General features: G+C 39.7%; 1 protein-coding gene across 1 annotated transcript; it reads left to right on the top strand.

Moving 5' to 3' along the window:
• Positions 1-17,509: 17,509 nt before the first annotated feature.
• Positions 17,510-55,892, top strand: gnrhr4 (gonadotropin releasing hormone receptor 4). Its single transcript, XM_039773320.1, has 4 exons — positions 17,510-18,235; positions 30,700-31,321; positions 53,496-53,700; positions 55,152-55,892. Exons 2-4 carry the CDS (start codon positions 30,776-30,778, stop codon positions 55,631-55,633), a joined length of 1,233 nt encoding a protein of 410 aa, XP_039629254.1. The 5' UTR covers positions 17,510-18,235; positions 30,700-30,775; the 3' UTR covers positions 55,634-55,892.
• The last annotated feature ends 16,197 nt before the right edge of the window (positions 55,893-72,089 follow it).

The raw sequence follows: 72,089 nt of genomic DNA, 5'->3' as shown, positions 1-72,089 counted from the left end.
AATCAAAACATAATCCAAATCCAAGATAAAAAAGGACTAAACTGTAGTAATGAGTAAACAATAAAACAAACAACTATAAAAAAGTAAGAAAAAGGTACAAAAAGTTAAAATATGCAGAGGGAAACAGAGGAAAGCATGTTCTAGAGTACCCTCCCTATGACATTGGGGTCCTCAAGCGTAATAATGTATTAGTACTTTCCCTCTGAACTCTACTTTTTGTGGTTGATGGAGGCACTTTAGCACTTAAGAGCAGAATAAGTAGCCATTCAGTCTATCAAGTTCCGTTTGTTAGCTATCAGCTAAGTAACTCTAATATTTCTTCCACATTTTTAAAAATGTGTCAGATTCACTGATTCAGCTACATAACTTAGAAGTTTGTTCCAGAGTCCCATGACCCTTTGTGTGAAGAGGTTGGGATTGATGCTTGGCCTACTTTTTGTTCTTGGGGAGTTTACTTATCCTGCCCCTGGCAGTGTGAGATTTGGTCTCAGTTCTCTGTTTATTTCCCATATCCCACAGGTGAGTATTCTCATTTATTTAACTTTCCTACTGTCTGTCCTTATCTTCAAGTCAGGGTTGTGGTGGTTGTCAGGCCGTACTTTCCAGCATAAATGCCCAGATGTTCATAAGTAAATTACCAGGCCAGTTGCAGAGAAATATGAGAGCATTATGACATTGAGTGATGTCATCCAGGGTCTCTCCCCCAGTAGGAAATGCCCTTTACATCTCATGTAGGAGAAGCTCAAGGGGTGTCCTCACTAGATTTCCAGGCCATCATAACTGGTTCTTCTGGATCAGGAGCTCTGACATCTACTCTGTAAAGCTCCTTACCCCATGATGAGCTGCTGACATCTGGGTGGGTTCAGAAAATGAATAACTGAATGACATTTGAAAGTGTGAAACAGATAAACTTGACAACATATATGAATATTCCCATAAAGCAACTTAGGCATCCTTGTTTCTGTCTTGTGCCTATACTACCAGGGTGTGGTCAATTGCTTTTTTGCAGTCTACAGTATGTAACTTACTGACACTTTAACTACTCCTGGTTTACAAAATCAAAAGAGTGATTTATAATCATGTACAGTTTTGTGTAAAAGGCTTAGACACTTGCAAAAAAATTGTATTCATGTTATAAATAGTTTTTATTAATCAGTTAATTTCCTAGAAAGTACAGCAAACAAATAGAAAAAATAATCAATATTTGGATTGGCTATTTCTGCCTTCTCTTAGGTCTACTATCATATAGTTTGTGAAAGTCCTGATGTGGTTTGTTGTTCCAAGAGTCTTGATGACTTGCCACAGTTCCACTACAGACTTTGGTTGCCTCACTTGCTTCTGTCTCCACAAGTAATCCCAGACTGGCTTTGTTTTTTGGTCACAGCTGTTCCATGAACACCACTTCCAATGAGGCATCTCTAGACAGACTTTGGATGTTCCAGACGTCCAGTGATTCCTGCCCGTTTTGAGCTGTGAATCTTCTGATTTCAAAAGGAAGGTTCATGTATTTCTCATTTGCTGTACTCAGTTTTGGTGGTCTACTTTTGTGTTTCTGGTCCTCAATCTTGCTCATTTGGCCACCATCAATGTGTAGTGTGACTTGGAGAGTTTGGAGAATAGAATGAAAGTATTGCGACAGTCTACTCAGTGTAAGCAAGGGATGAAGACTGCATCTGGATCTATCCTATGGTGTTACTCTTCTGGAGGATGTTTGCAAGGATTCCATGAGACCTAAATTAGAGTAAGGAATTACAGTCTGTAGACTCTGTTGGAAGCAACTAAATGAAGGATAAAAAAGAGAAACATTTGAGGAGTGCAAGACTCAAAAGACTGAGATGAAAAATGTAGGCTTTGACAAAGTTAACACATTTTAATGTGACCCTCCACTCTGCCCCCAAGGGGTATGCGAATGCTAATAAATTCATAATACAATAAATTATATAAGGCAACAAAAGGACAACACAAACAACAAATCTGAGTAATGCAATACTCTTTCTTATAATTTATAAAAGGTTTGCTGTATTAGGCATGTAAATACTATATGTTTAACCTTGACTGTACCAAGTGAGTGGTCGATGAGTTGGTGACTGTCGGACTGTGGGTATGACTCAGTCTCACTGCAGACTTGCATATGAAAAGACATCTCAGAAGTCAGCTCTCAACTGTTGGTTTTCCCAAACTTTTTTCAAAATTGACGGGGTTACCATTGGTTCCCCAACCCTTTATCTTTGTTTGTGCATGTCTTTCTACAATACAAAGGCAGATGCTACTATGAAAGGTTTGGTTTGCTTGGCTAGGATCTTGATGGTTTCTTCTCTCTTATTGCCAATTCATTTGAACATTAATCACAACAACATGAGCCAGGATAATCTCAGACACTCACGCTATGAAGACATGCTGTCCTTTAGGCTTCCTTTATTTTGTATTTTAATGTGTATGTCAGCATTAAAAATAAGCAATGTGCCTCTTTTCTTTAGTGCTTTACTTCCTTTCTCCAGATTGAGCTTTGCAAGCAGGTAATTAACGGTTTCATTAAATGCTACAGATCTAACAGAACATGCTTCTCAAGAGTGCGGACCCCCTGCTGGATATACACGTCCATCTTTGAAAGCTGCAATAATCATATTGTGGCCATTTTAAATGACCTTTGACAGGCTTCTAATGTATTAATTATCCCACTGACACTCATCTGTTGGCAGGCACCAGCGGGCTGCTCAGATTTCAGTCACTTACATTAAAAATATCTAATTTTAGGTGCTTATGAAACTCAACTTTATCATTGACAGCGAAAGCTTTAAGATTTTTAAAACGCTGAGGTGAGTGTGGAGAAGAACACACCATTACCTGCTTCACTCTGCCATGGGAATCCCAGCACTTCATTGTGATGTCTTCTTCTTTCTTATTCCAATTCAGAACTTACTATATCAGGTATCTTTCATTTGGTCTTTAAAGTTTGATATTAGTTTGTATCCAGTGTTATGTTTCATATTACTCTATTCTTGTGGTACCCTTTAGGATACTTAAGAAGTTTTGTTTAAGTAGTATCACACATGTGTCCAATTGTACAATCTGGCCCATTTAAATGGAGAAAAATAGTCACTCTACTGTTTGGTATCATCATGTGTCCCACACTCAACATGGACCAGAGAATGCAAAGCAGAGAGTTGTCTGAGCTGATCAGAAAGATAATTATAGACAAACATGTTAAAGGCAAAGGCTAGAAGACCATCTCCAAGCAGCTTGTTGTTCCTGTGACAACAGTTGCAAATACTAATAAGAAACTGAAGGTCCATAGGATTGTGGGTAACATTCCTAGATAAGGTTGAGAGTGGAAATCAACTCCAGAATAGTCAGAAGGATAGTGAGAATGGTAGTTAAAAAGCCAAGGACAACTTCCAAAGAAATACAAATTGAACTCCAAGGTCAAGGTCTATCAGTGTCTGATCGCACCATGTGTTGTTTTTTGAGTGACAGTAAGGTCAATGGAAGAAGACCTGGGAGGACTCCACTGTTGAAAGAAAAACATAACAAAGCCAAACTGGAATTTGCTAAAATACATATTGATAAGCCAGAATGCTTCTGAGAGAATGGAAGAATCCTTTGGACAGATGAATCAAAACTGTTGTTATTTAGTAAGCAGGGCTGCAGCTAATGATTATTTTGGTAGTCGACTAATTGTTCACTTTATTTTTCGATTAGTCACGATTATTATTTAATGCCTGACTATTTTGATGCCTGCGATCTGTGCTTGCACATCCTGTTCTGGCCTCCAGTGCATGTCTTACCTCATCTGTTCACGTCTGTCAACCTGTGAATGTCACCCTGATGTCTCTGCATTAACACGATTAAAATTAATAGTAATCAAATTAAAATAACAACCAGTGAAACATACGAATTTGAAAATAATCAGATGTTATTATATTAGTGTGACAATACATGAAACAATACAAACTAAAGTGCATGTAGTCTTTAAACAAAAAAAGTGCATTTAACTTAACCAAAAAATACATCATTAAAACTGAAATGTTTTTCATATTTTAGTAATAAATGACAAAATATAGACATAATCTATATAATGTTTAAAGCCTGAAGTGCAAAGATCAAATAAACACTTTTACAAAAGGTTCAAGGATGATACAATAGCTTCTGTGGTGCAGCGGTAGGAATTGCTGACTTATAATCAAGAGTCTCCTGGTTCAATCCTGACTGTCTCACATATTTACCATTTTAAGTAGTGAGTTGCTCTTATTGTTAATATTATGCAATAAACACATACATTTGATTTGCGGCTGTAACAGCCGCTATAAATGTATAGTACTTGTAAAAGTTACCTTTTTTTTCACTTTTATTCTCTCAGTCATGATCACGATACATACTACCGCCCAAATAAAAACCCCCAACCACCCTGGGATCTGATGCTGTTACTTTTTATCTGAAACTGGGAATAACTATAAATGTGAGTGGTGTTTTGAGACAATCGAACTGGAAATTCTCTGATCTGGATGGATAAAAGCTGATACACAAATGCTGGCGAATCTGCCTTATTCGTATCTCATTGTCACTTGATTTTTTTTATTCAATTTTATTGAGTGTTCCTGCTTATGCTGAATTAGTATGCGCCTTATGGTCCGCAATGTCAAAGCCGCACTGACAAAAAAAAACAGAGACATAGGTATATATGTTATTTGGAATTATTCATTTTATGACTTTATAGTACATTTCGGAAAACATTGTGGCACGGATGCAACATTATTAATATTCATTCGCGTACCTTCTTGCGGTTGTAATCAGTGACCATGGTTTTTTTTCCTCCCGATCTTGCCCCGTCTGCACAGGACTCCAGGACATGCAGAGGAAAGAATGTTCCTCTGCAAGGTGAGCCATGAACGCTCTTTTTTTCTCAGTGGACCCCATACATGCCTTGCACAGTACATGTGCTTTGATCGCTGCCAGGTCAAGCTTGTTATAGCACAAGCAACCGGCCACCTGCGTGCTTCTGCTAGCACTGAATAAGCTCACGCCTTTTGGTGTCAGCACGCAGCACCGGGGAAAAAAAAAGAAAGAGACAAATATATGTGACATTTTGAAGAAATCATTGAATGACCTGAATAGAACCAATCAGAAAACATTATTGCACTAATGCAATATTATTTGAAAACAAACAAATCGGCTATAAATTTGTTACTTGGAAAAGTTAGCTTTTTTTCACTTTTATTTTCTCAGTCTTGTTCACGCTCTTCCTCCCCTCCCCTCCCGATCTGACCCTAACTAACTAACTAACAGCGGCAGCATAAATTTTCAAGAGACGGCTGCATAACAGCTCCAGGATGCTTGCGTTTCAGATGCTCATACATCGTGGTGGTGCTGCTGTAAAAAGAAAGCTCCGCTTTGCATAATCTGCATTCAGCGTTTTTTTCTTTTTCGGTGAAGTGCTCCCACACTTTAGAAAGTTTCTGTCTCAATTTTTTCCCATCTCCTTCCCCCTCCTCTATCTGACTCGCCATTGCAACCACCGTTATTTTCCTCTACATTCTTCTTCTCCTCTGATGTTCTTCTTCATTGGTACGACTGTGTGCAGTATTGACAAACAATAACAAACGATACTGCCCCCAGATGTTCATGTAGTGCATTGCAGTTACAAAAACCAAAGTGGTTCTTTCTGACTGGAGCCTCTATTGAAGGTTCTGTTTATGATGCATCAACGATTTTTTGTAGTCGACGTGATCGATTACATCGACTAATCATTGCAGCCCTATTAGTAAGTGTAACAAAGATAGCCAAGAGATGTCAACGGTTTGGTGCAGCCACCTGTATAATATGCCCTATCTGCAAATGGGTATTATTTTTGGGTTGTGTTCAGGTTGAAGTCCAAAACAGAACTGACTTGAGTGGGAAAATATGGCAGCTTTAGAGACCGTGACAGGAAGTGATATCAACAGTGGCGCCGGAACCGGAAGCAATGTCTTCAGGACAGGAAGTGATGTCATCAGTGGCACCAGGACCTAGTGGGATTTCTTGTTGATGGTCTGCAGAGGATTGAGAGAGAAAGTTAGTGCAGCTCGCCACTGTAAGAGTTGAATTTGAATCCTGGTCCAATCTGCACCTAGCATTTGTCTGAGTCTCATAGTCTTCTGAGCTTATGCTTAAAAGCTTATGCTGTTATTTTCTTATTCACTATGATAAATGTATTTCTTGTTTTTTATATAACCCTTTAAGAGAAAATGTCATATTTATGGACTAACCATTCTTATATAGTACTAAGTTTCCTGTTTTTGTACCCAGCTGGATCATAAAAATTAGGTCATTGTTCTTTACTTTTTGGAAAACAAGAAGTACATGGAGAAACTCACACATCTTCTAAAATAAAAATAATACATTTAAAATGTCATGTACATCCTAAACAAACAGGACTATCAATCAAATTGTGGTCATCTAAGGTATCAACATCTGCCATGTCCTGTTAGCAACTAGGTGTAACCAATCATGTTAAACGTTTTCTGATTATGTAATGAATTCCTTTTTTGAGTAGTGACCTAATCAATGAATTGTATAAATATAGTGCAGAGGATACTTTTATCTTTGCAAAAACACTAGCATGATAAGTTTTTGCCTCTTGTGAGATTTTGATAAAGAATAATGATTGACGCTTTCTCCTGTCTGTGTTTTATTACTCAAATCGGGGCATTCCAGTGTTGGGGGGTGTCTGTATTCATCATTTTCTTCCACACCACCCTCTGATCTGTGATCTGGTGTGATACTACTAATTTTGGGCCCTCTAGCTGCCTCCCAATCACACATGCGTGACACAAGTCACATCAGCTCTATATCCACCGATGACAAAATGAAGCTTTCAAAGAAAAGAACATCATACCTACAGTAAAACATGGAGGAGACTCAGTTCGTTTTGTGGCTGCTTTGCCTGCAGTGGGTGCCTCGAGCCTGTGCAGGGAACAATGAAATCTCAAGACTATCAAGATATTCTAAGGCAATACGTACTGCCTAGCATGAGGAAGCTCTGTCTCAGTCGCAGGTCATGGATCCTCCAACAGGATAATGAGACAAACACTAAGCTAAAAACACCCAAGAATGCCTAAGAACAAAACACTGGGCAATTCTGAAGTGGTCTTCTATGAAATCTGATTTCAATCCTATTGAACATCTATAGGAAGAACTGAAATCTGGAGAAGGCCCACTTCAAACCTAACACAGCTGAGGCAGCTGACACAGGAAGATTGGGCCAAAGTAGCTGTTGACAGGTGCTGAAGTCTAATTAAGAGCTCCAGGAATCGCTTGTTTGTAGTGATTACCTTTAATGTTTGTTAAAAATGTTAGGTTAAGGGTCCTATCACTTTTGTCCATTACATTTTCATTTGTGTTATTATTTCAAATTAAAACTCTAAAGCAAAGTCTGATTTTGGTTAAATACAGAATAGACAATGATGGGTGCTAATTACTTTTGTCAGTTTCAACTTATTTCTGAGACATTTGTGGGGCCTTGTTTTTTCATGGAGGGGTATCAATAAATTTGTCCACCTCTGTGAATGATGTTGGTGCTGTGCCTGTGCAAATAAGAGCACATTTCATGGGATAATTTGAACATGACCAAAATGGGAAGAAAAGAATTTCAGAGATTACCTTGAAAATGCAACTACCAAGCTGAGGATCTTGGAAAAAAATTCTTACTTTTGTCATGGCAGTAGCCTCTCCACAATTTCAAGTTCTTTGCAAAGTAGATGGCAGAAATGTAAATGTTTTATTTGATCTGCACATAATTTATTTTAACTTTGTTTGCAGTGAACTTCTCCAGGCTGGTGGTAAGGCTGTCTTCCTGGCATTGCAAGCAATCTTTGCTTCCATTTGGGAGACTGGCATCACCCCAACTAACTGGAAAACAGGACTTGTTGTCCCTATCTGGAAAAGGAAGGGTGATCGCCTGGATTGCAGCAACTACAGGGGGATAACACTGCTCTCGGTGCCAGGTAAGGTCCTTGCTAGGGTCGTCCTCAATAGGATCCATGATCACTTGCTCACCTACCAGCAACCGGAACAGTCTGGTTTTACACCTATGAAGTCTACCATCAATCACATCCTGGCACTGAGGGTTCTCATGGAACGCAATAGTGAATATCGGCAGAGTTTCTTTGCAGCCTTTGTCGATTTTCGCAAAGCGTTCGACTCAGTTGATCAAGCTGCCCTGTGGGACATCCTGAAGGCTCGCGGGTTCCCCTCGAGGTTGCTGGATATCATGGCCAGTCTGTACACTGGTACTGTGAGTGGAGGAGACTGAAACTCCGCGTTTTTCAAAGTTGATTCTGGGGTTCATCAGGGGTGTGTTCTTGGTCCTACTCTGTTCAAAGCTTATATGGACTGGGTGTTGGGCAAGGTTGTGGGGTCCAGGGGCTATGGGGCATCTGTTAGTAAAGAAAGATTCACAGATCTTGACTTTGCTGACGATGCTGTGATCTTCGCGGAGTCAATGGAGGCTCTTATTGGTGCACTTGAGAGACTGAGTGAGGAGTCTGAGTGTCTGGGCTTGTGAGTGTCCTGGATAAAAACCAAGATCCAGGCCTTTAATGACCTCTTGGGCACAGCCATTAGCAGTGTGTCTGTTTGCGGAGAGAGTGTTGACCTTGTTGAGAGGTTTACTTACATTGACAGTGACATTCATGTCTCTGGTGACTCTTCCTATGAAGTCAGTAGATGGATTGGGAGACCATGTGGGGTCATGAGGTCACTGTAAAGGGGTGTGTGGCGCTCACGATATCTATGCAAAAGGACGAAGGTCCAAGTATTTAGAGTCCTGGTGCTTCCTATCTTGCTATATGGTTGCGAGACATGGACGCTATCAAGAAACCTGAGACGAAGACTGGACTCCTTTGGTACTGTGTCTTTCCGGAAAATCCTTGGGTATCGTTGGTTTGACTTTGTGTCGAATGAGCAGTTGCTCATGGAGTCCCGAATGAGGCACATTACCTGCATTGTGAAGGAGCGTCAGTTACGGCACTAATGCCATGTGGCGCGTTTCCCTGAGGGTGATCTGGCTCTTAAGATCCTCATTGTTGGGGACCAGGCCAAGGGGTCACCCACGTAACACCTGGCTACGGCAGATAGAGGGTCATTTCTGGAGAATGGGACTGGACCATGCATCTGCCTGGGAGATTGTAAACCAGGATCCCAGTTTTTTTTCATCATGTAGTGGGTGTGGCAACGCACTGTACCAGCGCATGCTCCCAAACTTGACTTGACACGTTAAGCTTATGGACCTATAGTTGATTGGATCTGCCCGATCACCCTTTTTATATAATGGGATAATAACTGCCATTTTCTATTCCTTTCAAATTTCCCCAGTGTGCAGTAACTTCTTAAAAAAAATATATGTACTCCTTAAGAAAGCAAGTATGAATATTATCTGGTTTTGGTGAATTGTTTGATTTCAGTCTAGTGTATGTGTAGGTGTGTGTGCCAGAGATCAACACTAACGATAAAATGTAATCACTAACTAATCACTCTGCCTATTCTGAGTGCCTGCCAAGGCAAAAGGCAAAAAAAAGTCTCACTTTACTTGCTTCTTGGTTGTGAAATTTGGAAGCATCTTTGATCAGTAAAGCTGAAACCCAAATTAGAATGCACACACATGTGCCAGGTGTTAGTTCAATAGCAGATCAGGTTTCTGGCCTTAAATTTGTGATTTTCAGAATTGCCGAGCCAGGCTTTTACTGATGAAGGAGTTGGAACAGAAGTTCCTTATGCCTTTAAAGCAGAAGGCTCTAACTCTATCTAGGGCTTTCTGCATAATTTTCCACTATTCCTGCTGACCCTGAAATCTAATAACTTCTGTCTTCACCATACATTTCTGCCCGCAGCACGTAAATGCAATCAAAAGCAGTAGAACTGAAACAGTGTGGAAATGGAGGTCTGGTGAGTTTATCAAGATGAAAAAGTGGAGTACAACCGCCTTTTGTACAATGGGCAACAAATCCACAGATTCTAAACATCATTTACTTATGCAAACCCACTTTTCTATATGCTGGCTTTTCAATGCAGGACAAGAACAGGTAGTCATGGAGATTTAATAACCTTGTTCTGGCAAAGCTTCACACACAGGCATCTCCACCAAGGCTGTTTTGACTTCTCCCAAATTCAGTTTTTATAAGTCAAACAGCTGCCAGAAAAACACTTGAGGTCTGAGGACAGACCCGTCTTTCAGTGGCTCTGAATTGCTTCCACATGAATTTTCTGCTATGGCTTAACTTCAATCAGTAAGGGCTCATAATGAATCACCTCTTACAAAGCAACATAATGTATTTATTGAGACATTGCCACCACCAAAATAAATATCTTGACCTCTTTTGGTTGATTTGGTTCTCAGTCAACCTATACTTCCTATTATATTTTTCATGATGAGTATCATGATGATACAAGGTGAGTCACCATCTGAGACCATTGGAATGCATTTTCTACTTTTTGTAGAAAACACCATTATGACATGAATCTCTTCAGATTTGTCAAAAAGCACAAAAAAAAATATACTGTACAAAAAGGGCTGGGGACTCATTAGGCTATTTTATATCAACAACTTCCTGTTAAAAAATGTTTTACAATCGGGAGTGGTTTCCCCTAGACTTTCACGTATACTCAGATATGGGGATGGATATTTGAAGAGTAAACCGTAAGACAATGATTATATTTTTGTATTATGTACATTAAAAGTCCATCAACAACAAATCAACACTAATTAATAATACAACCCCAATTCCAATGAAGTTAGGACGTTGTGTAAAACATAAATAAAAGCAGAATACAATGATTTGCAAATCCTTTTCAACCTATATTCAAATGAATACACTACAAAGACAAGATATCGAATGTTCAAATTGATAAACTTTATTGTTGTTTTGTGTGAAGGATGGCCAGCCATTTAATCCCGGCCAATACCCCCAAGCCGCCAGGTGGAGCCCTCCTTGCAGCATGGAGGTCCCCAGAAGACCAGCAGGGCATCATGGAAAATGGAGTTTTTATGCAAAGCCCTGCTGGATGCTGTGGGGGCCACAGGAGGGAGCTGCAGGGAGGACCGAGGGCTTCTTCGTGCCCTGTGACCCGGAGGTTCGTCATAGGAAGAGCGACGGACTTCCGGGTTGAAAAAAGGACTATTTACCCTGACCCGGAAGGAATAAGGACTTGTGGACTTTTGGGCAGAAACACCTCCGGGTCAGGGAGTATAAAAGGACTATGGGAACTCCCAGACAATGAGCTGAGCTGGGTGGAAGGGTGGCCACGTGTCTGGAAGCTGGAGGATTGTGTATTAGTAGTTTATTGGTATTTATATGAGTATTGTGGTGGAGAGTGTGCTTTGTTCACTGTGGAAGAAAAATAAAGTCAACATTTGGACTTTTACCTGGTGTCTGGAGTCGTGGACAGGGGTTCAAGGGAGCAAGAGCGCCCCCTATCGTTCACATTTGCAAATCTTCACTTATTTTGAATTTGATGCCTGCAACATGTTCCAAAAAAGCTGGGACAGGGGCATGTTTACCACTGTGTTATATCACCTTTCCTTTTAACAACACTCAATAAGCATTTGGGAACTGAGGACACTAATTGTTGAAGCTGTGTACGTGGAATTCTTTCCCATTCTTGCTTGATGTACAACTTCAGTTGCTCAACAGTCCGGGGTCTCCATTGTCGTATTTTGCACTTTATAATGCACCACACATTTTCAATGGGAGACAGGTCTGGTCTGCAGGCAGGCCAGTCTAGTACCCGCACTCTTTTACTACAAAGCCATGCTGTTGTAACACATGCGGAATGTGCTTCGCATTGTCCTGCTGAAATAAGCAAGGACGTCCCTAAAAAAGACGTTGCTTGGATGGCAGCATATGTTGCTCCAAAGCCTGTATGTACCTTTCAGCATTAATGGTGCCTTCACAGATGTGCAAGTTACCCATGCCATGGGCATTAACACACCCCCATACCATTACAGATGCTGCCTTTTGAACTTTGTGCTGATAACAATCTGGATGGTCCTGTTCCTCTTTGGTCCGGAGGACACGACGTCCATGATTTCCAAAAAACAATTTGAAATGTGGACTCATCAGACCACAGCACACTTTTCCACTTTGCGTCAGTCCATCTCAGATGAGTGCAGGCCCAGAGAAGCCGGCGGTGTTTCTGGGTGTTGTTGATATATGGCTTTCGCTTTGAATGGTAGAGTTTTAACTTGCACTTGTAGATGTAGCGACGAACGTTGTTAACTGACAATGGTTTTCTGAAGTATTCCTGAGCCCACGTGGTAATATCCTTTACAGAATGCAGTGCCTCCTGAGGGATCAAAGGTCACAGGCATCCAGTGTTGGTATTCGGCCTTGCCCCTTACGTGCAGAGATTTCTCCAGATTCTCTGAAACTTTTGATGATATTATGGACAGTAGATGATGAAATCCCTAGATTCCTTGCAATTGTACGTTGAGAAACATTATTCTTAAACTGCTGGACTACTTGCCCATGCAGTTGTTCATAAACTGGTGAACCTCACCCCATCCTTGCTTGTAAACGATTGAGCCTTTTGGGGATGCTCCTTTTATGCCCAATCATGACAAACACCTGTTTCCAATTAACCTGTTCACCTGTGGAATGTTCAAAACAGGTGTTTTTTGAACATTCCTTAACTTTCCCAGTCTTTTGCTGCCCCTGTCCCAGCTTTTTTGGAACGTGTTGCAGGCATCAAATTCAAAATGAGTGAAGACTGGCAAAACAACAATCAAGTTTATCAGTTTGAACATTAGATATCTTGTCTTCGTAGTGTATTCAATTGAATATAAGTTGAAAGGGATTTGCAAATCATTGTATTCTCTTTTTATTTATGTTTTATACAACATTCTAACTTCATTGGAATTGGGGTTGTATACTGCTCAAAAATGAAAGGAACACTTTTTAGTCAGGGTATGGCATCACTTCAGTGAAATTTCTGGGATATTGATCTGGTCGGTTAAGTAGAAGAGGGGGATGTTAATCAGTTTCAGCTGCTTTGGTGTTAATGAAATTAACAAAAGGTGCACTAGAGGGGCACCAATTAGACGACCCCCAAATCAGGAATGGTTTAACAGGTGGAGGCCACTGACATTTTTCCCTCCTCAGCTTTTCTGAATGTTTTTTCATTAGTTTTGAATTTGGCTACAGTCAGTGTAACTACTGGTAGCATAAGGCAATAGCTAGAACCTACAGAGGCTGCACAGGTAGTCCAAATTCTCCAGGATGGCACATCAATACGTGCCATTGCCTGAAGGTTTGCTGTGTCTCTCAGCACAGTTTCAAGGGTATAGAGGAGATTCCAGTAGACAGACAGTTACTCTGGGAGAGCTGGACAGGGCCGAAGAAGGTCCTTAACCCATCAGCAGGACGAGGATGAGCACTGCCAAAACCCTACAAAATGACCTTCAGTAGGCCACTGGCGTGAATTTCTCTGACCAAACAATCAGAAACAGACTTCATGAGGATGGCCTGAGGGCTCAACACCCTCTAGTGGGCCCTGTGCTCACTTCCCGACACTGTGGAGCTTGATTGGCATTTGCCATAGAATATCAGAATTGGCAGATCTACCACTGGCGCCGTGTGCTTTTCACAGATGAGAGCAGGTTCACCCTGAGCACATGTGACAGAAGTGAAAGGGTCTGGAGAAGCCATGGAGAACGTTATACTACCTGTAACATCATTCAGCATGACCGGTTTGGTGGGGGGTCAGTGATGGTCTGGAGAGGCATATCCATGGAGGGACACACAGACCTCTACAGGCAAGACCAGGGGTCATCAACTCCAGTCCTGGAGGACCACCGTGGCTACAGGTTTTCATTCTAACCCTTTTTGTAATGAGTGCCTGTTTGTGCTGCTAATTAACTTCTTGTTAATTCATTTTAATTGAATTGCTTTTTAAAGATTTGTTCCCCTAAATTTCTTCATCGTTGCTCTGAATTGCTTCATTGCTTTCCTTAAATGGCACCCAAATAGAAATGAAATGTGAAGTGAGGGATCCAACAGAAGACCAAATAAGTCAGCACCTTAAACACCAACCAATTTCACTCCAACCAGCTGCTTAATGCGGTGCCAGTTCTTGTTGTTAATTAAACCAGTTCTTTAATTCTGTGGCTTGTTGTTGATCTCTTGGTGCATTAGCAGACATTTCTGAAATTCCTGATTTTCTCTTTCTAACAGAACTGGGGACCTGAGCATACCAACATTCCTGAGAACTTCATCGTTCTTTATTTTCAGATATTGTATGATGGCTCATTTTGTATCTCATTATTGTTTGGCTGCTAATTAAGAAAAAAAAAAACAATTAAGGGGTATGAGTCTTTAAGAGCAAGTTAATTAAAATTATGTTCAAAAGAAGTTAATTAAGAAAAGGGTTGGAATGAAAACCTGCAGCCACAGTGGTCCTCCAGGACCGGTGTTGGCGACCCCTCGGCTAAACAATAGCACCTTAACTGCCATTAGGTATCAGGATGAACTCCTTGAACCCATTGTCAGACCCTATACTGGTGCAGTGGGTCCTGGGTTCACCCTGGTGCACCACAATGCTCGGCCTCATGTGGCGAGAGTATGCACGCAGTTCCTGGAGGATGAAGGAATTGATACCCTTGACTGGCCCCCACACTCGCCTGACCTAAATCCAATATAACACCTCTTGGACGTTATGTTTTGGTCCATCCAACGCTGACAGGTTGCACCTCAGACTGTCCAGGACCTCAGTGATGCACTGGTCCAGATCTGGGAGGAGATCCTCCAGGACACCATCCATTGTCTCATTAGCCGCATACCTTGACGTTGTCAGGTATGCATACACGTATGTGGGGGCCATATAAACTACTGAGTACGATTTGGAGTTGCTGCAATGAAATTTCAGCCAAATGGACTAGCCTGCACCACAATTTTTTCACTTTGACTTTCAGGGTGTTTTTGAATTCAGCCCTCTGTAGGTTGATCATTTTCATTTCCATCAAACGATGTAGCATCCTTTCGTTCCTAACACATTACCCAGTGCATATCAGTATAGATATCCAGCACAATGTGTTTTCAAAGTGTTTCTTTAATTTTTTGAGCAGTTTATATTGAACAATTATTATAAAAGTAAAGTTGAATAAATTGGACTCTGCAGCAGCATGAATAAAAAAGTACCACTTCCGGTTAGCGGAAATAGCTCGAAAGTTGATAGAAATCTATGTTTTGTATCTAATACTTGCATGCAAACTTTGGTTGACTTAAATGAAAGCATACTCAAGTTATCGTATTTACATACACATACACACACAGAGACACACGGACATAATTCCAAATATGGTATTTTTGGACACAGGGAGGTCTAAAACAATGAGATTCATCAAAATTTCAAGGTTGAATTTTTGGACTATTACAATACTTTCCTTATACTTTGTATACCAGAAAGTAAAAGGCATACACCATACTTGAATGCAATAATTACATGTATGTCACTTTAATTTTGTTGAGCACATTACACTGTGTCATTATCAAAACCTGAAAACAATAAACACAGGGATGTGATGCATGTTGGTTTGCCATAAAGGGAACAATTTCCTTTTATTCTGTACAGGTAACAATACTACCATTACTATGACTACAATTACCAAGACCTGAAGACTATACAACATGGGAAGATAACATACCATATATTGTCAAGCACCTGCACTTTAGCTGATGTCATTTTATGGGACATTTAGTCACAGGGCATGTCAGACTTGCTGACTGATTTTCCTGATCTTGTCACTGGCAAATGTCAATTTTGATGACTGAAATTTCCTGGGCATGTCAAATTTACTGACTGCATGCTGACCTTCTAGCATACTTGTGCTTGTCTATTTTTTGACAGCTAATAGCATGCTGCCTGACAGAGCTGCTACTGTACACAGGGTTAACAGGTATGGCAAAGTTCACCCGCCATCTCAGCCCTTAAAACACGAGACATCAGGCAGAGGAGCTTCTCTTCAGTTTGTAAGGTCCAAAACACCTGCATTATTTATTCCTCATCGCTATATTTTATGCATTGTACTTCTGGGTGAGCATCCATTACTTGTCATCTCTCATGCAAACAAGGTCCCCCTTAAGATAAAATCAAACCTGTTTGAATTTGTTCAAGGGAGTCACTCACATATTGGCTGAAGTGAGTCACTGGGGATATCACATTTAGTGACAGAAAAAACAGAAAGGTCTTAGTGGCAGAAAAAAATTAAACACTTAAAATACATTGTTGACTCAGAAATGAACATAAAACTGTTTCATGCAAGCTGCAATCAGGTCAGGTGTGCCCATCGTGCCCACTGTCACTTTCCACTATTCTCCAACATGGGATGGCACCCTGCCCGGGATTTGTTTCTGCCTTGAGCCCTGTGTTGGCTGGGATTGTTTCCAGCAGACCCACATGACCCTATGTTAGGATATAACGGGTTGGACAATAACTGACTGACTGATTTAAAAGATGTTGATTTACTGTGATCCAGACCAGTATCTATAGGCATATGAAACAACAAATACAGTAGTTGGTGAATTTATATATGTATTTGTTTCCTGCCTTGCGCTCTGTGTTGGATGGGATTGGCTCCAGCAGACCCCCGTGACCCTGTAGTTAGGATGTAGCGGGTTGGGAAACAAACACCGGGCAGGGTGCCAGCCCACCGAAGGGCGCGCGCACAAACATACACACACGCACACACATACACCAAGCACACACTAGGAACAATTTAGAATCGCCAATGCACCTAAGCTGCATGTCTTTGGACTGTGGGAGGAAACCGGAGTACCCGGAGGAAACCCACGCAGACACAGGGAGAACATGCAAACTCCATATATATATATACAGTATGGGGTAACGGAGATCCATAGTACGCCACAGTAGCATGTGATTCAAGCCGGGAGCCGCCCGGTGTGGGTGTGTGCGCAGGATCAGTTTCTGCCGGGAGTCCGATGCTGTCGAGCTAGGTTCCTCCCTCATTCCGCGTCTCCCACTGTTTTATTTGGTTAGAGAAATAGTGGATGAAAATGTTGTTTACACTGACAGGTGACCATCCTTTTTCAAGCATTAATTAATTTTATTTTGTCTACTGTTCCTTAATTAGCATTGCCAGATTCCTACCAATTCCTTCCACTAAACGCTACATGTATATTCCGTGCATCGAGTGGAATAAATAGGCTCGGATAATGGATGGATGAACCGAAGGGGCTGCTAAATGTCAGTAATACGAGATTTTCTAACAGTCGTCCGGTGATAATATGCACACAGTTATACAGCTGATAGATAGTCAATATTATATTGCCCAAACACTAGTTCGCTTTCACTTTGCGCAATCTGCAAGTAAAACCCTTTAAGTCAGTGTGCCGCGCCAGATGAGCAGGTGCCAAAAATAAAAACATCCCACAGGTCTCCCCGTAGTGCGAAGGCGAAGTGTGAGTGGCACCTGCAATCAAGACATACATCACCCCAGTCTGCACACCAAGCGGGCTAGGGAGTCTGTGCTCCTGACGTCTGCCAGACTGCTGGAGCGGGAAGATCCATTAGCGCGCCTGGTCTTAAACACGTAAAATGCACATCCTCCGTAACACTGAGAAGAGAATGGAAAGACGGCGAAAAGGACCGAACTCACATGCAATAGCTCAATTGTCACAGGACGGGAAATAATAGGAAAACCGGGCAAGAGAACCTCGAGGGTTTAAAAGTTTCTTTTTATTGTCGTCACCCACTCGAAAGGAACCACGGTGTATAGAATGAACAATAGAGACCGAGGCTGTTCGGTTTTAGCAACGAAGGGGACTGGGTGTCTGCAGAAAGAAAGAAAGAAAGAAAGAAAGCTCGTTACATGTCTCAATATCAACATAATGTTTCGAATGGATCCTTAACCCAGAGGCGACCATAAAACTGTTTCAGGCATGCTGCAGGACTCCGTTTTTACAACGATACCGCTCTTTCGACTTTATTACACCAAACACCTACTTTAGTTTCCATGGTCGGAAAAACGAGACATCTTCACGAATTTGCAGTTACAGCGAACATCAGTTATTGGCCTGGACGGCTGTTGAACGGGAGTCTGCTCTCTCAGCAGGAAGGTCTACTGCACGCCGGAACCCGGAGTTCGTCTGTCCGAAAGTGGATCACTCTTTAAAAATTCTTGCTGATTATGGCACACTGAAGGATCAAGGAAACTATATAGCGCCCTGCCATATTCACAAACATGAACAGGGTAAGATATTTTTTGAGTGAGCTCCAGTACATTACGGTTATTATTTGTGTCCGTTTCTGTTCCGTTTGTGCGTTGCCATTTATTATTACTACTTTCAATTATATTGTATTTGTGGGCATGTTGAAGGAATCCACTACACTCCCCGGTTCCTATTTATGTATTTATTTATTTTCAAATTCATCTTAAACTGACGGGTCTACGGCAGCAGGAAGACAGGAAACCAACACTGGATGGGTCGTACAGTAAAGCGCGCGTGCCGCGCACACACAAAACGCACCAGGGTACTTTAGACGTGACAATCATCGTGTCAGAGGAAGTTTAGTATTTGGAGTCTTCGGGACTAGACAATCCTTCTCTCCCGACAGCCTTAAGCCAAACGGTGTTTTTAAATAATTAATTCATTCAACTATGTGTGTGATACATTTTGGTAATCCCATAACTGTCACTAAATGTTTTTGTGACAAAAAACGAAAGAGTATAATTTTGATTTACCCTAACTCATTCTTAACCCTGACGTCATATGAATATTTAACCTAGATTATTTAACATTGATATACTAGTAGAAAATAAAGTTGCGAGCTTAGCTTGCTGAATTTCTAAAAGTAAAACATTCATGCATGTCTTCTTTTATTCATTAAGCGCTGAGTTATTTTCTAGAGTGCCAGTCTGGGTTTATATTCTTCACTGCTATACCAACACGAAGGCTGTTGCAGTAAACACGGAAGCGGGTAAATTCCACAAAATTGAGACTGGAACCGCTCGCCAATGCCAGCCGCGGAGCCAACTCCGTCCTTTTAATGAAAAATTCTGAAGGAGTGGGGTTGCGCTTTTGTGATATAGAAAAGCATCGTACTGCGTTACTCACATCTTTAGAATGTGTGCAGGCATTTCAGCTAGGCACTGGGCGTCTGTCAGTGCAGTATGGTGTAAATTACAATCTTCACATATTGAACTTAAATGTTAAAACGACGCTTTACTGTATTTAAAGTCTGTCTAATTATAACTTATAAATGACAATAAACCGCATTCTAAGGCCCGTATGAGAAAATTCAGTGTCACCGTCTGAATTCCTGCAACACGCGCAAGGCACACAACGTTCATTGGCAAGGCGCCAGCCTACCTCAGGTTTCATTCACCCGCATGCCCTCAAGGTACCTTTGGAATTACGAGTCAACCTAATCACCACGTGTTCGGGCATGTGGGAGAAAAATGGTCAACGAAAGGAGAACGTGCACCCTCCACCAAACAACTACCGGCGTGGGAGTCACTAGGACACTGCACCCGCAAGACGGCAGCACCAGCCACTGCTCCTCTCGTTACGCATAATGCCGATCTTGAATTAACATGGCAATTTGAAAGCCTCCATGAAAGCCCACAGAGGTGTGTCAGTCATGAAACAGTAAACGTTGATAAGTCAGAGCTGAACGAGAATGGGATGTCAAGCACCAGAGACAGATCCATCAAAGACATTTTTATTTCAGCGAAGAAACCATTGAAGTCCGGGAGTTAAAGTACACAACATGCGGAATTTGGTTCACTGGTCAAGTTAAATAAAGCTGTCTGCAATAATTAGACAACTCTGAACGGCTATGGCTAAGAACCTGTTATTATTAAAATGTAAAAGCACAAACAGTTGCTTCTGTATCCGCACTGTACGCACTGTATCATTAAAGCCCATCGTAAGGAAACGGAATGAATATATTTAGGTACATTGTTTGCTTTGCTTAATGTTGCGCAGCAGGATGCTTAGAAATTTTATGACACATTGGGATATTGCGAGCTAAGTCTTTTTCTATAAGAAATACATGACAGTCAGAAAATTAAAGAAACCTTGAAAGTGATAACATAATGAAGCAGTGGTTTAGCAGCTCGTGTGTTTATTTCTTTGCAATGTGTTTGCCATACCATACATTAAATTATGTTTTATCACCTTTCTTTGCCGGAACTCCAACCCATATTTTCAAAAAATTTGATCACTGATTGGCTCTATTTTCCTTATTCTAATACTGAGTCGTGGGAAACGGAGAACATTATTTGGAAGCCAGGAACGTACAAGATACGAATCGTAAGACTCCCTTCCAGCCACACTGGTTAAGTTTTGAAGGGTCGGTTAACCTCCTGTTTACGTTTTATAAAGTAGGTGGAAATAACAATAGAGGAACACGGTGGAGAAGATGAAAATAAAGCACTGGCATTGTCTGCCCCCGAGTTTGAATCCGTGTCCCTAGAACTGAAGATAATACCCTAAGTGCTGTATGAAGTTATTAGTTAAACTTGGTCAATTTCGCTTTTGTTATCCGATAGTTTAAGGGGAGGGGTACACTAAGTTACTAAAATTTATCTCCAATAAGGGATTGTTTTTTCCTCAGAAAATAGTTATTTAAACGACCACAAAGCGGCGCGCGTGCGTGTGTTTGAGCGAAACTCAGTCACACTAAGCACACGCATCGTGACAAAATACTTAAACTAAAACGTCTATTTGATCAAGCAAACAACAAATTAAAAGTGCTTAAACTTTCCCTCGATCCATCCATTTTCTAAAATCACATATCTCAGATCAGTGACGCAGGGAAGCTCATCGGAGGCAAAGCTGGGATAATCACGGGGTAGAACGACCGTCCATTGCAGGATGAACACATACAGAGACATATGGGCCACTTTAGCAACGCCATTCCTCCTAATCTGTGTGTCTTTCAAAACAGCCCAATATCAGAACACCTCACTCACACCATGCATATATTTAACAATTTGTTCAAAAAAATTTGTTTAATTTGCCATAAGTACAATAAGCAGACATTACAAGTGTTATATCATTTCAATATCGTTAACGAAACCTGTACGTTGTTCACATTTTTAAGGTTTTAAACGTTATACTGTATTAGGTTATATTGTGACCTTAAATTGCGAAGAATTTGTGATGTGTGACGTAGACGTCCCGAAGCGTAAATGTCAAACCCCTCCCATGGATTTTACACATACAGATAAAGGCAGCGTCGTGGTGCAACAGGTGGCGTTTTCTCAGGGCATCCCTTTGGTGTAGTTTGCATTTGTTGTCCGGCCGCATCTCTCATGTTTGCTTTCTAACGACAAAACGTTTGTAAATCTAACTTGACCCATATAAATTAGCCAATTATAAGGGATTCATAATTAAACGTTCCGTGTTTAATAACGACGTTCACATGCGGTTAAACGGTAGGATAAATGACAGCATACTTATTTTGAATATTGATTTCTGAGAGCAAGTAGACTATGAAATGTAACAGCTTTGTGGATAAACTGTATCCCTGCTTCTACGTAAATTACGCTTCATGGCACTTCATTTTTAATAAAAGCTCTTTAAGGAATGCAGTTCACTTTTAAGTTTTGAAAACGATATTCATTTGCAACTGTATGCGCAGGACCGCCCCGTGGCATTTCAAATTAATTACTTATACATAACTACATTTTCTGCTGGTTCTTTATTCACAGCAGTTCATTCATTCACAAAACTTTACATATTCACATAGCTCAATGTGAAGATATAATAAACTGCTCAAAAAATTAAAGGAACAGTTTGAAAACACATCAGATCTCAATGGGAAAAATCATGCTGGATATCTATACTGATATGGACTGGGTAATGTGTTAGGAATGAAAGGATGCCACATTGTCTGATGGAAATGAAAATTATCAACTTACATAGGGCTGAATTCAAAGACATCCCGAAAATCAAAGTGAAAAAAATGAGACTAGACCATTTTGCTGAAATTTCATTGTAGCAACTCAAAATTGTACTCAGTAGTTTGTATGACCCATACGTGCTTGTATGCATACCTGACAACATTGAGGCATGCTCCTATTCAGACGACAGATGGTGTCCTGGGGGATTTCATCCCAGATCTGGACTAGGGCATCACTGAGCTCCTGGACAGTCTGAGGTACAACCTGGCGGCGTCAGAAGTACCAAAACATAATGTCCAAGAGGTGTTTAATTGGATTTAGGTCAGGAGAGCGTGGGGAGCCAGTCAATGGTATCAATTCCTTCATCCTCCAGGAACTGCCTGTATACTCTCGCCACATGATGCCGGGCATTGTCGTGCACCAGGAGGAACCCAGAACCCACTGCACCAGCACAGGGTCTGACAATGGGTTCAAGGAGTTCATCCCGATACCTAATGGCAGTCAAGGTGCGGTTGTCTAGCCTGTAGACGTCTGTGCATCCCTCTGTGGATATGCCTCCCCAGACCATTACTGACCCACCATCAAACCGGTCATGCTGAACGATGTTACAGGCAGCATAATGTTCTCCATTGTTTCTCCAGACCCTTTCACATCTGTTGCATGTGCTGAGGGTGAACCTGCTGTCATCTGTGAAAAGCACAGGGCGCCAGTGGTGGACCTGCCAATTCTGGTATTCTATGGCAAATGTCAATCGAGCTCCACGGTGCTGGGCAGTGAGCACAGAGCCCACTAGAGGACATTGGCCCTTAGGCCACCCTCATGAAGTTTGTTTCTGATTGTTTGGTCAGAGACATTCACACCAGTGGCATGCTGGAGGTCATTTTGTAGGGCTCTGGCAGTGCTCATCCTAAAGTTCCCCCTTGCCTAAAGGAGCAGATACCGGTCCTGCTGATGGGTTAAGGACCTTCTACGGCCCTGTCCAGCTCTCCTAGAGCCTGTCTTCTGAAATCTCCTCCATGCCCTTGAGACTTTCATTAATACGAAAGCAGCTGAAACTGATTAATAACTACGTCTGCTACTTAACTGACCAGATCAATATCCCAGAAGTTTCATTGACTTGATGCTATACTCTGATTAAAAAGTGTTCCTTTAATTTTTTGAGCAGTATATTATTAAAAGGTACATACTAATTTGTGTCACTAAATCGGCTAGGTTATTCAAAGAATTACACCATTTGAATGCATTTGATTTTTAGTCATCCCACTATGGACTCAAAAGTCAAAATACATTAATAAGCTTAGCCCACTGACATATTTACTGCAATAGACTGTGATACTGGAAACTGGAACTCACATAGGCACAGAGTTTTAGGGGTATTTATTCTTATGTTTATTATTTAGATATATTTATGTGCGTGCTTCACCAGTTGCCATCAAGTTAAATCATAGAACATTCATGTTTGGCCAACACAGATTAATTCAGTTAATTTCAATTGGACCACTTTAATTTTAAATATTTTGTGACAAGGGAGATTCTTATGGTAAACTGCAGGTGAATTTTGCCCGGTCATACACAGTTATTCTGATCAAATTCCCTAGTAAACCTGGCACACTTTCATATCTATAGCAATTTTACACAGATTGTAAACATTTGAATTGCGTTAAACACACACACACATCCACATCACCCTTTTTTTTCTTTTCACTGCCTTTAGTCCTTTACTGTTAAACAACAATTGTACAAGCGATAAGGGTGCCCTTTCTACTTAAGATCACTTCAAAAGTGAGAATGTGTGCCAGTGTATCTGTCTAATTCTCATCTTCAGTTTAACAAAGGAATCCTTCTTGTCAAAAATCTGCAAAAATAGAAGTGGCCTTACGTGGTAAACCCCTTAGAGTGGCAGCAAAGTCCAGGGTAACAATTCATACACATTCAATACATGGAACATTTCTTTTCCGATTTAACAACATTAAAGACAGAAACCAATGTGTACCTTTTAACATATAAATAACTCACTTTAGCCCAGATGGCAAAGGCATTTAATTTACTTGTGGCACTGCTGTTGTATGCGGGTGCTTAGGGCTCATCTCTTTTGCTCTCCTCCTTGAAAAACTGAAAGTGACAATGTCCATTTTTGCTGATCAGCGTTGCTTGGATGTTGAGGTCCCATTGGCCAACAAGATTTGGATGAAATCTATGCCAGGGCAGACGTATGTTTGGTGAACTGTGAGATTTCATGCAGGCAGACTTAACGTTAATGCGCATGATCAGTACTGAAGCTCTAATAAATGTAATGAAGCTTTTAGGGCACACAACCGACACCTATTGGTTAAGTGATCCTCCATGGCTGAATATGTCTGTTTAACTGGGTGAGGGAAAACTGTTCAAATCCACCCATCCCCAAAGGGTTGCTTGGGAGGCAGAACTTGTAAAAAAAAAAGCATTTAGCCTGAGGCATGAACCAGTACATAATGGGACGCCATTTCATCGCTGGCAATGCTGACCATGGAAACACTGAACATACAAACAAAAAGGGTGACTTCAGTGTAGCGTTTAACCTGCAAAGCCCTTGAAGATAACCTAATGTGATAAATAGCCCTGCTTTTGTCAATTGTATTTTGAATGTATTTATTATTTGTTTATTTTAGAGATTCCATATTATAAAACTGTTTTACTCTTAAAGATTTATGTTATATAACTGACGTTCCAGCCCTGAATATATTTGGAAATGCTTTACTGTTCCTTGTGCCTTTTAATTTCCTACATGACATTTTATTATCTGCATTTCATTAACCAATATTCTTATGTGATTATTCCCTGCAAGTAGAATAAATAATGAATGAAACTTTTATAATTGAATTTGATGCTTAAAAACACAACTACTAAAATGATTTCCACATTTCACAGTGTGTCCTTTTTTCTGAAGTAACTAGTTTTGCTGGCCTATTTCTTAATATCGCTTCGAAAGGTATTAGGTATAAAAGCTTGCAGATGCAAAGTGAGTGCTCCTATTGTACAATCAATATTGTAATTAAACAACACGTTCCAGAGGCCTCATGTATAACGCCGTGCGTAGAACCGTAAACCGTGGTATAATCAACAAAATGAAGTTGATCGAGTGACATAGCGTGTTGGAGAAACTTGAAAGCTCACATTCACAAAATCGCACAGTGCCGGAAATAAAAAAGAAGTCACATATCGAAGTTGCCGTGAAAAGAAGAGTTGTAAGCCCACTGTCTGAGTGTCATATGAAAGTTTATTAGGGTACAGAGAAAAAAGGCACACGGTGGGGAAAAAGCACGAAATGTCAACTTCAATCTCGACATTTCCACTTTAATCTCGTAGTTTATTTTGTCATTTAGTAGAACATTATAAACTTCATCTTAAAATCGTTTAATTAACCAGTTTCTCAAATCACATCGTAATTAAAGTAGCACGTTAAATGCTTTGTTTTGTATTTGATCTTCTACTCGTATGTGCTCTATGTGTGTGAATCACTACTTGCTTCTTAAACCGGCTCTCTTCCTCCAACTGGACATAGAGTCCATTACATTCGTGATATTACAGCTCTCTGAATAACTAAAATACTGAGATGTATACGTGATGTCATTTTCATGATGATAGGAGTTAAAGCACGTTATTAAACATGTGTTTCACCTCGATGAAATAATTTATTGCAGCAGTACTCAGGGGCGGCTCTAGGCTTGTGGTGGCACTGGGCAGAGGAAGAATCGGTGGCTCCTTCATCGGCCAATGTCAGTAAGGTAGCTTATCACGGTGGATGGCCACGTCCGTTGGACACTGCACAGCAGCCTCGTGCTCATGACAAGCATTTATCTTTTGTCGAAATTTGTCGCTGCATTTTTAGCTGTGTTGTTATTTTCTCTTTCTGTTTTATATTCAATATATATTGGTGTGGCCGCCCCAAGAGTGCTTTTCTTTCCCCAAGTAACCAATCGCCATACAATCAGCTCTGTAATAGACGTTAAGCCATCTGTAAGCTTAGCGCCGATTCTTCAAAATGTTTAAAGAACATTGAAATATCTTCGTAGTACATGTTTAATTATTCTATCCTTCACGACACTCCCAGTGAAGAATATAGATTATTTAAATGAAGTTAAAGTTTTATGTGTATAATTTAACAAACATATTTTGCTGCATTTCACCTTAAAAATGATATCGTCATCATATGTAAATACGCGCTTTATAAAGTGGCTCAGGTTGTGAGATATTATAACTGTAGTGCAAGTTTACAGTGGGGTGATTGTACTTATAAGTACAAACAGTTCTACAAGGAGCAATTGATTGAGTGCATTTAAAGTTCTTGGGATTAAACTGTTTCTGAACCGCGAGGTCTGTACAGGAAAGGCTTTAAAACGTTTTGCAGTGGCTGAGACAGCGTGTCCTTAAAGCTGTATACTGATAATTCTCTTTCCGATCAGCTGCTGCTGTGATTCACACTCAGATACAGTGATATAAATACTCCGAGTCGTGCAGTGAGAGTAATATGGAAAAAGATGATCCGCTGTGGCAACTCCTAACGGGAGGAGCTGAAAGAAGAAGAAGAAGAAGGAGAAGTGAGCAACGCTAAAGTAGTTATGGTATTTGGAATACTATGGTTGTTCCCTGGACCATTATATTGTTACGAGTTAATTACAATCAGATGCATTACACTAATAAACAATATGCGGTTAGTTTCTGTGTATTTATAAAGCCGTGTCATGAAAATAAAGAGTAACCACACAGGAACAGTAGCATTGCTTTGACGCTGGGTGCCGCCAATTTGCAAAACCGAGCGGAGAACTTGCGTACGACAAGGCATGAGGTACCGCGGAAAAGTGCGTGGCTTTACGCCAAGTGTAGGTTTTATACATCGCGATTTGAACATGGAAAAGTTCTTAAGCAACATTTCTGTGCGTACGCTCCGTTTATACATGAGGCCCCAGGACTCTTTTGTATTTTCAACATCCTCAGTTCAAACACATTTTAGACAGAAGTGAGAAGAAGCAAATTAGTTGTTTCTAAGTGGATATAGAAAGTCTGTCAGTGGGGATGATGGAACAGAATAAAAACTAAAATATCATCTAATGGACTGGATGTAGCAAAATCACAGCCTGGTGTTCTGTCAAGTTCTTTAGTAATTTAATTAATCAACAGAAATGACATGATGTCTACCGAGACAGCCTGATACTGTAGATACTTAAAATGAATGGGATGCTTCTGAAATTGGTTTTAAAACAAAAGGTGATCGATTGATTCAGCATGTCCAAGAATGTCTGTTTAAGAACATTATGACCAAGGAGATGTTGTTTCTGCTCATGATTGTGATCATCCAGGGAGTTTATGATCCTGCTGCTGTCATTACTAAAATTAGTGATATGTCCAAGAGTAAATTATAAAGTATCCTCTACCACAACCCTACAGTAAGAAAGCAAAATTTATCAGACACAACGTTTGCCATTTTACTAAAAGGTTACTTACTGTATAGCACTGTCAAATGCTTATATTTTTGCATAAATGTAGTGAAAAATGAAGCCACTAGTGTGCAGTTTCAGATGTCTTGATTTGAGTCCAATTGAAAAGATTTAGGCTCTAAGCTTCCTTGGCTAAGAGAAATAGGGCAAAAAATGATTAAATGAATGGATGGTTTCAAATATCAGAAAAGAAGAATTCATTTTCTGAACTCCTTACTTCTGTTACAGTGTTGTAGGAAGCCAGAGCCCACCTTGGGCAGCAATGGGCTTACTACAGAAGCTAGCTCTGGATGAGACACTGGTACACCATAAGGCACATTCTGAATTCAAGTTCAAATTTATTGTAATAGCAAACCAAATATGAGATTTATTATTAATTCTTTCTTAAAGGGTTTTGATATTGCTGTCCCTGTGCCATTGTCATTTTGAATTCTTCACCAATGCATGGACCCTTAAAACCTTTATTGGTTTCAGATTTATCAGATATCACTGTTATGAAAAACAATTATTTGCAAATGTGATTACTGTGTAACTGCACTATTTCTAAAAAAACATAAATTTCAGCGAGGAAAACCAATAGGGGTGTCTTATATAGTAGTAAAAGCTTTTTCAGCCACTGGGATAAGACAGGGGATTTTTCACATTCATTTAATCAGGGGTTTACAACCAGGGCGTGTAAATTTCATCTACTCAGGGGTGTAAATTTGCTTAAAAAAGTCAAAGTTGTGAAGATCTCGATCAGTTCCCAACGACAACATGAGATTTGCTCTTTCACAGCTGAGCCAAGAATATTCAGAATTGTAGGTTAAAAGCAAGAAGAAGCATCTCACTGATTAATGAGCTCTCCTCGACTTGCATTTCATTCTGGTATACCAGTATCTGCTCATCATTAGTTGTTTTTAAATTAGTTGAAACAGCATCATCATGTGCTAATTACTATTGTTATTGTTATTTCAACCTATAATAAAAATGTTTAAAAAAGTAGCTTAAAATTTCCTCTTTGCCGATCGCTTTACTGAACAAAACAGGGTGGGGGGGACGTTTACTTTGGAAAAGTTGTCATGGGGTAAACAAGCCAAAAAAGTTGGAAATCCCTGTTTTAAGTATTTATTTTATATAGTATCAATAATAAGAAGAACATTATGTGGCTAACAAGATTACAATGCGGATATGATAATTTAAAAGGCCATTTCAGATGTTAGCTGGTCAGCTTTGCTGGCAAAGGGAATGTACAAATTCAATCTTCATATACTGATTTTTTGTTTTACTGTACAATGTCTCCCATTATTCTTGTTGTTTTAACTTTTAGCAGTATTCATAGTCTAAAGTGTGCACATGTGTCTAATGCAAAGCAGCAGATTCAATCATAGTCACACATATACTTTTCAGCAAATATAATAAACATCTGTGACGATGTGGGTTCTGGCTCCACACTCCCTTTGCTTTTGGAAGCACATGAACCCAACACCGTCGATAATGTTACCGAGTGAGCTAGTCAGTGAAGGCAAATAAACAATTGAGCAAGGGGTGGTGCAAAAAGTGCAATAGTGCTTTTATTAAAAGCAGTCAACAAATCAAAAACAGTGTTCCAATAAATAGTGCAGTTCATTCAAAAGAGTCAATAAATAATCCATAAAATGAAAACGTGGAGTAAAACCAATAAATAGAAAAAACAATCCTTTAAAACCAGAGGTAAAAATGATCAGGAAGCAGTCTTAAAAACCATCAAACAAATCTGGTGCTCTTCTGTTAGCGTCTCACCTGCTAATCCCATTTGGGCCAAGCAGCAGGCAAGATGCTCTCTGCAGCTGCCCTCCTGAAACACACGCACGAGACTGGAGACCTCCCGATCCCTGGTTTCGGTATGGCACTCATCCCAGTCCCGGAGAACTTGGTTTCCCACAACGGCCAGGTCGCTCACGTTGGGGATTCCCACCACCAAGTCTCCCGACTTCCGTTGCCTTTCCATGGCCTTCATGCGGCCAGTCGCCTTCCCTGGTCACTCCCGCTACCTGATCGCTCAGCGGGAGCGACATCAACACAAACACGTGGGTGTCGGCCTAACACCCAGCTTCCATGCAGCTGTCCACGAAGCGCCATTCGCTCGCCCGTCCGCTCGCTCTTCGCGGCTCTCTCTCACCGACCTGCTTCCTCTACTGCTCCCGATAACCTCCGTCCTCTCCTTTCCTTTTTCTCTCCGATCGTTTCTTTTTCACCCTTAAAACCGACTCGCGCTTCTTTTTAAAATGACGAGGGCCACAGCAGCTGCAGCATTAGCCACGGGACAATCATGAATGTGGGCAGTTCCTCACCTGTGCACTAGGTGAGAAACGCCCACACCCTATGGATCGTCCCGCGGCCCACTATGGCCCAATGTCCCCTCGCTAAGCCGCGAGCACATCGTTTATTTATTTAAAATGAATGGCCTTTTCTCAACGAGTTGTGGACCCATAACACCACAACATCATAATAAGGCTCATCTAAATTAGACTGGCGAGCAGGGTGGTAGTGGTTCTTCAGTGACAATTACTGGTTTTCAATCAGCGCTAGCTTCATTAAGTAAGAAGTACAAAGGAGCTGATAGAGACACACATGCTTACTGTACAGTTGGAGCAGCTGACATGCTGGCTAAGAGTTGAACCCTTGACTACAGCTTTGGCTCCTTAAGGCCTTACTGACTAACTGATTATAGATTATTTTAAGAATTCACTAATTAGACATTTTATTATTATCAATATCATGATTACTTTAGTGATTCGTTTCATTTTCAATTGCAGATGTGGGCAGCATGATGGTATTACCACTACTGTTATTACCACAGCTGTGGAGCCCAATGTTTGAATTCCGTCCTGGTCACTGTCTGTGTTAAGTTGTCATGTTCTCCCTGTGTCTTTGTGGGGTTTTCTCCAGGTACTCTGCTTACCTCCAAAAGACATGCACTTTAGGTTTAGTCTAAATTGGCTCAGTGTGAACGTGACCTGTGGTGCCCTGCTCAAGGCTGCTTCATGACTTGCACTTGATGCTGCCTGGACAGACCTTTTCGAACTGCTGCACTCAGTATAACCCTGAACTAGATTACACAGGTTTGGAAACTGATTGATGGATTTGTAAATATGATGAGATCAAATAAATTCTCCCAATGTGCTAATCAAATGTAATCGTTTCCCTCTCCAGCAATGTCATTCATTTCTTCTCATTTTTTGCTCCCTCTATTAATACTTCGTGCTATATTTTTGGTGTTCTAAAAGTTCATTGCCAGTATCTTGAAGCTCTTTTGGTTTTGGTCAGTGAAGAGCTTGGGTTCTTATATTCTGATATTTTGCCTTGCAGGTTCCTGCCTCTCTGCCCCGTTTGTATAATTAACATTTTTGGAGCAGCTGATAAACTTCAGGAAGGATTGACTGCAATGTACTCTACTGATATGAATCTGTCTAATGGCCTCATTGGGATTTTCCCATCTCCAACGCTACAGTCTAATTCCAGCTCTTTCCTTCTCTGGTACCCTAACTCAAGTGCAAATCCACTCCAGCTGCCCACTTTCTCCACAGCAGCCAAGGTTAGGGTCATAATGACTTTTGTCCTATTCACTGTATCCACCTTCTGTAATCTGGCTGTTCTGTGGACAGCTAGCACCAGCAGCAAAAGGAAATCACATGTAAGAATACTGATCATCAACCTGACCATTGCTGACCTCCTGGTCACCTTCATTGTCATGCCAGTGGATGCTATCTGGAATATCACTTTGCAATGGTGGGCTGGGGATGTGGCCTGTCGTGTTCTTATGTTCCTCAAGCTTTTGGCTATGTACTCTGGAGCCTTTGTTACTGTGGTGATTAGCCTGGATCGACAATCCGCCATATTGAATCCTCTGGCCATTAACGAAGCAAAGAAAAAGAACAAGATCATGCTGTCTGTGGCCTGGGCCTTGAGCATCTTCTTCTCTGTTCCACAGGTAGTATGAGATTTAAAATTAAGATTTTTGGGAAATTGCTTTCCCAGGAATTATAGACTTGATCTCTTTGTGCTCGATAAACAAATCAGTACACTTAAAATCACAAAAAGAAAAATGTGTGATTGTTTGTCTGGGTACACAGCAATGTAAAGTATATGCATAAATTGCCACCTAAAATAAAACTGAAACAGGAAGGAAATTGACTGGTATAACTCTCCATAACTAGTTTGGTGGAAATGGAGAATGTAAGTGAACTGAACAGTGCTAACTAGTTGTCAAGATCCACTGGCCTGGTGCCACCAGATGCATTACAGAGATTTACCAGGAATGGCCTTTTGATAAGCATAGGAAAGGTGCTATATAAATAAAATGTATTATTATTATTATTATTATTATTATTATTATTATTATTATTATTATTATTATTATTATTATGTACATCTGAATCTAACTGATGTGGGCAAGAAGGAACCTGTATAATAATAATAAATAATGTACTGGAACAAACTCCTCTGGCTTGATCCCAAAAGAGAGGAGCTTAGCACAAATGAGTGCCAGAGGAGGAGAAGGGAATGTAATGACAGAAGAAGCACACCTCAAGACAGTGTTTTCTAGAGTCTGTAGTAACACCCTATAGTTCCATAGGTCGGAATTTTTGTGCCTCCTAATTATAGATTTTTATAAGCACCTCTTCTCAGCAGCTAGCTTCTTAATGCATAGTGAGCACCATATCAATAGCAGCAAGAAGGTTAAACCTCTCCATTTTTGTGTTTTTCACTCTACATGCATCACAGACCAATGCTGGGGAAATGGCTTTCTTTATTATTTTTGCATTTTTTTTTGATAATCAAATCACAGCTTTGGTACGAAAAGTGTGATTTGTTTCCAATCTTATTCTGTCAGTCAGTCAGTCAGTCAGTCAGTCATTTTCAAACCTGCTTACTCCTGAACAGGGTCTCAGGTGTCTACTGGAACCCTGGACAGGGCACATTCCATTGTAATGTGAACACACACTCACACCCCAACCACAGAAAAGGACCAATTTACAGTCACCAATTCACCTAACCTGCATGTCTTTGGACTGTGGGAGGATGCAGACTGTATGAGGAAAGATCTGAGACACAAACCCTGGTCTCTTTACTGCGAGCCAGCAGTACTATCACTGTACCTCCTTGCTGCCTCAATTGCATTCAGAATTTTTTTTAATTAAAAAAAATCCAGAATTTTGTGACTAAGAATTACGAATGGCCTCTTTTTCACTGCACCTGTGAATCTATATACTTTTTAATGTCTTATTAGATTTCCATCCAGCCACCCATTCTTTTTCTTGTTTATTTCATTGACTGCTTGGTGGTGAGTGTCAGAAGACTGTACTGAAAGTATTAATAGTATCGAGCATAATCTTAGACTCAGACTATTCTATTGAAAAGAACGTTCATAAATAGGTCTGTACTTGCTCATGTCATTAGGAATTGGAGGAAAACCAGAGAACTACTTAGATTCCTGTGTGTTCAGTTTAGGAGTTTTGTCTTCACATCTCTGAGTTGATGATTCTCTTAAACTGTGCTTCATTTCCTATTTTCATTGTATGAGCAGAATAGGGGATTACCGGTGGTAACACCATAGGTACTGCGAGCAGAGCGATTGCACCAGGGCCCATGTGGGCTGCAGGACCGACGGTGACTGCATGGTTGTTGTTTTGTTTTATTATTGAAATTGGAAAGGAAGGGGTAATGGTGTTATTACTAACACAACTCCATAAACGTTAATTATGACTATTGATCTTTTGTGTAGCTTACATGCTTGACATATTTCATTGGCAGTGGTCAGTTTTCAATTGGAGTTATTTTAATTTCACATGTGGGGATCCTGATTTATTTTTTTGCACTTGGGTTTTATTAAATTCTAGTACTGGCTATCCTGTAGGGAGATATTGTATTGTATTGTATTGGTGCGTGTTTAAAATAAAAAAAAAAAAAACAGTGTACTCAGGCTCTGGGTGTGCATAGGTGCATGCATGGGCTGCTTATGAGGGAACCTGCATGCCAGCATTCATGTGCAGATGTGCATGGACCAGCCAGTTTCCTCATTAGTGATCTGGAGTGCATAATCAAGACACCTGCACCCCTAACAGTTTAGATCAAGCCTGAGCAGACAGCTGGGGAGGTAGGCAGGCTAAAAATCAGAAGAGAAGGAAAGAAGAAAAGAGAGTCAGAAATTCAGGAGTGTCAGTCTGGATGGTGGTCAGAAGTCAGGCAGTCATTGACCCTGCGGAGGAGTGATCGTATGGCACTCCAGGGGTGGATTATTCCTTGCTGAACACAATTGAGGAGCAACAAATGATCAAAGTAGTCTCCTAGGAATGTCATATATGCTGGGAGGGGGGTGGGGGACGTGAAAGAAAAAGACACAGCAGGCAGCAAGATGCGGGTGTCAGTCTCTGAGTGTTCTGTCAGATGCTAAAGAAGACAGTCAGAACGAGGGTTGGAGCAAAGGTGTCAGCGTCTCCAACAGCTTAGAAGAGCTGAAAGAGTGAGCTGCGGGAAATGGAGAAAAAAAGACTTGCTGGGCTGATAAAATGAATGGAAAGGGAACATGAGATCTGTAAGTTTTTTGTTGTGGATTTTATAAACTTTATTTATTGCTGGTTTCACCCTCCACTTGAGGCACTGGTTATGCTTATTTATTTAATTATTGATTGATGAAGAACACTGCACTGTTCCTGCACCTTGGGGTTTGGAAGCCCCGTTTGAATAAAAATAAAGCACATTGTACTCTCCTCTGTTGATGTTATGTGTCTGGGTTCAAGAGCAACATATGAACTGCAGATCTATTAATTTTAAGTTTTATTTTTGCTACTTCTGAGACCAATGAGAATGAAGCATAGACTGAACATCCTGCCTCTTTTAGCCAATAATGTGTTGGCATATGGAAGTCTTGGCTTTGGGTGTCATGAGTGGGAGGTGTTGCTGCGTTCATGTGCTGTAGGAATAATGGAAAATGCAAGCTTCACAGTGGGAAAGTTTCACATAAACACCACTCCAAATGGTAGCTTCCATTGGAAGAATTCAGAGATACATTCATGGTTACCTGAATTCAATATGTTTTGATGGCATTAATTACATTATAGAAAATAATAAAAAGCACATCCAAAATTGGTATTTAACTGTCACAGTGAATTTGGAGTGATGGCAATCCCACATTTTCTTTGTTCAAGCTCACATTTATCATCATGTCTCCTACAGATTATTAACAGTGGGACAATACCAACAACTGATAAAGAGAACAACACAGACAGGGGATATAACTCCAGACATTAAATACAACAGCAGATATTTGAAATAAGAAATTCAAATTGTGTATGCTTGTGCAAGAATATGAGCAACTATTGAGTAATGTTTGGTTTCTTTAAAAAAAAACAACAAAACTTTAATTGTGCACATCAACTATCAAATCAACAAGAACCTCACACTTCTTCGAAAACTCAGACAAGAAATGCATAAGAACAGAACAAAGTGGGAAGGTGCTATGTCACAGATGGTAGGTCAGAAAATTCTGTGGCTTGGTAGGAGGGCTTCCACTTAGTTTGAAGTTAATGGTGGCTGTGATTGTAAGCATAATAGTGCATCAAGGCAATGGTTACCCTCTTAGGCTGAGGGAACTACAACACTGTGGTCATAGTTCAGTCAAAAGGGATTACAAGACAGCTGTCTATGCAGTATATTGAACTGCTCACAAGTATGTGTATCATGAAGCATTGAGGGTGCTTGACTATTGCAGAATACGAACTGTCTGTACAATTACATGGTGAAACAAAAAGATGAGAGGGACTTGTGAATCTCTACCAACAGTGCCCATCTAGAGGTGGGACTTTGCTAAACTAGAACATGCCATCAGCTACATGATGTGTGGTAATACTTCACTGTTGATATAATTTAAGAGGATGTTGTAACATTTTGATCTTCTTATATTTATTTCATATTACATATTTTTGATGATGAGGGTTTTGCTCCAACATTTTGGATTTTTGGTTACAATGATGCCATACTTATGTAGAGAGTGTGTTTTATATTGAACATGAGTGTGACATCACAATGTCACATGGTTTTGCCTGTCATCCTATTTAAGAGCAAGCTGTAGATTAGTTCAATAAATGAACAAACCTTTCTACTAGCAAGAGAAGGAAATTTTATCTATCAATTTATATTCAAGGGATATCGGTTTTCTCAAAACTTATTCCAACATTGATTTGGTTGTTGGTTATTTTGCCCTGTAATGTTTTGAGCTCAGTTCTATTCCAAATAGTCTTCCTGTTTGTTGCCATAAAGTATTGGGCCTAAGTAATAAACAGGCTCTCCAACTGACACGTTTATTTTAGTGGTTAAGTAAATAACCAGGGGCCTCATGTATAAACGGTGCGTACGCACAGAAATGTTGCGTAAGAACTTTTCCACGTTCAAATCGCGATGTATAAAACCTACACTTGGCGTAAAGCCACGCACTTTTCCACGGTACCTCAGGCCTTGTCGTACGCAAGTTCTCCACTCGGTTTTGCAAACTGGCGGCACCCAGCATCAAAGCAATGGTACTGTTCTTGTGTGATTACTCATTATTTTCATGACGTGGCTTTATAAATACACAGAAACTAACCGCATATTGTTTATTAGTGTAATGCATCTGATTGTAATTAACTCGTAACAATATAATGGTCCAGGGAACAGCCATAGTATTCCAAATACCATAACTGCTTTAGCGTTGTTACTCTCACTTCTTCTTCTTCTTCTTCTTCTTCATCTTCTTTCAGCTCCTCCCGTTAGGAGTTGCCACAGCGGATCATCTTTTTCCATATTACTCTCACTGCACGACTCGGAGTATTTATATCACTGTATCTGAGTGTGAATCACAGCGGCAGCTGATCGGAAAGAGAATTATCGGTATACAGCTTTAAGGACACGCTGTCTCAGCCACTGCAAAACATTTTAAAGCCTTTCCTGTACAGACCTCGCGGTTCAGAAACAGTTTAATCCCAAGAACTTTAAATGCACTCAATCAATTGCTCCTTGTAGAACGGTTTGTACTTATAAGTACAATCACCCCACTGTAAACTTGCACTACAGTTATAATATCTCACAACCTGGGCCACTTTATAAAGCGCGTATTTACATATGATGACGATATCATTTTAAGGTGAAATGCAGCAAAATATGTTTGTTAAATTATACACATAAAACTTTAACTTCATTTAAATAATCTATATTCTTCACTGGGAGTGTCGTGAAGGATAGAATAATTAAACATGTACTACGAAGATATTTCAATGTTCTTTAAATGTTTTGAAGAATCGGCGCTAAGCTTACAGATGGCTTAATGTCTATTACAGAGCTGATTGTGTGACGATCGGTTACTTGGGGAAAGAAAAGCAAGGACTCTTGGGGCGGCCACACCAATATATATTGAATATAAAACAGAAAGAGAAAATAACAACACAGCTAAAACGCAGCGACAAATTTGACAAAAGATAAATGCTTGTCATGAGCACGAGGCTGCTGTGCAGTGTCCGCAACGGATGTGGCCATCCACCGTGATAAGCTACCTTACTGACATTGGCCGACGAAGGAGCCACCGATTCTTCCTCTGCTCAGTGCCACTACAAGCCTAGAGCCGCCCCTGAGTACTGCTGCAATAAATTATTTCATCGAAGTGAAACACATGTTTAATAATGTGCTTTAACTCCTATCATCATTAAAATGACCTCACGTATACATCTCAGTATTTTAGTTATTCAGGGAGCTGTAATATCACGAATGTAATGGACTCTGTGTCCAATTGGAGGAAGAGAGCCAGTTTAAGAAGCAAGTAGTGATTCACACACATAGAGCACATACGAGTAGAAGATCAAATACAAAACAAAGCATTTAACGTGCTACTTTAATTACGATGTGATTTGAGAAACTGGTTAATTAAACGATTGTAAGATGAAGTTTATAATGTTCTACTAAATGACAAAATAAACTACGTGTTTAAAGTGGAAATGTCGAGATTGAAGTTGACATGTTGTGCTTTTTCCCCACCGTGTGCCTTTTTTCTCTGTACCCTAATAAACTTTCATATGGCACTCAGACAGTGGGCTTACAACTCTTCTTTTCACGGCAACTTCGATATGTGACTTCTTTTTTATTTCCGCACTGTGCGATTTTGTGAATGTGAGCTTTCAAGTTTCTCCAACACGCTATGTCACTCGATCAACTTCATTTTGTTGATTATACCACGGTTTACTTGAACAAATAGTATGTTTTTCCTTTGCCTCCACTTGGTATTCGCTGAAATTCTTATATTTTCCCCGTGCTTTTCCCATTGTCTTTTCACAGAAGGCTGAGCTTAAGGTCGATTTATATTGATTTGCATATTCAAAGAGGCGTAATTCTGGGAGGATTTGGGGCGTTACATAATGCGCGTGCACGAGCGTTAGTTTTCACGCTGATCGGGATTTATGGAACGGAAGAACGTGGAATTTGGAGTACGCACAGATTCCTGCATCTGGATTTTTCTGTGCGTAAACACATTTCGGCTTTTGTGCTTACGCCATGTTATAGTGCGAGTTCTACGCACGGCGTTATACATGAGGCCCCAGGAGATGAACAAGGTGAGTGGGCGAGACAAAAACTCACAAGGACAAGAAAACCTGGGGCCTCATTTATAAAATTCAAGCATAAAAGTATACACAAAAAACAGGAAAAGGCAAACATCAAAAAGTAAATTATATTTATAAAACCTGGGATAAGCACATTTCTGCATTTCAACTGAGAGAGCATGGTCCTTTGTGGCATTACAGTGCCTCTCCTCTGTGATCTGAGGCTCTGGGAGAGGCATAAGGCACCATCGTCTGAACAGGTAGCCACTATTACCAGACACATTTAATTACATGTTTGCTGTTACAGTGAATAGCACAGGCCATATGAAACACTGAGGGTTCAGCCATTTGCCTTACCAACAAGCCACCCACCATGTACAGCACCATCACATTTGTCAAAGCTAGTTTGCCTCAAAGTAAATGAAGCACGATTTGACCCAGGTGACCGAGACAGAACATTTGCCAGTTACTTTTTAGATGACTTCTTCATTAATGGAATGTAACTGCTTACACTTAACAAAAGAAGCTTCATTCTCTCTAGGTGCTGTTATTACAATATGAGTGCTGTCAATTGCTCTGATTATATTATGAGAACCAGACAGTGCTGCAAATTGCCTTTTCATGATAGCAAAAACATGTTATGTTTTATGCTTTGTGTACCCACACCATGTGAAAACTGGATATAGTACCTCACTGGTCGGTTAATGGCTTCCAGAACAGTGGGCATGACGGAGTGAAGCTTGGCTTGATATTCCTGACCTGTTGGTTAGTTTCCTGAGAAGCAACAACATGTAGCCGATGTAAACTGATGAAAAACCAAAATAGTTGTTCAGTGCAAATACGTAGTATCATCCCTCTTAAACGGGAACTACTACTGTGTGTGCATCAAATTCATGGTTTTTGAGGTGTAATATGTTTGACACATCAATGAATGTTGTATGAACTGCTTGGTGATATGAGTCATTATACACATAAGTTGTCATTCAGTTGGTCATAGTTGCCGTAAATATACACATGTTCCCCTTTCAAGTTTTATTTTATAAGTCCTGACTTTTGCGTGGCAATTTGCATATGCATATTTCAATCCTTTTTTTGTGTGGTATGCAAGCTTCATAAATGAGGCTCCGGGAAAGTACAAAATATATGGAATCGAGAAATCCAGAATTACTAACCAAAAATAATGGTGAGAAAAACCACAAGTAACTTAATATCAAAAAAAAACATCAGTAATTGATGGATTTGTTCTTTATTTAAAAGCTTATATACAAGGAGTTGCACCATGATCTTACATAGTCAATGCCCTGTGACGTTATACAAAAAGAAAAATCATTATCACATCACAGCAACAGCCATCACCGCCATATACAAAATGCCCACAACCATGAAGATAACGACAAAACAGTGATGTCTGTGACCAAGCAAAGTGTTAGAAAAAGGACCACTGAATTTATGCCACAAAAACATTGAAATTAAAATATCAACAATTAGTTTGAAAAATATAAACAACAAATGTTAAAAAACAAGTCCACAAGATCAGTAATAAACTTCATAGGAAAACATAACAAAAACTCCCTCTGCCTTACTCTGATTGGTTTAACTTTTATGGAAGCTTCAAAAATGGAACGCTGTTATCATTGGTTAAGAAGGCACCATCTGATTTTTCAAACTGCCATTTGATTGGCCAATGTTCCTGTTTAATGTTTGGTTTTACCAATACTCTTCTTATTAGTATTTTTCTTATTTGTTGTAGCCTATATTAATTATATATTTTTCTATGTTTATTATGAATGCTATTTATGACTTTTCTTCCATATTAGAGGTTTGAAATACACTGCTGTCCAAAAGATGTTAAATACTTCTCAAGTCTTTTCCAACTCTGTTTAGTGGGTGCTGGCATCTTTTGGCCTGGCTGCCATGGATACCCAGTCAGGAAGCACAATACCAGTTTTAAGTAACCGCGGAAAGGTCAATCATTTCCAGATCATCCAAGAATGGATTGAAAATAAAAAGCAAAACCTTCTTCATTTGGTATGTATTTTAAGGAGTTTCTCGTTAAAGAAACTTTGCAACATTGATATCGACAATGATTTTTGGGGTTAAGATTTTGGTTTTGATGAATGATATGAGTGTTTTTTGGCATCTGAACAGAGTTTGTTTCTCAATTACATTTCATCTTTGAGTCTCTCTGCATATACAGCACACTGGTGTTCAGTATAGTCTGTACAGAATGCTGTTGTATCTTGTATCTTGAACTGTATGAGCATCTAATCCATTTATCCACTAGCACCATACTGTCATAACCTGCCTTATGATATTTTTTCCCAACTGTTCCTTGACTTCAAAAATTATGTGAGTAAAGATACTGGGGTTTTAGAAGTCAGTGAATCTATTGGCTATGTCTATTTTTTTGTTTTGTGTGTGTGTGTTTTTAGCATTGCCTTTTTTGTAATGGGCATCACCCAAGTCAATTGTAATTTTTTTATATTGTGACGACTAAGACGTTAGTGCCTATTTCAGGGCCCCTCCCTGACTCAATGCTGCTCATTACAACAGCTCATTCAACTTGACTGGTTACCATTCACGGAAGAAACACATTTTCTGACAAAGCATGCATAAAAAAGTGCTTTCAGTGTCAGTTGTTGTGCTGTTTACCTGTATTTATCTAAATTACATTTTGTAAAGTTTGAATGCTGAATACATGTGTAAAAAAGCAAATTGTTTACTGGTCACTATAGCTTTGCGATAAATCCCATGGCTGGTGGCTTTTATCATTAGAGTGAAAAATTCAGAGCCGTGTGAAAATCAAATTTTAAATTACTCAGTTGACAGCCTGTTAGAAACATTTATAACTTATGTGTTCAGTAAGGAGGAGTGAATTTTGCAGCAAAATTAATGACAAGGTGCTTAACAAAATTGATGGGTGTAGAATGCAGATGAGTTCAAAATATTATAGGACTGAGTAAAACAATGTAATGGATGGCAAGGGTGCATTAACATCCCAGTTGGGATAAGCCCCCATACTGTTACCTGGCAGGGAAGCCAATGTAGTGGATGGGCAAGAGGAGATATCCTCCGAAGGGTAAATGCTCTCTTGCAGCATTCCTAGGCTAGTTGCCATTTGTGTTCCTGCAGAAGATGCTGGGAGTGGCAGTCCCATGGGGTAGCCCTGCTGGACTCTGTGGGTTCTGACATGGGGAGCTGCAAGTGAGAGCTGTCCCTATTTTTTGGGGCTCCTACCTGACCCAGGAGTGATTCCGCTTTGACCCAGACGTACTCCCGGGTCTGGCATTAAAGGTAGCCATTTCTTTCCACTCGAGGAGTCAGAGTCAGGAGAGGAGTTAGACTAAACACTGGTATTATAGTCGTGAATGAAGAAAGGAAAGGACTGATGTAAGGTGGCCATCAAATAAAAGCCATTTGTGTGCACAGAAACCATGTCTGTAAAGTTGTGCTAAGGGGTAGGAGGCTATGAGATGCCTCTGCAGACCAGAACAGGTCACAAAGCAAAGATATAGACGCACACATTTATTTATTTATTTCCTCTGTTGTATTAGTTATTCAGATGTGCTCATATTGATGGGGGCTACTTGTAATCAATAATCTTGTGAATGAAGATAGAGCTAAAGACTTTAACTATCACTTTAACATTTACTTTGCTTTTATCTAATGGCAAGATGACCGCCACTGGTTCTGCAGACTGACTTTCAACTGAAATAAGTGCATTAACGTGACACAGGTTCAATTTGCCGTGGATTCTTTAAAGAATTTCTTTCTTTTTCTATTGTGTGAATATGCTGCCAGAGTCCTTTGTGCGCTGATAGTTTTGCAAGAGTATAAAGCACACAGGAACGTAATTTTTACAGGGCTCTGGATTTTTTCACTACACAGTCCCTTCCCACAATTTGCGCACATGCCCTGTGTAAGCGAAGGTCACCGTCAGATGCGTTTTCAGGTGTTTCGGCATGGGCAGCTAAACGATGTGAAAACTCTAGTGTGGGTGAAGATCGTGTGGAATAGCCTTATTCACTAGGCCACACTGAATATCTGTGTTGGAAAAAGTAAATTCAGAAAATGGACAGGCTGAACAAACAATAGAGTCAATATTTCTTTACAGTCCTGCATGTTCTTTGCTGTAAAGCAGCACGTTAATGCTGTTAATACATTGATTTGTATGTATCTTGTAAAAAAAGCTGGGCTGAGGATTCTGTCACATACTGTATGTGTAGGCTATATAATATAGACAACCACTCTAGGAATTTGTGACCTCTGTACATGACATGAGTGCACGTTTGGTGTCACACTAGTTCAGTGATTATTGTTATAAAATAGCAATTCATACTGTACATCCATAAGTAAAGGGAAGTTACATCGTTGAAATAGACGAAGATGCATTATAATCTGTATACTAGTAAATTGGGTGCCATAGTGGCCTTGGTTTCAAGCTGTGCCCTGTTGCACATGTCTAATGCAAATGTTGGTTATAGCTCAGCTTAGGTTAATTGGACAAGTATGAATGCATATACTGTGCCATGGACTTGCTTCTCCTCAGAATAATTTTCTGCATTCTACCCATTATGGAGCAGGTTCAGACTTTTATACACCCAGTGGTATGAGTAGGCTCATAAATGTGAATAGATAGTGTGGAAGCCAGCCCCGGACACAGACAGACAGACGCCGGGACGTCTACAAAAAGCACACGTTTATTCATTTTAAAGTTCACAGCACACAGTGCCCCTGCACTAATCACTCTCTTTCAAGTCCTTCAAAAGGTCCTTCACTCCACTCCACTCCTCTCCTCTCCTCTCCTCTCCTCTCCTCTCCTCTCTGACAAGCACTGTCCTCTTCCTCCCAACTGCAGCCCGTAGTGGTGTCTGTCCGCCTCTTTTATAGCCCACCCAGAAGTGCTGCAGGTGCTTGTTGAACTACTTCTGGCTGCACCTCCAGGTGTGGCTGCGTTCCCGCCCAGATGGCTCATTAGGCCGTGCAGCTCTCATGGCAGTGGCCATGGGCCCTTACAGGGTTGAGCTTCCATGCTCAGACCTGTGGCCCCAAAACCAGGCAGGGTGGCTGCCCTCTCGTGTTCCTGGGGAGGCACAGTCTCTCTCCTGGTCCGTCCAGGTGTCGTGACTGGGCACAACTCCCAGCCGACCACCACAACAGATAAGATGAAGGGTGAAAATGGCGACATGCACAGATGCTGCGGCCTTGTGTTCCCCAAAATAGGTGCTCTCTTATATTAATAATGTTTTTAATACTGACTATTATGCTCTTAAAAATGAGGGCAAACATTTATTACAGTCGCCAAAAACTTCTATAAATTATCTTGAACTGCACAGATCGTTATTATAACTCAAAAGAAATACCGGAGGACATTCTCAGATCACTGAGACTAACCTTAACTCTTACCTCTGGAGGGAGATGGCACAAACAGCGTAAGCAGAGGAAGAAGAAGAAGGGTAAATAAGTAGGTACGCTAGCTAGCCTAAGAGCGGCTCCGTATGAAACCCCTATCCCTAGTGTGTTTCTTACAAACACTAGATCACTTGCTAACAAAATGGATGAGCTCCAACTGGATATTGCCATACATTAAACTACAAAGGACTGCTGCTTTCTGATTTTTCGGGAGACATGACTGAATTCCAGCATACTGGGATTGCACTTAAGCTAACAGGTCAGACGCTGTCTATTGCCGATATTATGTCCCACTCCAGTAAGAAAACAAGAAGAGGACTTTGTGTTTACATTAATTATGCTTAGTGCACTAATACAATAATAATCAATAAGTTGTGATATCTGGATAGAAAATATCTAATGCCAACCATTTTACTTGCCCAGGGAACTCACAGTTGTTAATGTCATGGCATTATATATACCACCACAGGCAAATGTTAAGTTAGCACTCGAGCAATTATATGATGTCATTAGTAAACAACAGAACGCACATCCTGATGGAATTTTTATCATCACCTGGGATTTTAATCAAGCAAATGTAAAGAATGTACTTCTCAGATTTTGAAAACACGTAAATTACTAAACTAGAGGGGAAAAATCTTAGATCATGTTTATACAAGCATAAAAGATTCTTACAAGGTTATACCATGCCCTCCACATTGGACAGTCTGACCAACGCTATTTTTTTTTCTTGTCCCAGCACACAAAGCCTTTGTTATCAGTGCTAATCCGAGCAGTATGTTAAAGTATGGCCTGAGGTTGCCATCTCCAAACTCCAGGACTGCTTCAAACACACAGATTGGAATATATTTTTCTATCAGACAGATTTAGATATATTTACTTCATCGTGTTGTCCTATCAATCAATCAATCAACATTTATTTATATAGCACATATTCATACAAAAAAATGTAGCTCAAACTGCTTTACAAAATGAATAGAAAAATAGAAGACACAATAAAAAATGAATATAAGTCAACATTAATTAACATGGAATAAGTAAGGTCCGATGGCCAGGGTGGGCAGAAAAAACAAAAATAAAACTCCAAAAGCTGGAGAAAAAAAAAAATCTGTAGGGGTTCCAGACCACGAGACCGCCCAGTCCCCTCTGGGCAATCTACCTAACATAAGTCCAACAGTCCTCTTTCTATTTAGGGTTTTCATGATAGGACCTGATAATGATGGTCACGTAGACTTCTGGCTTTCAGTCCATCAATGTTGGTGCATCATGATGCTTTGAGTAGGTGGTGGTGGCGCAGGCCGCCACCACAAAGAAACCGGAAAAAGAAACAGAAGAGAGAGTTGGCATATATATTATATTAATTATTAGTTATATTAATTGTAGTGTGGATAACGTCACTGTTAACAAAATGATCAAAAACTGTGGATGAATAATGAAGTCAAACAGCTGCTCAAGGTGAGGGACATAGCCTTTAAATCAGGAGACAACTCAGCCTATAGATAAGAGATAATAATGATAAGAGAAAAATCAGCTCTGTAAAACTTAAGTACGAACAGCGGATTGAGGAGGACTTTGACAGTAACTCCACCCAATAGCGGATATGGCAAGGAATCCGATTAATCATGGATTACAAAAAGACGAATGACATACAACACGCGCTAGTCAATAACAATGTCAACCTAGCAAAGAAACGTAACACCATTTTTAACTCAGTTAACAAAGATAATAACCAATCTCTTGTCAGCTTTAATTCACAGCCTCGTTTCCTACATATACACAAAGTACGGTGGGGCACTCAACAACATCAACATAAGGAAAGCAGAAGTCCCTGATGGTGTGCAAGGATGTGTGCTCCAGGCCTGCGCTGACAAACTAACGGAGGTATTTACACACATAATCAACTCCTTTCTCATTATGCAAAATCTCCACATATTTGAAATCTATGACTATCGTGCCTGTTCCTAAAAAACCTATGATAACGTCTCTTAATGACTATTGACCAGTCACTTTCACCCCTGTCATCGCAAAGTGTTATGAATGACTGCTAATCACTCACATCAAAGCCTTCGTCAAAGCTGATGTAGACCAACACCAGTTTGCCATATGGGCAAACAGATCAACTGAGGATGCCATCTGTGTGCCTCTGCATGCTGCTCTCTAGCAATTGGAACAGCCCAACACCTACATTAGAATGTTGTTCATTGACTATAGTTCAGCATTTAACACCATTGTAACTAGCCAGCTAATCAATAAACTCCAAACACTAGGACTAACTCCATCCATATGCAACTGGTGACAGGATTCTCTCACCAATTGCCCTCAGTCTGTCAGGTTGGATTTACACACACCCTCCACCCTGAGCTGGAGCACTGGTGTGCTATAATGCTGTGTGCTAAGCCCTCTCCTCTATGCATTTTTCACTGTTAATTGTCAACCCATCAACGAATCAAGCATTATTGTTAAATTTGCAGACAATGACATTGTCATTGGGCTCATATCAAACAACGATGAAGCTGCGTACAAGGAGGAGATGCAGAACCTGACAGCGTGGTGTGACACCAGTAACTTGGTCTTAAATACCAAAAAGTGCAAAGAAGTCGTTGTGGACTACTCACACCACTCACAGTTCAGTAACTATCAAAGCAGAGGACAGAGTTTCTGGGAGTCACCATCACCTTTCCTGGGCTAACAACACCTCAGTGGTAGTAGTAAAAGCACAACAGCACCTCTACTTTCTGAGAAGGATAAAGAAAGATAACCTCCCCAGAAACCATTAGTCAATATTTACAGAAGGGCCGCAGAGAACATTTTGACATACTACATGACAGCCTGGTATAAAAGCCTCACCAAAGCTGCCAAATAAGCCTTGCATCAGGTTATAAGGACATTGTTGGCACTGAACTGTCATTACTTGAACATCTATACAACACTCACTGGGCGAGAAGGGCTAAACACATCATGAAGGACATCGCTCATCTTGGACATCACTTGTTTAAGTTCCTCCCAACAGGCAGGTGCTTCAGATCAATTTGTACACACACCAGTAGACTAAAAATATTTTTTTCCCAAATGCCATAAACCTGTTGAACTCTGATATCTCCTCAGTCTGAGATTATAACAATAAGTTGTGTTGGTAATGTGTAATGCACTGTTTACTAATATGTGCAGTAGAGAAAAGCCAAGCAAAATGAATGACTAATATGTGCAGTAATAATTTATGCTGCTGTAAACCTATGCGGTAATGATCCTTCTTGGTTACTTGAATACTTAAGACTGCATATGACATCTTGCTAATTTTTTAATATATTTTGTATGATTATTCTGTTTTTAGGTTTTATTTTGTATTTATTTATTGTATTGTTATTTGTTTGAACTATTTCCCTTTTGGGTTTTAATTGCACCTTTTTGTGTTATACCATGACAGTAAGTGTTTGATTAATTGAAAAAAGAAGATGAAAGAGGGCAGGGGAGAGACACTGCAGATATCTTAATGTAAACCTTTGATTAAACCCTGCTTGTAGTTACTTGTGTTCACTGTTTGCTTGCTCCATCCATGTTCAGGGGGGCTTCTCCAGTTTATTGGCACAATCTAAAGATTTACTTTCAGGTCAATTGTCAAGTGTTATCCTGTATGTGTTCGACGGATTATTTATTTCTTCTGCCTGTGTCTGGTTGGCTTGCTGAAAGCCCATGCTTAAAAAAAAAGGACAGAGATAATGAGTAAATGCAGAAACAAATGCTTAAAAGGGTAATGTACAATAAAATAGATATTGTAGATCATTTTACTTGGGCCCAGCTCAGTGTTCACAAAGAATCACAAAGCCAGTGACTAAATTTAATGAGGTTTGCTGCTTCTTATGCCAAATTTAGAAGAACACATATTTAGTTTAGTCTGAAGAAGACATTTAGGCCAATTATACACTGTGTGCACAATTATTAGGCAAGTGAGTATTTTGACCATATCATCATTTTTAATGCGTATATTCCAACTCCAAACTGTATTAACTTGAATGCTTATTGGATTTAAGCACGTCAGGTGATGTGTATTTGTGTAATGAGGGAGGGTGTGGCCTAAGGAGATCAACACCCTATATCAAGGTGTGCAGAATTATTAGGCAGCTAGTTTTCCTCAGGCAAAATGGGCCATAAAAGAGATTTAACTGACTCTGAAAAGTCAAAAATTGTAAAAAGTCTTTCAGAGGGATGCAGCACTTTTGGAATTGCTAAGATATTGGTGTGTGATCACAGAACCATCAAACATTTTGTTGCAAATAGTCAACAGGGTCGCAAGAAACGTGTTGAGAACAAAAGACGCAAATTAGCTGCCAAAGATTTGAGAAGAATCAAACGTGAAGCTACCAGGAACCCATTATCCTCCAGTACTTTCATATTCCAGAGCTGCAACCTACCTGGAGTGCCCAGAAGTACAAGGTGTTCAGTGCTCAAAGACATGGCCAAGGTAAGGAGGGCTGAAACCCAACCACCACTGAACAAGAAACATAAGTTGAAACGTCAAAACTGGGCCAAGAAATATCTGAAGACAGATTTTTTCAAAGGTTTTATGGACCGATGAGATGAGAGTGACTCTTGATGGACCAGATGGATGGACCTGTGGATCAGTAATGGGCACAGAGCTCCACTCCAACGTGGAGGTGGGGTACTGGTATGAGCTGGTATTTTTAAAGATGAGCTAGTTGGACCTTTTTGCATTGAAGATGAACTCAAAATCAACTCCCAAACCTACTGCCAGTTTTGAAGACACTTTCTTCAAACAGTGATACAGGAAAAAGACCATGATTTTTATGCAGGCCAATGCTCCATCACTTGCATCGAAGTTCTCCACTGCGTGGCCAGCCAGTAAAGGCCTTAAAGATGAAGGAATAATGACATGGCCCCTTCCTCATCTGACCTAAACCCTATTGAGAACTTGTGGGCACTTCTTAAACGCTAGATTTACGGGGGAGAAAAACAATCCACCTCTCTGAAGAGTGTCTGGGAGGCTGTAGTCACTGCTCCACAAAAAGCTGATCGTCAACAGATCAAGAAACTGACAGACTCCATGAATGGAAAGGCTTATGACTGTTATTGGAAAGAAGGGTGGCTATATTGGTCATTGATTGATTGATTTATTTTTTGAAATGTCAGAGATATTTATTTGTAAATTTTGAGGTGTTTGTTTATTATTCTCACTATAACAGATGAAAATAAACAAGTGAGATGGGAAAATTTTCGTTTTTCCTCTAGTTGCATAATAAATCTGCACACTAATAATTGCCTAATAATTGTGCGCACATATGTATTCCCCTGATGATGTTCACACTCACATTTTCAATGTGAAACATTCAGGTTTCAGGTTTATTAAGATTTTGGATTGACTGATAGCACTGTGTTTGTTCCATATTAAAATTAATCCTCAAAAATACAACTTGCCTAATAATTCTGCACTCCCTGTAGACTAATGGGAGAGTGGGCAAGACTATTGTCATTCACCTATTTTTTTGGCTCTACTAAGTGGAGTCATCTGCTTCATTATTAGTCTAGTGCAAGTGATTCAATGGCACAGATGAGACGTCAGTCCTTACTAGCAGGAGTGATAAAAGCAGGAGCAAAAGAGTGATGCTGTGGTAGCAGCCTGCATTATAGGAGTGAACAACTTTAATAGCAGGTAGGGGGGGGCTTAGCAAGAAAGAAGGTTGCCCACTATCTTCCTGCAAGGCTCAGGGCAACCAATGAGTGTAAGACCAGATTCACTTTATACTCAATCAGGTTGGTAATACTATCTTCCTGATTTTATCATTAATATATTATAATATATGGTTTATGTACTTAACCTCCAGCACTCTTAAAAATACTGTTTTTAATGGCATTTTATGGTTCTTTACTGGATTGTGTGGTTCCTAGTAGGACCATCGGTTGACCAAGCACCATTTCATTCTGGGAAGGGTCCTCTGTATATGAAATTGGTTCTTTGTGCTTTGAAAAACTTTCTAATAGTTAACAAAATGAAATATTTAATGTACGGTAGGCTACCTATCAGAATAAGAATAACCTGGACTAACCTGTGTTACTATAAGCACAAGTGTGACCTATTGGTATTTCACAAGTCTGTTACCATCTCTTCCTATATAGAGCCTGTTATGGATCTAAATAAATAAAGGCTCTTTCTGGATCCTTCATGTGGATTGGTCTTTTGGGAACCAAAAATGGTTCCCCTATGGCATCACTCTGAGGCTGTAACACTTTCAGGATGACACTGAAAAAATGAAGCCAGGGCAGATGGGGAATAACCTTAGCCTTGACTGAAGGTGTTCTTGCATGAGGGGCACTTTGTATTCTGGATTAGTGATGCTTTTACCTCACTGGTTCCAGCTAAATTCTGTAAAGTCGATGAGAAGGAAAGGTGAAAGATGGACTGATGTGGCAAGAAGCACATCTAAGCCAAATAATGGAATAGCTAAAATGCCCAAGTTTGTTTGAGAAATCCTAGTCTTAAAGACTCCTTTGGCCGTCTGTGTCAGGTTTCCATCCTTTTATCATATTTTTGTAGCAATGCACACATGCAAGTCAAGTAGAGTTTGCTTCCTGTTTGAATGGGACATGCTAAAAATGTACATATTTTATCGTCAAGAGTGGATTAGTCTTACTGAACTGAGTTGTTACGCTCCCGCACTGTTATTTTTTCTTTTTTTTTTCTTTACAGTGGCTCCTTTATGTTCAGTTCACTGATCTAAATAATTCTGTTTTAGATACTCCTTATTAGTATATGCTTTGTTAGTCTTCACTGTTTGCTTACTTTATAATCAGCCAAATAAAATGGTTACAAATACAAATTTCTAACAAGAAAATTCATAAAAATAAAATACAATGAAATTGTAAGGATTAATAAGTATTGTAGCAGCAGCACAAGTAGCATGTCCTACAAAAACTAATGATACCTGATACCGATCCCAGAATCGTCTCTACTGAACAAAACCTACTCTCGATATCTAATTAAATGAAGAGTGCAGTGAAAGACAGAAGAGAGGCCTCTGTGTATACTCACCAGAGTGGTCACAGGGCCTAACTTTGACTGAAAGGAGAGGAAATTTAGGAACATGTAAAAGATTAATATTTTGTGATTGACTGGCACCAAATAAAAGTTAGGGTCCAAAACAGTTAGGAAACAGAATGCTGGAAAGCATGGAAGGTGTGTCATCCACCTCCGCTTTGGTCAAGTACCATTTCCCATTGAAAATATTTAAGTAAAACTTGGGGAAGCCTAGAACGTAATTTTATTAGTGACATTCATAATAGTGTGGAGTTAAGTAAGCAGTGATGTGACATATTTTATCATTCATTCCTTTTTAACTTTATAATTGTGCTGCATTATCCCCAGTAATGCAGCCAAGATTTACTATAACCTGGGAGGGATTTTCTTGAGTCTAGTAGTGTGGGGAATTTCAGACATTGTGCTTCATCCTTCATCTCTGGTGACATTATACTGTCTAAGCTAAGCAAGCAACATAGAATTAACTTGTCGTTCTAAGGGGTGCTTATAATTTATGAATGCTCAAGAGCATTTTGGCCCTGCTGAGGTGCATCAGTAACTCCCAAGCACTGTTTTACTTTTTTAGATGACTAGGAAATCCTCTTTGGTGGCACAGTGTCATGCTCTGACTTCATGTGTACTCAGTTGCTCAGCAACGGGGTGATCACTGTGTGCCCATGGATATTGATTATCAGCAGTGGAGCTGCACCGAATATCTCGAGCCAGGCAGCCTTAATATTCCATCAATGTTGAGTAAATTACATTTCGTCTTTTCTTTGTAAAAGTGGAAATCATCCAGCTGCATGTGTGTATTTATCTAAAAAAATGGCTGGTTATGATCCAATAAATTAATTCAGTGGAAGAGACGGGAGTGATTTAGTAGGTTGATTATATGGAGCACTCAAAATGATGTGCAGATTATTCCTGTTGGCAGAAGAACATGAGCTATGGGTCCTAAATGAAAATGTCTTTTGAAAACGTAATTTTACTTACAATGACAGCTCTGCCTCAGCTCTTTAGGAGAACTTATTTTAGTAATGGCACCTTACCAATGAATTTCTCAATAATTTGCATGATGATTAGAGAAAAGCTCCTGACATATGGACTGAAGAGGACATTTTTATTTTTTTCATTTACAGTGTATGCCCACCTGACAGTGTTGCCTTGTGCTATTAAGCTGTAAAGTACATGGTTTCACCTTTGAGTCACACTGCTACCTTGAGTGAGTCACCAGGGATCTAGATGTCAAATCTATATCCATCAACCATCTGGCTGCATTTTTTGCAGAACTCATTTATAAGGTCAGCATCAAGCACGAGGTAGTAAACAAAGGTGGGATGCTAGTCTACAACAGGACACTTAGAAATATGCCAGTTAGGTAAGAACATGACAAATTTGACCAATAAGAGTATTTATTCAGTCCATCAAGCTTATTTGTTTTGATAATAGCTAAACTGTCTCAACATCTTGTTCTATGCTTCTTAAAGACAGTTGAGGTGAGATTAAATGAAAGTTGACAATGGACCTAATATTTATGTTTTTATGACAGGGATCTGCAAAGTTGGTTCAGGAGAACAATAGTGGCTGGAGTTTTTTTTTTTTTCAACCCATTTGCTTTTTAGAAACTGATACTTCATTTAATTTTATGGCTTCTCAGTGTTTTTATTATGGTGTGTCACATCATTCTTATATTGCAGATTTTTTTCCTTTCCAAGGATATCATCCAAATGATTTGTAGCTGAAGCAGTTTAGTAATCCTTCCCTTCACCTCACTTCACTTCACTTCCAATTTCTTCTAAATGTTTAATTAAAACAGATAGTTTACGATAAATACACACAGTTGTAAATGGAAACTTGGTAGATGCAAAACTGCTGGTTCCTTTGTCATTTGCATCTTATTTCTAATAAGGAACAATTAGTTAATCTTAACAAATGAGACAACTAAAATGAAGTATAATTTTTTTTTTGAGCAATATGTGCTTCTATTTTTAATTTATTATTTGCACATCATGTTGTTACACTGTGGACGCTGAGCTTCGTAATTTTGTCTATTTGTATACTTGTATATGGTTGAGATGACAATAAAGTTCACTTTGACTTTGACTTTGAACAGCAATAACTGATGTCTCATTACCTTCTAGGACTGACTTTGCAAAACACTGTTAGACCCTCCAGGAATAAATTTGCAGACTCCTGCTTTATGACAGTTGATTAAATTGGGAGTATGTACAAAAAATCCACTTAGAGTCAGGTTGAGACTACACAAGCAACACCTGGGTCAGGTCTCAATAATTATGAAATATCACCATTAGCTTTTGTGCCACTCCATCCAAAACACATTCACAAGTATATGCACTTGTATCCTTGCAGATTCAAAAGACTGACTTCATATCATGGCCCTTGCAAAGTTTCTATTCTTCTCACTGTATGTCTGGGTTTTTCTTTTGGTACTTTTTCTTCTTCCCTCATCCCAAAGATGCCTATGTTAGTTTACGAGGTCAGTCTAAATTGAGAGTGAGAATGGGTAAATGTGCAAAAAATGTCCTGTGATGGACTGGTGCCCTGTTGAAAGGACTGGCATTCTGTGGGTAAATGTGTGAATATACCCTGAGATGGACTGGTGCTCTGCAGCAGGGCTGGCACTGAGTGCTGTTCAGGCAACATTCAGCTCCTTGTGACCCTTGAATGGACTAAAAAAAAATGGATGGAAGCATCTAGTGTATTTTAATTTTTGTAAAATGCATAGTACTCACATACCATCGGGTCATAGATTTAACACTATACTTCCCTTTTAACTAGAAATAACATCTATTCACCTATTATCTAAAGGTTCTTTACTCTAGGAGCCAATAAGAACACACCTCAGGGTGTGTTTATAATTGGGAAAGAAGGCAATGGAGAGTCATGAAGTTGTTGATTTAGAATTGATAACAAAAACGTAAAGCATCTGAACCATGGAAGACAAACCAAAATGAAAATACACAATCTTCTTTGGTTCTTGGGATAAGTCAGTCAGGGGCCAAACCTGTGAAGTAGCCACTTAGAGTTCAGAGATGCCCGCCAACACATTTCTAATGGCAGCTTTATGTACCTATATTTTTCAGATGTTCCTCTTCCACAATGTCACCATTACCTTTCCTCAGAACTTCACTCAGTGCACCACCCAGGGGAGCTTTGACGAGCACTGGCAGGAGACGCTATACAACATGTTCACTTTTGTGTGTCTGTTCCTGTTACCGTTGATTATCATGATATCCTGCTATACACGAATTCTCATTGAAATCACCAAGCGGATGTCCAAAGGCAATTGTAAGTGGTGGTGTTGGTTAAAGAAGTCTTCCTTTTTTTGTGGTTTCATTTTGTGGTTCTGTGCCGTGTCTCACTGTGATTTCTTTGTGTTTGAGCAGGAGGAACATTTCTCCTCCTTGTATGGCTATGTTATGTTTTGACTATCACTGGAATCTGCAAAAAACACTGTTCACATAGAGATCATCAAATGTGTGTGGCCCTGTTGCTTCACAAGTTGAGGCACTTGTGTTCAGTACTCAACCCTGTTTGTGAGCTGTTTACATGTCTTTCTTGTGTCTGCTTTGAATGTGTTTCTCTGGATTCCACCCACATCCCAAACACACACTGGTTGGCAGCTCTAATTTGGCCCTTCGTGTCAGTGAGAGTGGATGTGTGTGAATGTACCCTTCAGAGAACTGGCACCACAGGTCTGTTGGATCAGTTGCTGCCGGGACAGCTTCCAATCAGATTAAGAAGATTTGTAAAGGTGACAAATGAATGGATGGTTAAGTTTTTGAGTAATTTATTCCTGCAGAAAAAACAAAGATATTGTGGCATTAAGAGCAACAACAGCTGAACAACACAGTAAAGATTTTTTTACTATCTATTTTTCAATCAAGATAAGACAGTTTAATTTGTTTAAGTAAACTAGAGTCAGGAAGCAGAAATCCAGGGTTCCATGTAGTAGGTTGCAATGTGTGCTTGGAACGAGTGGCACTATACAGAGACAATGGTCCATGGTGAATGGACAGACTTCACAGAAGTCAGTAAACCTGTAAAAGTACTAGGAGGGCAATAGACATGCCCAACAGTGGAGAAGAGACAAAAATGACCTGGGAGGAAACATGTAGCATTCATCCAAAGAATGAGTGCCACAGATACCTGATCCTCCATATGGAGAGTGTGAAAAACCACTGATTATTAGCAGAAAGACAGAACGTCTACTGGTTGCCCATTCTTTACCCAGCATAAGGTCCTTTAAGTGAGACAGTCAAATAACTTTCTAAAGGAATTGGCTCTTTAATGGCTACAGAAAGTTCAGAATGCATTGATTTAGATGTCAGCTGTGTCATGATAGTCACAGGAATCTGTAAAATGACTCCAGTCTAGACCAACAAGGCACCTTTAAGGGAAGAATCAGGAGATGATTTAGGTCAGGAGTGAGTTAAAACACAGAACTGAGGCCAGAATGTCTGACAGAAATGTAAGACTTATTAGTAGATAAGGGTTCGACACCAATGATAAAAAGATGAGAGAGAAAGCTGAGGTATGTTTCTGTTACTTATGTTGGATTTTTGTTCTCCCTGTGTTCATTCCACTCTTTTTCAATTTATATCAGCAATGTACTATCTGTCTATGCTCTGGACTTCTTAATACTGTTCTGTATGTAATATTGCCTCCTCCGGTATCCTCTGTAGAGTAGTTTAGTGTCGTTTGTCTTCTTCACCAATTATTTCTTTTTCACATTTCAGTGTCATCGAAGGAAGTCCATTTACGCCGGTCTAATAACAACATCCCTAAAGCACGTCTGAGAACTCTGAAGATGAGTATTGTCATTGTCACATCTTTCATTATCTGCTGGACTCCTTACTACCTCCTGGGCCTCTGGTACTGGTTTTCCCCAGAGGGACTTGAAGAGACTGTCTCCAACTCCTTGACTCACATCCTTTTTATTTTCGGGCTTCTAAACACTTGCTTGGACCCCATTATTTATGGACTCTTCAGCATTCACTTCCGCAAGGGGCTAAAACGCTACTGCCATAACGTGAACAGGAGGGCCGAATCAGAAAATAACTCCATAGTGACAGGCTCCTTCCACTGCTCAGCTTCCTCTTTCCACATGAAGCGACTGGCCATCTGCCCACGAGAGGTGCAAGGGAGCCCAACAGCCAAGAGTGAGGTGGTGAGAAATGGCAATGGCTATCTTCTTCAAGGTGTAAGAAAAAGCATCTGAGACAGGAAAATGAAGATTACAATTTTATTAGAGAGTGAAGCCACTTAAGGATACTCTTACCAAGCTGCTAATTTGATGGCCACCTTTGAAGAAACTGGAATCTTGTTGTGCAAGAAAACCTAAGGATGCCATCAAGCCGTGTAAAATACATTTAACCTGAGCAGGGTCAAGACAAGACATTCACACATTGTCTTTATGGCTATTTATAGTAGAAAATATTGATTTTGCATCCCCTCCTCCATTATTTAGAGCAGGGGTGCCCACACTTTTTCGGCTTGTGAGCTACTTTTAAAATGACCAGGTTGAAATGATCTACCTACATTAAAATTATTTTATATATATATATATATATATACAGTAATCCCTCCTAGATCGCGGGGGGTTGCATTCCAGAACACCCCGCGATAGATGAAAATCCGCGAAGTAGAAACCATATGTTTGTATGGTTATTTGTATATATTTTAAGCCCTTATAAACTCTCCCACACTGTTAACATTATTAGAGCCCTCTAGACATGAAATAACACGCTTTAGTCAAAAGTTTAAACTGTGCTCCATGACAAGACAGAGATGACAGTTCTTTCTCACAATTAAAAGAATGCAAACATATCTTCCTCTTCAAAGAATGCGTGTCAGAAGCAGAGAATGTCAGAGAGAGAGAGCGTGCGACAGAAAAGCAAACAATCAAAAAATCAATACGTGCTTTTGGGCTTTTAAGCATGCCGAAGCACCGCGATAAGGCGGTATTTTTTAGAGGAGCGTCCGTATCTTCTAAGCAAACAGCCCCTCTACTCACATTCCCTCCGTCAGGCGCAGAGAATGTCAGAGAGAGAGAAAAGCAAACAATCAAGCACTGCGCGGGAAGCATATCTTATATCATTGAGGAGTTTTAGTTAATATGTAATACATGCTCTGATTGGGTAGCTTCTAAGCCATCCGCCAATAGCGCCCCTTGTATGAAATCAACTGGGCAAACAAACTGAGGAAGCATGTACCATAAATTAAAATACTCATTGTCCGCAGAAATCCACGAACCAGGGAAAAATCTGTGATTATATATTTAGATATGCTTACATTTAAAATCCGCGATAGAGTGAAGCCGCGAAAGTCGAAGCGCGATGTAGCAACAGATTACTGTATATATATATATATATATATATATGTATATATATACACACTCGGAGTATACTTTATGCATAAAATATATGTTGTCATACCTTGCATAACTGAATAACCTTTATGGCACAATAACAATTCAATACATTTATGGTCACTACGGTATTTGGATTTAATAATCATGATGTGGGAAAAGGCTGACTTGCATAAATAAGTAGAGCCAAATAATGCAGTCAAGGAGCATTTGAATTCAGCCGAGTGAAAAATGACAGCTGTCCGATTAAATGCGATTTTAGTTCCCTCTCCTTTCTCTTTCTCAGATCGCTTTTCAGAAGGAAGTCAGTTTCGTTGTTTTTATGAACAATTCGAAAGTGCCTTTCCACATTTGGAATAGCAATGATAGATTGACAGATCAGACAAATGCACTTTGATTGTGACATTGTGAGAAAAAAAATCCTCTTCCAATTCCACATTTAGCCCATACCCTCCCCAAACAATTTTTTTTTAATTCCTTCTTTAGTTGATATAAATTGGAAGGGTAACTAGATCACAGCCGGAGTTTTGCAGTAGCTTGCGTGTTTGATCGTGTGTGCGGGATGACCAGTGTGTTAGAAGATAAGAGATCTCAGACTGGCTGCCCTGTATGTCAATCAAGTGGCAAATGCCATAGGGAAGATATATGATAGACTAACGTTTAAATTTTTTTTTTTTTGGAATGCAACGCGATCTACCTGCACTACCTTTGCGATCTACCGGTCGATTGCGATCGACGCATTGGGCACCCCTGATTTAGAGTCATCTAATTATCACAAGACAATTTTTTCAGAAAATGGAACAAAGAATGAACCAATGAAGGGATGGATGGCTGACTTTAAAGACATTAGAGCTCTACATCTTCTTAGAACTTTAGAGGTTTGCCTAGACCAGTGTTTCCCAAACTCGGTCCTGGAGACCCCCTATGGCTGCAGGTTTTTGTTCCAACCACATTCCTAATCAGTGACAACACCTGATAACACTGATCTCATTTAATTAGCTGTTTTTTTATCTTTTATTTGACATCCAGAAAAGCATAGCAGCATGATTTTTACATTTATAAGACATTTATAAATATTTCTGCTTATACACTTAAATGCTTAACTCTCTTTTGTTGATTTCATTATACTTTGCCCTTTCTCTTTTCAGTTTTTCTCCCTTTGTTGTATCTTAATAATGACAATTTAAAATGAGCAGATCAGACACCCAGGCAAACAACACTGAATAATCAAAGGCTGCAACTACTTTAGAGTCAGACCCACTAATTAGTAAATAATGGATTAATTAAACATTTAGAACACCTTGAAAAGTAGAATGAAAATCAAGATGAAAATACTGTTAAAAAGAAAAAAAAATACATTATTCCTATATATCTGCTTGGTACATTTTAATATTTTTTTTAGTAAACTTAGTTTTCTAATTTCTATATTGTTCCCTAAACACAGAACTTGGGAAATAACAGTTCACTTAATTTAGCTCAGGAGTTCAGTTAAAAACAGAAGCTGGTTGGAACAAAAACCTGCAGCCATAGGGAGTCCCCAGGACCGAATTTGGGAAACACTGGCCTAGACGGTATGCTAATTAACACGCCATATTTAGTTTATATAGCACCTTTCAATAGGGACCACCATTCTAAGGTGTTTTACAAGCAGTATGATTGTTGACACATGTTTTCTAGAACTGGAGCACAGTCAGGTTGAATGACTTACTCAGGGTCATCAAGTGAGCTCTAGGGGTGGCTTGAACCGGCCTCAGGGATGTACAGGTGTCTGAAGTTATTTCAGCTTTGTTGGCTCTGTAGACCTGCACTTCTCACGGCCACACCAACTTCATAATATGAAACCCAAGTAGCAGAGAGTTGGGACACTGCAGGACTTTACACCAGCTTTGTGAAAGCTTTGCACATAATGATTTTGGCTTTTTAAGAGTGAATAGATGTTTATTCACGGTTTGGAGACAAAGGGAATATCATGGACATTCTCTGTGCCATTTATTTATTGCAGCATAACTTCTAATCATTTGCTAATAGTGAAAATTAATTCAGAAGTTCAAAGTTTAGTTTATATAGTATGTTTTTAAGGTTAACTCCAACGAGGTGCTTTATGAGGTTCAGCAAACCTCATCTGCTGATTTAGTCAATCAGAAACAAGAGGGGCACTATATAACAACAGATGAAATTGAACATTTCTATAATTGGAGTCCACAAGGGTTAATACAAGTCAAACATAAGTTATTCTTATGCTTAATAATGCATTAGAGAGGAATGCAGTTTTGGACTCTAGGCTACAAAATGGACATAGAGAAAGTCCAGAGAAGAGTAATTTAGGCTCATTCCAGGATTGAGAGGTATGATCTAGGAAAAGAAATTAAAGGAATTTTAGTTTAAGCAAATGAAGATTAAGAAGTGACATACGTGAAGTGTTTAAAATTATGAAGGGAATTAGAACAGTGGCTCGAGACTGTTATTTTAAAACTAGTTCTGTAAACCCATGCTGTAAAAGTAAAAGGGATACCATTTTGCTAATGTGCTTGCCTCGCTTGTATATTAAGTGGCTAAGCGAGTGTCTGTTTCTTCCAAGGTTTCGTTTTGCCAACATGTTTGCCTCGCTTGTGTATTTCCTTAAGCGAGTTTCTGTTCCCTTGGAGGTGGAGCCGGACAGACACACTCACTTCCATGCATAGACATTTTTATATAAGATGAGTTCATCAAGAACATGGGGAAACAGTTGGAAACTTGTTAAGGGTAAATTTCACACAAATAACAGACAAATAACCATAGACATACAGAATAAATGATCAAGGAGCATGGTAGAGACTTGGACAATAGAGACCTTCAAATCCCAATTTGATGTAATTTTGGAAAAATTATTTGGGTAGGATTGGCTTTGTTCAAATAAATGGCCTGTTCTTATCCATTTTTTTTCTAATGTTCAAATTTCTTATTCAGGATCAGTTCAGGGAGTCAATGATGGGAATTATCCTGGGATCCTACTGGTTTACAGCTCATGGCACTACCTAAAAAGATGATGCAGTAGTAAAGTATGTGTGGTCAATTTTTATGTAATTCAGGCCTTTGTTAACAAGTGTGAATACAGATGATTAATTTTAGTAATTAGGTCCTCCACCTTTAATTAGGAAATATCTCCAATTCCTGGCAGTCTGATTAGCAATATTAAATTGATAGAAGAAAATAAAAATGGCTTTTTACTGCTGTTTCCATTTTTGCATTATGGTGCAGCAGCAAAATAAATGTCATTTAATCTTCTGTGCCACTCAGATAGGCCAATGAACAATAGAAAACTAAGCAGAACATTTTTTTTCTGTACGAGGCTCTAATGGAGAGAAGAACACACATCTAGAAGACCCATCCATTTGCTGAAGCTGTTTATGCCAGTTAGGAATTGCAGATATATGCAGTGCTCCCCAGTTGCATGAAGTAAAATGCAAGAAACCACCCAAAATACAGCACAGATGTAGACATAGTCACTCAGACCAGGCTAATTCAGAGCTGTCAGTATAAACCTAAAAGACATTGTTGAATATGAGAGGAAACTGGAGAAAAGCTATACAAACAAATGGAGAACATTAGAACAGCATCCAGACGGCAACCAGGCTGAAAACTGAGCACAGGTCACTGAAGCTATGAAGCAGCATCACTAATCCCTGCCTCACGATGCCACACAAAACTCTGTTGCCTGCATAATTCCTGTCAGATGCCTGCTGGCATTTCAATAATTCAGTTTTGACTTTAGTCAATCTGCTCACTGTGAGACTCGGCGCCCCCTGTAGTGCAGAGCAGGCTCAGGCTAGTTTGATCATGCTTTTTTCAGTTTGGAGAGTATGTGTGTTGTGCTGACTGTGAAATAACACTATCCATACCAGTAGATCTTAGTAGCTGGACACTGCAAAGATAAAGGTCAGACTAAGCTTTAATTTGGTCAGCTATCAAACTTGCTGCACACACCATCACTCAGTATAGAGCTCCAGAATTAGAACTGGGAAACACTCAACTTTCTCATTTTGAAAGGCCTGACTCTTGACATAAGAGTGCTGCAGCTTTTTACTTTGCAGATGTGTGCATGAGTCATTGTTTCTGTGTCAACCAGAGTGGCAGCTTCTAGCGCTTGCTTGCAATGGCCTCACTCTCGGTTTTGATCGCACTGTTTTTCACTACCCTCGAAATTCAAGAGGGTGCAGCCCAATGCAAGGATTGCCTAACATACCAAACTTGGGTAACTGATTTAGTCATTATTTGTCAGTTGCTTGGTATCAGATCGAGTGCCATCTGGGTGGTATTCCTGCTTACTCCAGTGTGCTGTATACAAACTGAGCTTGGTCAGCCACTGTGGCATCACAAAAAGAACAAAAGTATGCTTGCTTTGGCATTAGGGTCAGCCTCAGCACCCTCTGCAGTGCAAAGTAGGTTTGGGCTAGTTTTATCCAGCTTGTTTCATCTTGGAGTGTGTGTGTATGTGTGTGGGTGTGTTGTGCTGACTGCAAAATCACATTCTCCTTACCAGTAGATAGCTTAATAGCTGAACACTGGCGTAAAGATAAAGGTCAGAACAAGTTTTCATTCAGCTAGTTAATGAAATTGCTGCAAACTCCATCGCTCTTCATAGAGGAAGGGTGTCCAAATGTCATTCTAACCATCTTCTAAATTAGTGAGCCATTTTTGCTGCTGCTTGTTTTGCCTTAGTTTTAATTGATGTGACTCAGACCCTTTAATTGTTTCTTTTTCCTTAATGAACAACCAAACAATGAGACACAAAACCAACTGTGACATGACCAGCTAACCTGAAAATAAAGAAAGGTGAAGGTCTCGGTCATGTTGGTCTGCTCAGGTCACCAAAACATTTTGGTGAAAAAACAGAAAATCAACAGTCTGCTGTGGCAGAATCAGAGCAGCAACAAATCATAATATTCTATAACGGCTTTAATTACCAGCAAGGAGTGGCTTCTCATTAAGAAACTGATTGGAATGAAATTGGCTGGAGTTTGATGTGTGGTCATCTGTAGGCTCGTTTCAAATCTCATTTTTGTTTGGCTGCCATTTAATGAAGAAACAAATCATTGGTGACATTCTGGTTTGTGGTTTCCTCCTGGTGTGTGGGTTTCTGGCTATCCTGCCAGGCTGACGTGCAAAAATGTAGTTTCTGTTTTAATTTTGGGAGTTTTATTTAGACACATGTGGAGGTGGGTCTGCATGCGTAACCCCCTTCATGCAAGTGTGAAAAGTTAAAACATCTCCCAGACATTCATATCCTTCCTTAACAACTACTGTAGGTCATCAGATAGCTAATGCGTCTTATAACGTGCAGTTGTTGTCATCGCCGTCCTGCAGTCCATATGTGTCTCTCATTCACTTTCCTTCTGTGGTGTCTGCTTTCTCTAATTCTCTACGGATGCTAGAAGCCAGACTTTTTTTTTGTTCAAATAGTTAAAAGGGAAGGCTAAAATTAACCCTAGAAATAAGTGCTGCCTAGCAACAGGTCTTCAACCAGAGACAGGCACAACATGTGACAGGATTTCACAGTACTGGAAATACCGGTGGTCCATTTTTTAAAACGAATGTTTTTTTTTTTTCATTAATTATTCTACTCTGTTTTCTCACAAGCTCCAGAGTGATTAGTTCAGATTGCAGTCTGTGTCCACGTGGTACTTCCCAGACACAAGTGTGCAGGTTAGCTTGGTACTGCAGGTGACTCTAAACTGATTCACTATGATCGGGTATTGATGTGGACATGCCTGTATCTCCAGCATCCCACAACGCTGAATGAGAATTAGAGGATCTACAAAAATGTATGACTTGATAAGGGTATATATGGTTACAAGCACATATTCAAAATATTTACAAATGTGAAAGTTGTTCTTTTCTATATGCTTCTTAAGGCTCTGACAATCCCCCAGAGTGCAGTCATAAATGTACCTACTAACTCAATCTTACAGGAGATAACTGTAGACATAAGTGCAGGTAAGTGTTGCAATTACACTTTGCTCATTCAAATCAGGCACTATAACAAGCAAGCTTTGAGAGTATGGAGTAGAGAAAAGAGAGTTACAGTGGTTAAAGTATCAATTAAATTGTGGGAATGATGAAGGAAAAATTTTGTGTTGCACCTACTAACAGGGCAGCTGCCCTTACTGCATTTGCATTGTAGTGTTGTGTCCAGCTATTAAAATGTTTGGGGAGCTGCCGCCTATTCTGACAGCACTGTGTGCAATGGAGGAGTCAACCTTGGAAGAGATGGAAACACTCACACTCGGTCAAAAATCAGTTTAGATTACTCGAACATGGGTATCTAGATGATGTAATGCCCTCATGGAGGTGGGGAAAATAAAAAATATATACATTTTCAACTGACAAGGCTGGATATTAAATGAAAATCCCCAGAGACAAGAAAGTGCGGCACTAAACACTGGTCATCCATATACTTTATTGAATTTATTCTATACAATCTATGTGTGGATTTGTTTAGACATACAATATGCTTTTAATGGACTTACATTAAAACAAAGAATACTTGTTGCTGTGACATGACAGAACTGCCTTCCCTGCATATGATTTTCTAGTAATTATATACTATGGAAATGGCAAAAATTAGGTGTAATTACGCTACTCTATAGGTAATTGCAGTACTTACATTCTGAAGTGGGTCCAAATATTATATATACAGTATAAGTAAATTAACAGAAAGAGCTGAAATGACTGCTGCCTTCATTGATTTACTTTAAAAGGTTTTAATCTTCATACATTGTGACAGAATTCTCTTGACAACGTCTTATATAAATCTAATGATAAAAAAAATGAACAAGTATAAATTAACTGGAAACAAAAAGATGTTGATTGATGAAGATGTGCTCTGAAATCCGTCCATGTATGAAGAATATTCAGAGTGTTATCTCTATTTCTGGGACTTTCTTGTGAAATGGAGGGGGGTTTTGGGTAGGGGGGCTATGGAGGTGGGGAAGTTTGGCCAGCATTGTATTCAGTGGCTGGTGGCATTTTTTTTTTTTTTTGCATGCTTGTTCACCAAAGTGACAGGATGAGTTTTACTTTTAAATCAGGACGTTATTATCATTGTTTTTAATAAATGAAAGATTTTTCTTTCTTTGTCTTCACCATACCTGGTCAATTTCCTTTCGTGATTACTCAGTTTTTCTGATGACCTTCCTTCCAATGATGGCTGCATGCACAGTACTATATCTGATCAGCCTTGAGCTTTTGAGCTCATTAAGAAGAACATTTTAATCATCAGAAGTCTTTTATCAGTTCTGTGCCCACTTGCTGAGCTGTGGCAGGCTGTTCTACCGTAGTAGATTAGACATGCATCGCTGTAATTTGACCCTCAGGAGTTTCATTTATATCTTATATACCCAAGGCCTGCAATAACATTTTAAAGAATGCATTACCTTCTAGTCAGCTTACAAAATGAATCATGTATAATGTAAATTTATTCTTCATATTTGTATTATTGGAATGATATGGTGACATAGTGGCATGTATTGCTGCCTCCCGGTTCTGTTGTCCTAGTTTTGAATCCTGTGCCCAATTACTGTCTTGGAGGATTTTGCACATTTTCACCATGTTTGTGGAGTGTTTTTCTCTGGATACTCAGATTTTCCTTAAGCATCCCAAATACTGTATGTGCAGGTTAGGTTCATTGCTAACCCCCATATGTTTGTGTGTGTGAATGGATCCTGTGATTTTCTGTCATTGTATTATGGCTTGGTTCCTGTCTTGCACTTGATGCTACTGGGATAGACTATGGCCCCTATTATCCTGAATTGGATTAAGCAGGTATGTTAATATGATTATTGGTATTGTGGCCTGAAAGGGGTGCACAGATTCCCAAACCCAACACAGACAAAGGACACAAGTTAAGACAGACACATTTTGATTTTCACTCATTTCCCACCTGCTCAGAACAATTCAAAAGCAGAATAAACAGCAACCAATTTGCCTTTTCTTCTTTCTATTTCCTTCTCTCTCTTCTCAGTTACCTCCACTCCTCCGGGCAAGCTTTGTCTTACTCCTTCCGACTCCGGCTCCTGGAGCCGTACCCGGGAGTAATTCCTGTGGCCCATTAGCATGATCCAGAAATACTTCCAGGTGAGGGTGAAGCCAAATGTAATAGGACTCTGCGGCCCCTGTAGCACCCCCTGGTGGTACCCTTAGAACCCTGTAGAAATCCAAAACACTGCTGCAACCCCGCTGGGCTGCCATCTGTTGATCCGGGGAAGATAATGTCCTGAGCCTGCTCTCTCCCCTGGTCCTCACACCATAAAGGTGTCCTGGCCAGGTAAGGGTGCGGCCATTCGTCATAGTATCCTATATGTGGAGGCAGAAATTAATAGCTTCACTCTGAAGAGAAATATATGACAAGTTTTAAAAATAAGCCTATCCATATATCCATTCATCCATTATCTTTAATCTGATTTAATTTAATCTGATTCAGCACATATTTGGGTGTTCAGCATAAAACAGTTATTGATGGAATGGTGGTCCATCACAGGGCACACTCACTCACACAGCCCTGATTTAAAATCTTCTCAAATGAAGAGTTTTAACAAAGCACAACTGGATGATGGGGTATGAGATATGGATTATGCAAGATGAAACTACACAGTGTCTTTAAAAATATTCACCCATTGGAAGTATTCTCCATTTCTTGTTATACAAAATTGAATCACAGTGTATTTCCTTAGGCTATTTTGACACTGATGAACAGAAAAAGACTATGCAATGACAAAGTAAAAACAGATCTACTGTAAAGTGATCTAAATGAATTACAAATATAAAACTCAGTCAGTAGTCAAAGGCAAGTGCATTGGTGGACTGATTTCTGGCTCCTGAAATGGGCTATAGGGACATGGAATGTAACCTCTGTGGCAGGGAAAGAACTCAAGCTAATGCAGGAAGTGGAGAGGTACTGAGTGTGTTCCTACTTTAGTGGGATCACACTTCTCAGCCTTCTTGGGAAGACCCGTGCCATGTTTCTGGAAAGGAGGGTCTGGCTGGTAGCCAGAACATGGATTCAGGAAGAACAATGATGAACACTGAACCAGTTTTTACACTCATGAGGATTCTGGAGGGTTCATGGGAGTATGCCCATGCCCAACGAGTCTACAGGAGTTTTGTAAACTTGAAAAAGAATATAACCACGTCCAGGGTGTCCTATGGGGTGTGCTTCGGGAGTAAGGCATACCAGGACTGCTGTTGGTTATTTGGCTCATGTAAAATTTGGTTCAAATAGCTGGTAGTAAGTCAGACTTGTTCCTGGTGAGTGTGGGACTCGGGGTTGCCGATTCTATTTGTGATTTTTATGGACAGAATTTCTAGGCGCAGTCAAATAGTGAAGAGGATCCAGTTCAGTGACCTTAGGATCTCATCTCTGTCTTTTGCAGACGACGTTGTCCTGCTGTGTTCATTGAGCTGTGATCTCCAACGTGCACAGGGGTAATTTGCAGCTGAGTGTGAAGTGGTCAAGATGATGATCAGCACCTCTGAGTCTGAGGTTCTCAGCTGGAAAAAGGTGCAATACTCACCTATTGTCACAAGCTGTTGTGATGTGAGATTTTGCATATAACTTGATAAATGTTTTGTATGTCTTTATTTATAATTTAGGCAAACCAATGTAATTTAGAGGTTCGTGTTTGCCCCCCCATTTACCCCCTTTTAAGACTGTGTCTTTGTAATTTTATGACAGGATTTGGGGGGATGTGTCTTAAACCAGTTTGATGAGTATTTCTCTGCTAAAGTCTTTGAACCCCCTGCAAGGAAGCCAGGATGTTTAACATATGGTTTTGGGGCAGGAGATAAGATGATCTATTCCACCCATTGGTCTGAGATATGGCTGTCTGGATTGGCTGGAGGGTTTGGACAGAAAACCTATAAATTTGCTTGCTCAACCACATTCTGTCTCTCTAACCAACATATGATGAAGAAGCATCTCTCTTGCTAACCTGTGATGATGAAGACAACACAATGAAGAGCACAGCTCAGCAGCCATATTGAACAGACATGTGGCTGAAAGCTGAGCACCAACGATGCCTTAACTAGAGACATTTTAAGTAACTACAAGTCTGTGTGCCACCTGAATTACACATCACCATTTTATCAGGTTGTATGGTTGCCAATATTCAAATGTACTTTGCATTTTGTTATTATTTATGAATATTATCAGTAATACAATTTTTTATGTGTAACTTAACTCCTGCTTGTCTTTTTACTGCATCTAATTGCCTGAGGTTATAGATATAGAAGGGAAGGTGGGGATAAGTTATATACAGTAGTACGTCTGTGAGATTAGGCATTCTAAGGCTACATATTAATAATACAATAGGGGAAAGTAGAGCAATATATATATTACTCTACCAAGATAAAACACAAGCTTTGGGTAGTAACTGAAAGAACTAGATCATGGATACAAGTGGTAGAAATGAGCTACCTTCTCAGGGTGTCTGGACTCTTCCTTAGAGATACAGTAAGGAATGCAGGCAATCAGCAGGAGTTCAAAGTAGAGCCGCTAGTTCTCTGCATCAAAATGAGCCAGTTTATGTGATTTAGATGCCTCCTGAATGCTTCCCTGGGGCGGTGTTTCTACCATATCCAAATGGGGGAAGACCTTGGGGAACACCGTACAGTATATACATTAAAAGAGGGAGGTGTTGGGAGTATACACTGATACAGCGCATTGCCACACAACCCCCAATCCCGCCCCCCCATACACACACACCCCCCACACACACACACAATGAACCACCTCAGAATCCTAAATTAGGACACAAGCAAGTGACGAATCAGCACCACCATAGTTTGAATGGAGTGGAACAATGTGAATTTTTTTTACAGTGGCTGGAGTGCAAATCCTGCCACCAACCTCCATGTTTTCTCTGCAAGTTGGAGGACCTGCTCACAGGGCTTGATGCAGGATAACATTATAACCAGGGCGGAGCAATTACAGATTAGATTTCCCAGCTGGCCAGGAAACTCCTCCGTATCCACCAAAGGAGTTGGAAGAGTTGGAAGGCAAAAGGGACATCTGGGCATCTTTGCTTAGTCTGCTGCCCTCATGAGCTGAACCTGAATAAGTCGAAGCTAGGAAACATAATGAAAACATTGCTTCTGCCTTAGTTGAAACTGGGAATAATAATGTGGAAAATATTACATGGTTGGACCACATAGGGTTTAATACACAAAACCTACCCTGACATTGGATTTTACTGTGAAAGTAATTACAGTGCCATTAGTCATACCGTCTGCTTAACTCCACAGTCACCTGAAGCTGTTTTCACTCGACCCGTCTCATTATTTAAACAGCTTCCTTACACTTCATTAACACTGTATTGTTGACTCAGCTTTCAGTTGGTGTGATTTGTGAGTTCTGCATTGTTTGTTTCTCATCTTCATAACCTTTTGATCTTTCAATTTTACTTTCCCTTAGCCTCTTAGCTCGGGCACGTTTCAAAGTAGGTAAAAAGTCCTAACTGGCTCACAAATCTCAGAGTGACACAAATTTGGTTCTATTGTTAGGAGTAGAAGGAAAAGCATTTTATCAATTTTCCAAATTTAGGAAACCATTCCTGACTTCACCTGGATTTAGGAGAGCTTATGAGATGTCCTTACTCAATGGGAGCTGTCAGAAGATGGTTCTTTGACCTTTAATTTAATTAAAGCCTTTATAAAATAGTTTAATTATTTTTTAAGGTCAATGAAAATGTATACAAAAACAGAATAAAAAGACAAATCATGACAACTGAGGCCAATTGCAACATTTTATTTCCACCTGTTCAAAACTGGAGGATAAGCAGGGGAACAAAATGCAATTCAGCTGTGGAGTGGCTGCTTCTAATTCTGATTGTATTAATGGTCCAAGTTTCTACAAGAAAACTCACACCAAAAACAAAAAAGGTATCAAGGTATCAAGGGAAATTCAATACACTCAATAATTAGTTTTTATAATGCCAAAACAATATTTCTTAGCAGAAATTTTTAATTTCTTACAATTTCTCATTGGTCTCTAAAAATAACCTGAAACTTTATATTGTGAGTTTTACAGGTCAAAGAGTCAGGTTGTCATATTGATTTTTAAGTTTATTCACTTTTTTAAATTCATCACTTTTTTCCTGTATTTTTTGTGACTTGTGCTTGCTTGATTTTCAGAAGACTGAAAGGTGAGATGATGGGGAAGTGTGTGACACGTGACGTCATTATCAAAATGGTATAAATGTCAGCATGGCTTGCTTCCTGGCTGATCAACTCTTGACGGTACTTACATTGTTAGTGTTACTGTTTGGGCTTTTAAAATAGCCTGGACTCTGGACTAAGATCTATGTGCAATGTTTTGGCTTAGGCTTTATTCAATATTTAAGTGTCAGACACTTTTGCTACGTTTCTCCACTTATGATTTTTGTTTTGTGTCCTGGGCAATCTTGTCACACCAGTTTTGACGTTGGCTAGGTATTAAATTTCAATCCATCATCTGATTCTATCTCGTTTTAAAATGATTGCTGCCATGTGCTGTTAGTACACCCATGTCGGGCACCAGTCTGTTGAAGGCTCCACTCTTGAATTCACCCAAAGGAGACCTATTTAGAATTGACAATTAACCTTTCATGATTTCAGGATACATTTTTTTTCAGTTAGAGCAGTGACAGTGAAGAAGAGGTAAGAATTGGATCGGCCCTTGTTGTTGACTCCTCCATCTAAAGGTAAATTAATTTGGATTCATGTTTTCATATCAAAAGCATTAGCATCACTGAGTCAGAGCTTCAGCTTCAGTTCTTTAGTGTGGTTTTATGTTTGTAGGGGTTTTTTGATGGTGTAAGAAAACACAAGAGAAACTCAAAGGGTTGAGTCCTAAACATTGATTGAAATGCACTATTGTATTCTGGGGTTCCCTTAGTGCTCCATTGTTGGTGGAACACTGAAATTTTACTTGTGCAATCTAATAAGCTACACTTAATGTTAACACCCATGATGTGAATAACTTAAGTTGACCAATCACATCACACATGAATACGCAAATGAAAGCCACACCAGCTCGTATGTCAGGCCAGCATCATGAAAACTGGCCACTGTTCATGACAAACTCACTCAACATAGCAGTGCTGATGCTCGATTCAACAACTTATAAACCTGTGCACAAAATATCATCATCATTGTTCTGTTTGTATTGTTTTATTTATTTGTTTTTAAGTTAATCTAAAGTTTACAAGTAGAGTACTTTGTTTTTGTTATTTCATTTCAGAGCAGATTTAGGCTAAACAAAACATCATTAACAGCAGCCTACCACAGAGCAGCACTGAAAGTCAGGGTAGGTAAGAGCACATGCATTTAAAGGAGGTCACTGTGAAAATTAAAGAAAAGACCTTCTTCCGAGTGACCCTTGTATTTGAGTTTATTTTGTTGCAAACCCAGTAATTAGCACCGAGTCATTTATAGCACCATAACCTGCTTTTTGCAGTTTATGAAAATGTATGTCTTCAAATGACATCAAAATCCTATCTTTGCTGATTTTTAAAGGATGGCACTGGAAGAGGAGTTAAGGACAATGTCATGTAATGTTGTAGTGGGGCTACGTAAAATGTCAATCATGTATTTTTAATGTTTGTAAGTGACCTTCTTTTATGTATAAAATGTATATCTACCTGAAAAAGAGTGTTCTCGCTGCTTCGCCAAGGATGTCACCCAACACTGCAATTAACCGTTTAGGAGATGGAGTTTCCTGTTTAGTCCTGGGGTTGTGTATGTTATAAGCTAAGACTGCATTTTCAAAAGAGGAAGAAGGAAAAAGAGGAAAGGAAGCAGAAGATGATCGTGATCCACCACATCAAGCACTGCTACTCATCAAAGGCATCCACAGATCATCATTGCTTTTCCAGTTGCACACGGCAATAAGGTAGACACTTTCATTATCCGTTTCCCAGGGTTGTTAGACTGCTAAACTAGAGTCATTGGTGAGACTGTGTTGATTTACACTTCAAAATAGCACTTTTTGAATTCAGGTGTTCTATCATTTTCATTATTTGGGACCTGCTCAGCTTTCATCCATTTCTCATCTCCACAGTTTTTGTGCTTTCACTTTTACACATTCACTTTTCTTGTGATTGCAGTATATTTGTGACTAACTCAGAACAGGAAATATAAAGAAAACAAAATTCTGAGTTCCACCCTCTGCCAAGCCTCCATGTGTCTCAGTCATCTGCTCCAGCAATCACAAACTTAATCTTTTTTTTAAACTTATTTTTATTAATTTTATTGCACTCCATACAAAGCAATCAAGTTTTTACAAAAAGAAAAATAGAATTAAGAACAGATCGATCCCCACCCTTGAGAGAGAGAGCAAGCCAAATGGCATAAAAATTTTACAGCTTTTAAACATACCTAAATTAATAAATTCTCTATGCTTCATGAACTTATTTTAAAATATTACTGATTAGATCCTGCCATGTTTTGAAAAACGTCTGTACGGATCCTCTAACTGAGTATTTGATTTTTTCCAATTTCAAATAATATAACACATCAGTTTCCCACTGACTTAAAAGAGGAGAGTTTGGATTCTTCCAGTTTATCAGAATAAGTCTGCGTGCCAAAAGTGTAGTGAATGCAATCACAATTTGTTTGTCTTTCTCCACTTTAAGCCCTCTGGAAGAACCCCAAACACAGCTGTTAATGGGTTAGGAGGGATTGTGAGTCCAAGGCTATCTGAAAGGTAATTAAAAATTTTTGTCCAGAAGAATGTTAATTTGGTGCAGGCCCAGAACATGTGACCTAGTGAGGCTGGAACTAGTTTGCAGCGTTCACAGGTTGGATCATGCCCTGGATACATTTTGGAGAGTTTTAGTTGAGACAGATGTGCTCGATAAATAATTTTAAGTTGTATAATTGTATGCTTTGCGCATATGGAGCTCGAGTGAATTCTCTGCATTGCTACTTTCCACTCCTCTTCTGATATATTAATTGAGAGATCTTTTTCCCAGTGTCCTCTTGGATCTTTGAAAGGGAGGGGTTGTAAAATGATTTTATATATTGCAGAGATGGAGTCTAAGTCCTTGAGATTGAGCAATATTTTTTCCAGCATGGATGAGGGTGCAAGATGAGGAAAATCTGGAAGGTTCTGTTTAACAAAGTTCCTGATTTGAAGATAGTGAAAGAAATGTGTAGCTGGAATGTTAAATTTGGAATGTAATTGTTCATAATGAAGCAAAGACGTTGTCTATATAAAGATCTCTAAGCAAGTTAATTCCAAATTTTTTCCAGATATTAAAAACTGCATATGTTTGTGAAGGTTGAAAGAGATGGT

The sequence above is a fragment of the Polypterus senegalus genome, chromosome 12 (genome assembly GCF_016835505.1).
Source record: "Polypterus senegalus isolate Bchr_013 chromosome 12, ASM1683550v1, whole genome shotgun sequence".
Lineage (NCBI taxonomy): Eukaryota > Metazoa > Chordata > Cladistia > Polypteriformes > Polypteridae > Polypterus > Polypterus senegalus.
The sequence above is the reverse complement of the archived record's forward strand: the minus strand, read 5'-3'. Positions and strand labels throughout refer to the sequence as shown.

Bases quoted from the DNA above. Each gene is read 5' to 3' on its own strand.
- gnrhr4 (XM_039773320.1), top strand. From the start codon at position 30,776: ATGTACTCTACTGATATGAATCTGTCTAATGGCCTCATTGGGATTTTC. The intron at 31,322-53,495 runs GTAGTATGAGAT...TATATTTTTCAG, and splicing joins TCTTCTTCTCTGTTCCACAG to ATGTTCCTCTTCCACAATGT. The intron at 53,701-55,151 runs GTAAGTGGTGGT...TTCACATTTCAG, and splicing joins GCGGATGTCCAAAGGCAATT to TGTCATCGAAGGAAGTCCAT.